A 71,830-nucleotide genomic window follows, 5' to 3' on the forward strand; every position below is an offset into this window, starting at 1 on the left:
GTGTATTTAGTGGAGGGCTCCAAGTTGGATTGACCCATCGATCGTAAAGCAGCCGAGGTTGACAAAACCATGTGGTATGCATGATTCCCTCGGGAGGACGACTCATGCCCTGGCTTCGAGTCCAGCGGGAAGGAGTCCGCGTCAGATCACGTATCGTGGCTGGGATGCGGCACCACATGTCCTCCATAATAATATCTAGCGCATGAATGATGGCTAGAAGTTGAGCTTCAGCGACGAGGCGTGCGGTAGGGAAAAAGTTGGGAGACTAGTTCCGAACAATCGTCCAGAGAGGTCGACGCAGTGGCAACGTGTGTAGGCGTGCGAGTAGCATCTTCATAGACGACAATTTCACTGGGTTGTATTATTCTGCTAATTAAGCTGACGCGTTTTTTTTTCGGATGTGCCTAGCAGCGAGAGGAACTGAGTTGGATGCCGTAGTGTAATGAGCGGCGTTTTTTGAAAGGGGGGAGGGGGCGCAGAAAAAAGAAGTTTGGGAGTGGATGGCGTTGTCGTTTATCCGAAGCGGTGTGCAAAACACCGTGGTTCGTATAGGATCTCTTGTAGTTGCTTTGGTTTTGTTGCTCTCGGTGCAGGATCACAGAGGAAGAGCGCATACACTTCCAGGGTGATGGCTGCCGCCAACAGGGCTATAGTGCATCTGGCTTGTCTTTAATTACACAAACAGATTCCGCGACAAAAAATCATGAAAACTGGGGCTACATAATTCCTCCGAGTGTTCATTTTTCTCCTCCGTGAGAAAAACAGCTTCTTAAGCAGAGATCAAACACCAGCCATTGCAGACTTCTGAACCCCTACGTACTGCTCTTAGGCAAAATTAGTGCGGCCTCTCCAAGGAAAACTCCCAGAGAGAATTATGGCACGGCTATTATGGCAATACAGATAAAGTGTTAATAACCACGAGGTTTCATAACTAAAAATGATGCCCAAGACGATCCACACTGACGTATTATACAAAATTCACGGACAGTTTTACCAATAGCAAACACTGTAACAGCGGACCCCCTAAACGTGATTGTTAACGAGGCGACCCCATGCCTATACGTTTCGCTGTCAAAGAGACGTGCATTTGAGCTCCAATGAAAAGAAACTTCTAGGAGTTAACACCCGTCATCAGCAAGAAGTGCCAATGCGTTCCCTTTGAACCCCTCTTGAAAGGTCAGGCTGCTTTATAAGAGCGTGAAGAGATATACATGCTTTCAAGCCTGCACGACATTGCGTCCTATGTCAGTTCTCTCTGCATTGATGCGAACATGCATCCTGTGGCTGGTCTTCCTAAATTGCCGCCAAACGCCACTCGTCGGTTGGTGTGGCTGAGTGTACTTCTGAAATAGGCCGAGTTTGCAATGGGTGTTAAGCCGTCAGATGCTCCGCCACAACATCCGCGAAAAATATATAACGTACCTAACACCGTGTACAACTATGGAAGCACAGAGCAGTTCTTGGGCAAGTCCTCCGAACTGCCCGCATTAGGGGCAAAAGTCCCGCTTCGCTGGCCTTGGGGAGGTCCTCTGGCCGGCGTTCGGGCAAAAGTCCCATTACGCCACTCTTGGGCAAGCCCTCTGAGTGGTGTCTTGGGCGAAAGTCCTGTTGCTCCATCCTTGGGCAAGTCCTCTGGATGGAGCTCAGGCAGAAGTCCCGCAGTGCCGCATATGGGCAGGTCCTCTACGTGGCACTTCGGGCAAAAGTCCCGCTTGGCCACTCTTGGGCAAGTCCTCTGAGTGGTCTCGCGGGCAAAAGTCCCCTAATGCGGTGCTTCCTGGAAGGAGAGCTGGTCTTGCGGATTTGTGCAGGAGAGCGGGGCATTTGCAGCTATCTTCCAGTGACGGGGCCGCCGCAAGTGTTGCAGGCGCCGTCCCCTGGAAATGAGCTGGCCGAGAAGGTTGAGTTCGCCGCGGTGCGTGGTTAGGCCTTGTGTCCGCGGGCTACCTTTGGCGGGGTATACGGCTCCTGCAGAGCGGTTGCTTCTTCAGAATAGAGAGGGCAGGGGAACTTGTACATCGAAGCTCCTGACTGTGGCGGGCTGGGATGTGTCTCCCCACAGGTCCATTCTGTTAAGATCAGTTAAGGGGCGTTTGCGCACCAGGCCATCCGGTCAGATGGTTGAGTGGCACAACGGCAAACCGCTAGTGCCAACGGGTACCCCTGCTGGTTCAAACAGGAGGAGCTGTGGGGAGGCGCAGCCACTAGGCACACCGTTTGGTGGACTCAGAACCTGGCACAACCAGGAGTTCCCTCTCCTGCAGGGGCCGTGTTCCTGTCAATTGGGGGAGTACACCAAGGCACTGAGGACAACCGGCAACGGGTGAAATCGTGCGGCAACTAACATCCCCTTCTAATGGCTGGCTCATTCTGGTGGAATGTAACACCGACGCCGTCCGCCACTGGGGAGCGTAGCTAACTAGGCTTGCGTTGCCTGTAGATCACAAGACCAGCTCTCCTTCCGGCACTTTGCAGGTGGCCGCTGCAAAGTGCCAATTTTTTTTATTATTGTGACCGCAAAGAGCATACTGTTGGGGGAACAGTCATTTTATGTGGCTTTATGTGAAACTACAACAGAACAAAGTTTACTTGACGAAACAGGACTGCGTCCCTATTTATTTGATGATGTGATCTTCGCCTGCTGGCTACTCACAACGCTGAGCAGGATGAAGTTTCCCCCGCGCCTACGAACAAAAGGGCCTTTATACTTCTGCCGTTTATGACTACGGGGGGTTTTCCATTTAGCTTCTCAGCCTCCTCATCAAAAGTCTGTATTTAGTTCGCTATATCCGATAATTTGCTTTATCAGTGTCCGTTATAACCTGGTTCAACTGTAATGTGGTTTCGATTTTGGGAGCTCGGCATCTTAGGCCTTGGCATTTTTGCCTACGAAAACTCTATGCCCACGAAGAGCCCGCCGCGGTGGTTCAGTGGCTATGACGTTGTGCTACCGAGCCCAAAAACGCGGGATAAGTTCCCGGCCGCAGCGGCCGCTTTTACGATGGAGGCAAAAAGCAAACACGCTAGTGTTCGCGATATTGGCGCACGTAAAACATTCCCAGGTGGTCAAAATTAATCCGGAGCCCTCCACTACGGCGTGCCTCATCGCCTGTATAGCGTCGGATTGTTAAAGCCCACGATCAATCAACTTTGCCCACGGATATGAAATGGGGGGGGGGGGGGTAAAGGTATACAGCTTTGCTGTAAAAGTGTAAAAGTCTCGTGTCTTTGAAGCACGAGGTGTTTTAGCACAAGGCATTGGAGGACAAGTGTCCTGGTGTTTTAGTACCGTGACTACATGAGATGCCAACAGCCCGAGCCTTCGTACCTAAAAAGGAAACAGGCTAAAGGGTTTGCATGCTGGCACAAGCAAGGATGACAATCTTAGGTGATCGGAGCTAGCATAGCTGACCGGAATGCCACTTTGTACAATTTTTTTAATTTGTAAGTAAACTCATTGAAACTGGTCAGTCTTGCTGCTCTATTTCCCACTGATTTCAAATATGACATTATTTTTTGAGTTACTCAATTAGTTACCAAGATAATTAGAGGTACCAATAACCATTTTTATAGGAACAAATAGACAAAAGAGTGTTAGTCCTACTAGTGTAATCTTTAGATTTCCCAATACTTTCAACACTGGTGAGTGCAGTTAAGAGAATCCGTTTTTTTTTTTTTTGCTGCACTGCTCGGAACTAATTTTACGGCTTGTTAAACTTTAGTGTTTGAAATTGGCATTCAAAATTATTCCTTGCCGCTGGTGCCACCAAAGTTTAATGAGCTGTAAACTTAGTTCCAAGCAGTGCATCAAGAACTAATTCCCTTATTGCAGTTTTTTCTTTTTATTGTTGTCGGCCGCCTCTCACCAGTCGCCCCCCACAAAAACTGTAATGAAACGCTGCACTTTGAACATAGAGATACATTTTAGGCACGCAACAGAAATTTCTGGCCGTTAGCCACAACGTATGTAAGAATACAATAGACAGTGAAGATGACAAATAAGCACACAGCAAACACGATTATGTTTATTATTAAATATCGCACAATTTTAACTGCACATAAACAATTCGGCCATGACTTTAGAACAAGTCCAGATCATTGTAGAGAACAGGCTACCTGGTCTCGACGCTTGCACCCTTCTGGCTGTAATTCGCAGCTGAAAAGAAGGAAAAAAAACTACCTTTCTAAATGTTTCAAACTGAATCCTTACTCCCAAAAACCCCACAGTCAAACAGCAGTAACTGAGAGTAGTCAACTGGTTTAGCCAACCGCAGCTCTTAGAAAATCTGGTTCATCTTTCCGGCCCGTACACGTAAGATGCAAAAGTCGCCGATGGCTTTGAATCAAACGCAATAAAGTCACTCATTCGCGTTCCCAAAACCACAAGATGGCATTTTTCAACATAGATGACGACGATAATAATAATAATAATAATAATAATAATAATAATAATAATAATAATAATAATAATAATAATAATAATAATAATATTTCAAAAATAATAATCACTATCATTATTATCATCAGGGGCCCAAAAAATATGTTTGCCATGGGCGCCATCCTATCTAGTTACGCCACTGGATGGGGGTACTGAAAACGTAGTTGGTGATAACGATATAGAATTTTTCTGTACTGGTAAGGGACTTGGGAGTAAACGGAGGGTGCGGGAAAGTCCGGTCCACCTCGTTTGTCTGCCGTGTGCCTTGTGTAGCCTCGTTTCCCTAGAGGGAAGAATGGCCTGCGGTCCACGCAATCTGGGTGGGGGGGGGGGGGGCGTATCCTTAATTCGGGACAGAGTCTTGAGAGCTGAAGGCGAGATGCGGTCGATACAGTAGTCGCGGCAAGCCTGTTGCGAATCTGTGAGGATTTCCGCGTAGTTGGAAGAAGCCGTGGTTGCCTCCAGAACGATGGCTGTCTCTTTAGCCGTCGCGGTGCGTGAATGAAGAAGGGCAATGGTGGCCGATTAGGAGTCGACGACAATTAGTGCGTGAGCGGGACGGATGGGTACGGAGCGACGTCCGTATACCGGGTCGGGTGTCCGGTTTGTTGCGATATTTTGCTCTGAGTCAGCTGACGCGGGCCTGTCTTCTGCCTTGATTGAAGGAACAGTGCATGTGCTTGGGGATGGGGGACACGAAGAGATGAGGGGGGAGTGAGGGAGGTATACGCTGGGGGGCGTCGAAAGGCGAAGGAGTGGGGTAGCAAGTCTGTGCAGAACCGTGCGGCCCGTAGGGGTGATGGCAAGGCGAGTGAGTTGTGTTTCAAGGAGCTCAGAAAGGAGATTGTGAATGCCTAATTGCAGAAGCCGAGCAGTGGGCGGGAGGCCGAGGGCGATTTTGCAGTATTTCCTGATAAGGGTGTCCAATTTGGCATGTTTCTTTGGTTTGAGGTTGACGTACGGAGTGTCGTGTGTGCTGCGGTTGAGCAGCAGGGCTTGGACAAGACGGCAGGTGTCTGGTTCTATTAGGCCATGGCGCTGGTTGCAGATTCTTCTGATGAGATGTGTGAGCTGAGTGACTGTGACATGAAGTTGTGGGAGCATTGCCGCCCCAGAGCCGTCTGCTTGGAACGTCACACCAAGAATACGAAGCAAGGGCACTTCGGGAACGGGCGTGGAATCGATCGTAGCGGTCGGGCCCGAAGTGAGGTTTGCGGGTCGGCCTCGGGTGCGGATTCGAAGAACGATGAGTGCGGATTTATGTGGAGCACATGACAGGCCACTCTCTTGCAGCTACTTGAGTGTACAATCAATGGCCTGTTGGAGAATGTCTTGTTGCTCTCCGGGGGATCCAGTGTTTGTCCCCAACGTAACGTCGTCTGCATAGAAAGCGTGCTGAAGATTGGGGATGGCAGAAAGCTGGGCTGGGGTTTGAAGAAAGGCTACGTTAAATAGTAGAGGGAAGATCGCGGAACTTTGTGGTATCATTTTAGGCGGAGTCGGGAAATGGTCAGATTGGAGGGGACCTATGCGAAGGGTTGCGGTGCGGTTCTTGAGGGAGGCCCGGACGAAGTTGTATGTGGCCGCCCCGCAGTTTCTTGTTTGGAGGCCTTGGAGCATTGCCGCATGCATGACATGTTGTCAAAGGCTCCTTTTACATCTAATGCAAGTGTACGGAACTGGGGTGTGTTTTGCTTAAACGGTCAATAATTTGCTCTTTAAGTTATAAAAGCACATTTTGGGTAGACAGGTGTGCCTGAAGCCCAAACATGGTGGGAGGGTCAAGGTATTGTCTCCCAAGAAGGCTGGGAGTGAACGAGGTTCTCCAAGAGTTTACCTAGGCATGAGGTGAGGGAAATAGGTCCAAGGTTATCAATCGAGATGGGTTTGCGCGGCTTCGGGATGAGGGGGATGTCGGCATGGCGCCATTGAGGAGGAAGCGTGCCGGCCGACCATTGCTTGTTGAAGAGGTATAAGGAGGGAGTTGAGGGTGTCTTCGTCGAGGTTGCGTAGGACCTTGTTGGTTATTCGATCCTTTCAGGGGCTGGTATTGCGGGTAATGCGGGAGAAGGCCTGCAGCAATTCTTGAATCGTGAAGGGGGAATCGAGCGCAGGACTCGCAGCACCCCTGTAGTCGTCTGATGGAACGGGTGGTGGAGTTTGCGGGCCCGAAATTCATGCGTATGGTGTCTAGAAGACGGGTTGGGGGATGGGGGAAGTTATGAATCATACGTTGAATGTGGTGATTCGTGGCAGTCTTGGAGGGTTTTGAGCCCAGCAGGTGTTTCAGAATACGCCACGCGCGCTTGGTGCTAAGCGTACCCTGCAGCTCATCCCAAAATGAGCGCCACTTTTGAGTTTCTAGGGTATGAGCATATTGCGCTGCACGCTGCAGTGGGTGACTTCAGCTACGCGGCGCTTTATCGAGCGATTGTGCTTGCGCGTCTTCTAGAGGTTTACTAGGCCTCGTCGGGCCGCCCACAGATGTGAGAGATGGGAATCCACAGGGGAATTGTTGGTAGTGAGGGGAATAATGGTCGTGGGCTTCTGGACCAAGGAGAGGAGCTGCGATGTCCATTCTTCAAGATCCGTGATGTCATCAGGCAGGGAGGTGGGATCCTTGCGAAACGAGGACCAATCGGTGAGGGTAGCGACGCTAATCGGTAGGGTACCGACTTTACGCTTGAGAGGAAAGCGGCGAAGAGAGAGTGCCAGACTGTGATGGTCGCTCCCCAAAGTATCGGGTAGTCTCTGCTGTTCGAGATGCGGGGCATTTCGTGCGAAAGTCAGGTCCGGGTCGGTGTCCCGGGAGCACTGTTTCTTGTACGGGTAGTGAGGGTTAAGCCGTTACACAGCGTTAATGCATGGTGTTGCGTTGCGTGAAGGAGGGCAGTACATTTTCTTGTATAGCTTCGTTATAACCCCATGAGTGGTGGGGGCATTGAAATCCCCAATCAGAAGAGGGTTACGGCAGCCTTTTTGTACAGATATATATGTCCTTAAGCGGGTGTTGCGGAGGACTGTACACATTAAGTGCCGAGGGTACGGATAAAAAACAGAGCCCCCTCCTTACGCCTTACCCTCTCGCCCTTCTTCAGACTTGACGCCTTTTAGAATTCGCTGCAAAGAACACATGCCGCATTTACTCAAAGAATATCCAGACTGTTTACGAAAAGATTTAGCGCAGCGAAAGACACGAACAGTGGGCGGACGGGGCGGGCGCCAATTCGCAAGTGGATTTTGAAAAAATGGTACGCATATATACTTTCGGGGGAATCACACACGTGTACAAAAAACTAACAGGCATCCGGTGACGGTACACATCAACAAACATCAAGAAAATTAAAAAAAAAATCCAGTTGCCAGTTAGCGCCCGTCCCGTCCGTTCCCTCTCCGTGTCTTTCGCTGCGCAAAATCTTTTTTCTGTAATATGGCACGGGCCTGGTCTACTCCCCGAGTAAATCAGAACTACTGATCATTCAACCGACAAAACGGCTCAAGCAAGAGAGCAACATCAATTGTGCTACGACCTAGCAACGGGCAAACGATCCCTGTGGTCACAAAGATCAGAGTTCTGGGCTTCCTTGACTGAGAGGAACCGTAGAAACCATGAACAGTTACCCGTCTTATTGGTAAATTCGCGGCGGCTACGCTGCTCATTAAGCGAGTAGCAAATAGAAGATCTGGTGTGCGAGAGGTTAGCCTGCAACGGCTGATCCAGTCCTTCGCAATCAGCCACATTGCTCACGCCGCGGCTTTCCTCAAGAACGTAACCAAACGTCTGAACGCTGCCATACGAAAGACATACAAAGCAGTTATCGGTGTCGTCGATCTGGCAAACACCGAGAAGCTCCTAGAGCTCGGTGCTCGGCTGCAAACGGTATCAAACGCTCGGCACCTCAACAAGCAAGAAGATATTCCGGCTGACATCAGGAATATAACCAGGGTCTATGGGTTAGAACATGGAGCTTTTTTTTCCTCCATGGGTTAGAAGCACATTGGAGAAAACAAACAGGCAAACCAAAACAACAAACAACCAGTGACTAGCCAAGCCAAGGCAAAGCTAGCCTAGCCGGTTGCGAAGCTGTGAAATGGCCAACTCGCTGAGGCGGCGTTAGTTCGTTGTGCCCGTATAAGCCTTTGTGTGTTGAGCAGACTCTTCGACCTGTGCCCACGAGATAACGCGCCTGTAGTGTAAACATTAGCCAGCTAGTAGCAGCGTGGTGTGATCGGGTGTAATCTGCCGTGAAAATGGCGCGAATGAGATCGCCATGGCCCTAGGCCGGGCTGCTAGGGTTGGTGCGGTGCGGCGAGTACCGCGGCTTCCATTCAATTGGACCCTCGCATATGCGCTCATTGAATGTGCGTTTTTCTAGCGCACGTTCGTAAGATCTAGCGTCTATTTGCAGCGCAAAGTCGTCGCCGTTTTTTCAACCACCTCTCTGCCACCGGCATGGACGCCCTACTGCGGCCGCTACAGCTCAGGCAACGTGCCGGAGCCACCGAGTCGAGCCGTTACCCGTGGCGATGGAGCCTCGAACGTCTCCTTCGGGGCCTGAACACGGAGCGGGCCTGTTCGGCGGACACTTCGACGGAGTGCTGGCTCATCGACGACCTCGCGTCCTGGAACCAGGCCCTACGTCCGGCGAGGTTAGTGCTGACGGAATTCGAGCCCGGCAAGCTATGCCTGCGCTCCTACGACGACCGCGACGACTTCGGGGCTCGGTTTCGAAACGGCGGCAACGAGAACGACGGCGCGTTCCTCATGGCCTGGCTGCCGAGGCAGCACCTGTGCATCCACGAGGTGCGCGTGCACGACCGAGTGCACGTCGAGCGGCTGTCGTTCGTGGCGTCGTTCATCGTGGGTCCCGCCCCCAACCTGCAGCGTGTCGTAGTGCGACCCCGGTACCGGCTGGAGCCCGAGTGCGGACTCCTGGACGCCTTCGGTCCCCCGCAGTGCCTGCGCGACCTCGAGCTCTCCTACGTGCACATCGGCGACTCTCTCGCTCCCAAGGTGGCCGAGGTGCTGAGGGCCAACGCTGCCTCCCTGGCCACGGTCAAACTCGTCGGCAATCAGTTGTCGCCCGAATCTGCCGCGACGCTGCTGCTCGCGCTTGTAGCGTGTCGTCGGCTGACGGAGCTGAGCCTGCAGGACAGCGTGAGGTCTTCGGCGTGCGACGCCATGGCGGAGGTTTTTCGCAGCAACCGGGTGATCCGCAAGGTCGCTCTGTTCGGGCTCTGCAAGGCTGGAACGACCTGCAAGCACTCCGCTCTCCGGGGGCACGCCACTTCCCGCCACGTCTGCCTCCACTGTGTCACCGACCTGTTTGCGGCTCTGGAGGGCAACCTGTCCTTCCAGCACCTGACATTGGAGTCCACGAACGTAGGGCGGACAATCGGGGAAGCCCTGGCGCACTTCTTGATGAGGCATCATCCCCTCGAAACGCTGGCGCTTAAGAACTGCAGCATTGATGGTGAAGGTGCGACGCACATAGCTGAAGCTCTCCTCACAAACTGCACGTTGGAGTCGCTCAGCTTGCTGGACTCGTCCTTTGAAGGCGACGTCGTTGCAAGGTTGTGCCATGCTCTCAGTTCGAATGCAACGCTGAAGACCCTTGTGTTGCCAGAGGTACTCGGCTCATCGCATAATGCTGAGTGAGTATGCGAAATTTAAATTGTGCAACACACATTGGAAAGGGAAATGTTTTTGCTAGTGAGAGTGGTTGGAGTTTTTGTTTTGACATATACTTTTGGCCTAACGTTTTACGTCAATGTGGGCATGTACAGGCGGCCACAAAATAAAACAGACCGAGCAAGCGGTGTTTGAAAGCTATTGGCGTCACACTTCCTGACCCAACACCTGCTGTCTACACAGCTGAACGTGCTTGCGAATCTTTCATTAGCTAATGAATATCGGTTTTTGATTTCGGCCACAGCGATTCGTTTTTCTAGACTGCGAGCATAATACTCTTTCGGGATCGCCAGAATAAGGGATGAAAAAGGGAGGTCTCGGCACAAATTTTTTATTACATAAAGCAAAGGCACCATCCTGCTTCAGCATATACCAAAATGCATCTAATTATGTGTTCTTTGACATACAATACCATGTTTTACTTCAACACTGATGATAACACCATGAAAAAATCCGAAAGTAAGAACTTAGTTAAAAAAGTACAGAAAGAGATAGAAAAAAGCATAAATATAAAAATATTCAAAAAGAATAAAATTATTTCAGGGTATACAAAATCTGACACAATGCTTTGTTTCTTCATCGCAAACGTTTGATGCAGCTAGGCGTAACTGGTTTTTTGTTTGTGTGTGATCTCTTTGGCACTAGGGCCATGGCTAAGTCGTTGCCCAGCTACACGTAGGGCTCTCGTCTCGGCGAAAACTCTATCCGTTTCTGGGTTGGTGTGCAGGAGATCACCACCATAGGTATTTAACACTCTAGCGAACAGATATAAACCAGCGAGAACATATTTCGAGCGCACATGCCTACTCCAGAGTCAATTGAAACCGAAACCAACACCCACCTTTGAGCCCGATCTGCTGTTCCAGGTTGATCGACACTCGAATCCTCACTCGAGCTGAAATCCGATCTCTAAAGTTGTGTTCCGACTCTTCACTGCCACTCTCATCGTTAAAATCCACAGTAGAAGGCGAAGATACGCGAGACGAGATGACGCGAATTTCTTATCGTGCTCGCGCGCGGGTATGACACCATGTTTGTTTGCATTCGAAACCACTGCCCGTCAGAGTAAAATATGATGCGTTGCCGCCTGGCAATAAAAGAAGAAACTTCACAAAAGAAAAAACTCCAGTTTTCAAACTATCTCCTAGATGTCGCTAGGTGTTCGATTGAAAATTGAGTGAAAATTTGTATTCTGCAGGCGTGCGAAACCATCGATCATATGTGATCGATGGCCTATGGGAGCGGTCACAAAAGAGTTAATCCTTTACAGTGGCTGGCATGCAGTGAAGCTGTGTAACCGTGACGTTCAAATTCGGCATAGCATGTTCATGATGTTCTTATTTTATAGGTTGTATTCACTGGTGTGGCACGCATGCGGGATACCATGTGTGTGCGCCACCAGCGTCTGTGTTGCTAAGGCGACGCTGCCAAATCACGTGTCGCTGATTACGTCAGGGGCGCTACAAGATGACGGTACTTGTCCGTGTTGGCTCCCGATAAGGCACGGCACACAATGGCAAGAGCTGTTTGATGATGTCTTAAACTGTGCCCCACCGAATGCAAAGTAATAGTTCAACGTAAACCACTGTTCCATGCAGCGCCCTGTGATTTACCTATCGCCAGAAATGGTTGAAATCGTCGCATGACTAGGCAGAGTGGTAAAAACTTCAGATCGTACGTATGCGTACAAATGCGTCGAAATGTACCGAGTTGCGCGCATATGCTATACTCGGTTACAACTCAAGAACAGCACCACCTCATGTAGTTTATCGCTCCGCCAAAGCGCCGGACCCGTGACGTCAGTGCGCGCGTTTTGAAAGGGGTTTGCTATGAATGCGCGATATCGCCTGTCTTGTCTCACGCAGTTTGTTTGTCGTCACTGGAGTCGTTTATAAGCATATTAAGTCCAAAAAATCACGGGAACGGCTCACGCCTTGTTCAAAATATTCCCAGTAACGCCCCACTTGTGCCGCGCGGAGAAACATCCGGCTACGGTGATAAGGCACAGCGGCAACTTCCTGGTGCCGTTCTTAAGTTGTCACCGAGTATAGTGAAAGCCGATCGCCCCTACAAAAACGGAAATATTGGGACTGAAAATTTTGCCGTGTGGATGCCAGACTCGAGCGATTTGTTCACGGGGCACTTGCAATTCGCCAGCACTTGTGCTGACTGATGAGCACGGCTCGGGACACGTCGTTGCATGTACCAGCCGGTACGCTATTGTCGTATCTAAATCGGCGTACGCACGAAACATTTTCTCAAAACCATTATTTGGTACTTGCACTCAAGCACGCATTAATGAAAGGGCATTTATATCAACATCTATGGGCGTAGGAAACTGAATCGTCGGCCTCTTGTACACCGTGTCGCTTTCGTTCATAGCCGCGGTTTCGTTCTCCGGTGTTGTGGAGTTCTTGAGGGCATGGAGAACGCCACCGCGTAATGCGAGTGTGAGCAATAATATATCTGTTGGCACTACGGCTGAGAATCTGGTTGAAACGGGGCAGATGACGCACACCGGTGTTTTTTTCTGCGAGATGCGGGCGCTAAGTGCAAGCGCAGGCACAGCTGGCACAGACATAGTGGTTTTTCCAGTGTTGCCAAGCAAAGAAATCGCCCGCTCAACTTTTCAGTGAATACCATCTGTTGACTGTAAAGTTAGTCGCCGAGGAAGATTCACACATGATAGAGCCCTTGCTAGCGTTTATGCAACGAACACACAGCCAATATATAAACCGGCAGCCCTTATATTTTGCATTGTCTGCTTGCTCCAATGGCACCAATAAAACGGCAATAAACAAGCTCCCGGTGCACATATCTCGATGCTGAATGTAAATCATTAAACGTAATCGGCACATGCCGCAGTATGCAAGCTGCTCGCTCTGCACAAGGCCACAATCAGTCGAAATCCGCTGTGGGCAAAACCGAGAAAATTGATATGCAATGACTAATGAAAGGTGCACCTGCACTCAGCTGTTTCGACAGAAGGTGCAGGTGAGAAGGTTTTCCACCAACAGTTTTTGCACACTGCTTGCTTGGTCCATTTTATTTAGTGACCACCTACACATACAGAGTCCTATCATTTTATCTGGAGATGAATGCGAATAGCACATCGAAATTTCGCCCTGCCGTGTCAAGGAAGCCCTGAAACATTTCAGTAAAGCTTCGGAATGTTTCAGGTGTAGAAAAAAGATTTGGCTGCAATCCATGCTGTCAAGGTGGTTGGATGGTGGAGCTGTAAACGACACCCGCAACGATTATACATGCGGTGCCACTTGAATTCACACTTGTGACTCTACAAATAGTGAAACCAGAGACTCTGGCTACCATTACCTGGGTTTCGCTAGGGCGGAATTTTGAATGCAGCAGTGACCGAGGAAAGAAAATGGAGAGAAGTGCCAGGCAAAGGGTGAGGAGGAGGGCGGCACGTGCGGCTATGGCGTCATATCTCCAACTGCCACCCCCTCACTGTTGTTTCATGCGTCTCTGCCAAGGCCTTGATAATTTCCCCAGATGCAGTTCAGTTTTCCACTAATTGAAACCGTGTGAATGCTGTCATGATACGTTATGCGGTGTGCACTTTACATGAGGGCTTTTAATGAGCACAGGGGGTAGAGACCCGCTGTTGTGCTTGTTGAGTACACCGTCTGTCTCCTCGTGTGGGCGCAGCTTAATTGATAAGACGTCGGGTTTTTGCTTCGTTTCTGTATTGGTACTGACTACAGTGACGGGGCCCGTCGCTTTAAAATCTGCACTACAGTGACGGGGCCCCGTCATTTTAAAATCTGCACTACAGTGACGGGGCCCCCTCAATATAACAAAGTCAAAACCAGCCGATTAGCCGCCGTTTCTCGTTTAGGTGTAGTGGTTCAGCCGCTGACTACGGACGTTGTAGTCCGTGGTTCGATTCTCACATCGTGTTTGTTGATTTTTTTTTTGCGTGCGCCGTTTCTCGTTTAGGGATTTGGTGTAGTGGTTCAGCTGCTGACTACGGACGTTGTAGTCCGTGGTTCGATTCTCGCATCGTGTTTGTTGATTTTTTTTTTTCGCGCGCGTGTGTGTGTGTGTGTGTGTGGCCGCGTGGTTAGCGTTTTGTAACAGCAAAACAATTCACGCGGTGAGAGCAGTCGGTCTTGGTTTTTTACTCAAGCGGCCGAACCGCTCCCGCTCACTGGAGCCAAGGCCGACGTAGCCATCGCCAGTTACGCCCGATCTCCTGTAATTATTACCAGTGATTAATAATTAACAGTGACTCTGGCTAGTCAGTGAGCGGAATCGGTTTGGCCGGTTAGGTAAAAATCAAGACCGACTGCTCTCGCTGAAATATTGTGAAGCGGGCGTTCGGGTGGCTGGAGATCCGTTTGGATAGAGCTAGAGTTAGTCCGAGCATCTGTAATTATTAATCATGATTAATAATTATCAGTGATTCTGGCTAGTCAGTGAGCGGTAGCGGTTCGGCCGGTTGGGTAAAAATCAAGAGAGACTGCTCTCAACGTGAGTTGCGTTTCCTCTGGACGGAACTTTAGGGGGCCCCGTCACTGTAGTGCAGATTTTAAAGTGACGGGGCCCCGTCACTGTAGTGAGTACCTTCTGTATTTGGGCCCTGATTTGATCCCTGGCGGTGCAGGTAGTTTTTTATTTAGCCTGGGAGTTTTCTCCTGATGCAGGCAGGAAAATTTTCTTGGCTGGTAGAGGTATACTGCTTTGCAGTGAAATCGATTGCAAATATTCCCAAACTCTTTTAGTGACAGCTGTACCTTTCCAACTCGGTCTTTTGCATAACGGGGCAGTTATGGTGATGGCTCCAGGGCGGTCATGGTCGGTGCCTCGGTGTCTTCATAACGTTGCCGCTAAACTTGTGATTTGCACGCCTTGAGATCGCAAATAGCGAGCAGCAGTGGTTCAAGATTGTCACAGATGCGTGCCGTTTTGCAGCTTTTAAGCGTTGTGTCTGGTGTCCACAATGCACACACGGTTCTCTCCAGAATATTTTCAGAGGTGGACATATCAAGACACAAGGGGAGGGAGGGGGGGGGCAGTTGATAAATGACTAGATAATAGCCCTTCGAGCGCAATTGTACCCAGGAAACACTGCGAGAGAGTTTATTTCTGTTTTCCCGACATCCTAAAGCCTCCAATTTTTCAGTTTGGCTCAGCTTCCTGTACGAAGCTCTCAACATCAGGCCCTTCAACGGCAAAGCGAATGACACAGTTTAGTGTCTTCTCTTTGAGGTGATTCCTCTGTTGTGTTTAGATGAGTTTTAGAGCTGGAAAGTCTCTCACAGTCTACCGAGGTCATGTCGTCTGTAATTCCCGCCAGATTCACGGCCTGTGTTTGTGACTCATGACGATGTGTGGCCGCTTCCCTCCGGCGTCCGTGCTTTCTTGTAACAGTGCGCTTGTGGAAGTGGGCCCCTCACGCTCGTAGCTTCCACTGCATAGCCACAGAAAGCTGTCCGCTAGTGCAGCAGACTTGAAGCCTGAGAGGCGGGCGGTGGTTGCCGGGTGGTAATAGATGTGGGCGATTGGCCTCAGTGGTGGGCGGCGAAAACACTGCCGTCCGCCGTGGGGAGAACCCTGTTTGCACGTAATCGCTTACTCGCTTAATTTGTGCATTCAGGTACTTAATTGAGCTCAGGCACTTCGTCTGCTGAATCGTGTCGGCAAAAACAAAACGTAGTCACTTCACCGCCATGGCTGCTATCAGACACAAGGATTTGAATTTTATGCAGAAAGCTGTGAACTTGCCTACACCTCTGGTTGTACAGCAATGTCGAAACAGCTTGTCTTGGCGCTCTTTGGCCTCAGACGCCCTTGCGCCAATAAAATATACATAGTAGTAGTAGTAATGCCGAAACAGCTGTGGATGTAGCAGAATTGCTTAGAAGCTGAATGTCATAGTCGTCTTTGTCAATGCACCAGAAGTCAGCACCTTGCGCTGCATTCTTATATGTTGTGAATAAACTGATCCATCTTTTTGTCTCTTTTTTTTTTTTTTTCAAGAATAAGGTCCCTTGAATGCAGTACCCTGTGGACTCATTTTTTAAAATTATCTCATCAATCATGTGCAGTTTGCATGTTGTTATTAACTCTAGAATCCATTAGTTCCGTATTTCTTGCTTTTTACCTTGGGATTCTTTACGTGCGCTGCGGACATCTAAAGCAGCAGTATTGTGACCAATGATTCCAAAGAGAGCTCTATACGAAACAGATGATACGTCTGAGATGAGCGAAAAAAAAATATATAATGGAGCATGAGAGAGACCATTTTCTTTAACTGGAAAATATTTATATTGCACGAGTCCGGCTGCTTGAAGAGTTATTTTAGACCTTCTGGAGACGCTGAATTGTTTTCTGGCAGACTTCTGGTTGGGCAACCTGAATTTTGTACCGAACATTTTACCCGAGAGTAAACAGCACCTTGCCTGCGGCTCTTGTGAGGCAGTGGTCTTAACAGTGGGACGATGATTAGCGTGTGCTGATGGATACGATGAAGGCTACACTACCTAGTAGTCGCACTATGCTGTAACTGTAACAAGGGCTGTAAGTGCAAACGCTCAGTTGTTTGCACAGCTGGGATAGTTGTAAAGAATAGTCTTTCTTGGGCCATTGAAGTGGCAGAATTTTGATCTGTCTGTTTGTCCCTCGGTTTAGCCGCACGGTTAATGTTGAAATAATTCCTGAGTGAGACATTTATGTAAGCAAAACACTTAGTAATATATCTAGAAAAATGCTCCATACTTGTCAACCCTGCTCAGCAAAAATGGGCTATTGGGCTTATTTGAGGAAGAATGTCAATACGCAACTGGTTTTTGCAGTGTTCTTTTGATTAACAGTAAATGTTTCTAATTTTTGCGATAGCGCGTAAAAAAAAAGATGCGTTGAAGGCAATGTTTTAACCACAAAGTGCAAACAACACCGGTGCCCAAGGCTCACGCTTGTTGCCCGAGTGCCAAGTCCCAACAGATAGCGTGACAGCTCTGCAGACGCAGCAAAATTGAACTCTCCATGCCTTGCATTGATGGATTGAGCCAGTTACATGGCAGGGGCGGCATACGACTATCATCTTTCAACGACATTTGCAGCAACGCGAGCAGACGTGTAGCCAATTTTTCAGCAGAGATCAAGTATTCACAACGTATCATTTACAGTGGCAAATGGTACTTCCACCCTCAGGTATACTTCCATGAGGAACGTGTAAAACGATGGCATTCGAAGAACATGTGTTGTCGGCGACTCCTAGTTAGTGTCAAAGGGCAGGCTGGACAATTTAAAGAATGAACATAAAAAAAAACTCCCACCTCCCCTCGCGGGAACCCCTGTGTAGATGCGACGCATAGGGGGTTCACGTTGCAGCGTTGGACAGCGGAGGAACGGCGCTGGGACGATGGAGCGGAGTGGCGCAGGCACCGCGTTCTATAGCGCGCATAACGGTGAGGGGACGCGCCGGCGCCAGGGCGTCTGCCGCAGCTATGACGCAACACAATCCACTTTAATCCAATCCAATCCAAATCCAATCGAATCCAATCCAATGCCCCTCGCGAGAGAGTGTTTGCTATCGGAGAGGAGAGGGGGTGAGCGGCGGATAACGCAGCTGGCGCGGCGAGGAGAATGGGGGAGGGGCGGACGTCGACGGATGCAGATGCAGGGACAAGGCGGGTGAATGAGATGCGTTGCATCTAAAAATTCACTGACGGTTGCAATTCTTCCTAATACGAAATTTTGGCCACTGCTGTTGAATTTGGATCTTGGGATTTATTGAGGCAAAGAGTTTCAGAGAGACGTGCATGTATGTACAGTTACAGACTACTCCTTTTGCATTGAGGGAATGCTCTGAACACTGTGGTTGGCGTAAACAGTGTGTTATGCGGCACAAAGCAAACTGAGCTGACTGCGGTCTGACTGCTTTGTACCTGCTGTGGGGGCTCAGTTGCTAAGATGTTGTTCTGCTGAGCCCGAGGACGCAGGTTCAACCCCTGCTGCGGTGGCTGCTTTTCTGACGGAGTTGAAAAGCGAAAGCACGATGTGTCAAGATTTCAGCACACTTTAACGATCCCTAGGTGGTCAAAATTAATCCGCAGCCCTGCACTACGGCGTGCCTCATCGGCTGTGTAGCTTTGGCACGTTAAACACCGCAATCAGTGTTCGGTTCCCCCTCTCCCCTTTCCAGGGATGACCAGGTGCTGCTGGAGACGCTGAAGCTGGAGCCACGCGCCCAGTTCCCTCTGTCACTGCACCTGCCGGCATCGGTGTCGCCCTCGCTGGCGTGCGGCCTGTCGTGCGCCACCGACGTGCAGGTGTGCCACTGGGGGCTCGTCGGGGAGGCGCTGCGGTCGGTGTACGCCACACTGGCCTCAAACCGGGCGCTGCGCTCGCTCACCGTCGAGTACGTGGGCGGGGGCGCCAGTTTTGGCGGCGGGGGCCCTGGCGGCCTTGAGGACGACATGGAGGACGAGGTGGCCAACGTGACCGAGCTGGGTGATGCGCTCTGTGCGGCCCTCAAGGCGAGCCAGGGACTGCGCCGCTTCCGCCTCGACGTGCGCCGGGCGTACGACGACTCTGAGGACTCCGTGCCGCTGTCTGAGATCTTCGCGGCGCTCGCCTCGGGCCCCTGCCTCAGGTGCGTCATCCTTGCCTCCCTTATTCTGCTTTGTCCTTCTTCTGTGGTCACCCAGCGTTTTTCCTGTCTGATGGTCCCATGTATTCTGTCAAGCGCATTTTTAACTATTTAGCGGAAGTAAAATTTTTACACCTAATTTCATACCACACATAATTGCAAACTGGCCTTCTACACCAGCCATCCTCATTGTCTTTCACTGATCTTACTTTTGTTATTGTTGAGCAATTTTAGTGTTTACGTCTTTATCTCTCATATATACTAACAACTGTTTTGGTGCTCTTTGCCCCAGTCGGCATTGCGCCATTAACACCCAACCATCATCATCATCCTTCTTCTGTAGTAGGCAGGAGTGGATGAGGAGATTATATAAAGCAGCGATTTAACTGACCTCTGTGGCCAGCGTGAGAGACAAAGTGACAGTCTGTTCCCAGATAGCTGCAATCTCGGCACTTCTGTACAGACTACTGGTTCACTTGGGACACTCCTATTCCTTTTCGCCAACTTCTGAAACAACTCCACTGTGTTGCGTCAGTAGCCTGGGGATAGAATTGCTGATCTTATGCGAATGGCCTGAGCCCCAGCATTGGTAATGTTTTTTTTTTGTTTTGCCAAGGACAGTAATTTTTTTTACTGTGAAATGTCTTGTAAGGTCATCTCCTTGCATACTTTTTACAAATAATGATTGTTTTCTATCTATTAGGTTAGCATTGGGGCAGTGAATGGTCTATCGGTGTGTTTAATTTGCTTTTTTGGTCACACCGCAAGTACCAGGTTTGCACCCGTCTGGGAACCGAATATCACCACAGGGAAAAAAACGGCTGTTACCTGCTGTAGTGGCTCAGTGGCTGAGGCGTTGTGCCGGGATCTTAAGGACGTGGGTTCGGTCCCAGTTGCGACAGCTGTTTTTCTGATAGAGGGAAGAATTTTGACGCCTTTTTGTCAAGATATTGGCACTTTTCGGTGATTCGAAACCCTATAAAGGAATGGGAAAGAAGACTGCACTTCATTGTTGTTTTAGTTGGGGACAAGTTTTTAAATACCTCTTTACATCTCGCGTACACTTAAAAGTATGTTGCCACACAGCTCACTGTCGTCGTTGACAGATTTTGTCTTGGCAGCATACGCAAGTCTGGTGGGTCTAAAAATTCCGCTTTCAAACGTTTCAGGGCCCTGTCAGGAAAACCGTTTTTGAATTCACGGTGCTTCAAGTGCTGCCCTTTCGTTTGGGATACTCCACAAAATTTGGCTCTCTATCCCTTTAACCCTTTTGCTGTCACTGACGTACCGGTACATTTTCGCATCCCCCCCCCCCCCCTTACGCCTTTTCACTGCACACCTGGAAGTAGTTCAACAAAAGTAATTGCTTGGCGGCAACATAGGCAATTCAAAAACATGTAGTTCTTATGTTTTAGCCTTGGGTTGATAATGCCACCAAATTATTAGCCAGAATATGTGAAGCCAAGAGCAATATTTTTAAATTTCTAGATTTTTTTGGTCGCGGCTGTTGCCACTAGGGTCGCAATGGTTCCCTTCCAGAAAAAAACAAACAAACAAAAAATGGCGTCTTTGTCGGCTGCTTTGGCAGCTCACCATTTCATTCTCCACATAGGATTTTTAAGAAGCTTCGCTGTCTAAACAAACGAAGCAAGTGGTGTGCTAAGCGTACGCCCAAGTGGGACTGATGCAACTGGGACTCTCCAGCGTTTCCGCAATCCATTCGGATAGCCAGTTTCCTGGCGCTCATAGCACCAGCAAGTATGTGACTCAGGGGATTCACATGTGACCGGAAGGGGATTCGATAAGGTTTCTTGACCTCAGGTTACATTTTTCTGAGTCACATACTTGCTGGTGCTATGAGCCACGAAGCATGAAACCGATCCTCCCCTTTTCATCTGCGCACTCAAAGCTTGTCAAGAGAGGCATTGTTAAGTCATCTTTCGAAAGTGCTTTGCGGAAGACTTGTGCTCATCGCACGGAAGTGGCGTTTCAACAACAGGGCACCCGCCTTCGCTCAGCAGGGTACCCCTCGCATCTTTTATTGACAGTTGCAAAGGCCATGCTCAAAGCAGCTTGCAGGCAGGTTTCAGATGATACTCAAGCTGCAAATCAAGAAAAAGAGAAAAGAAAAAATGTAGTTGTAGTGCTGTACATCCACGCAGTTGCGCACAACCTAAAAAAGACGGGCAAGCGCGCAGGCGTGAATGTAGTGTTCTCGGCACCGGAAAAACTTATCCGGTTGTGCTGAAAAGTAAACACAAGGGAGAGGAAGCGTCGGGAATGTGGCACGAGGCACCACAATCAGTTTGTGGCATGCAAGGAGGAAGTAGTATACTCATTGCCCTTGGACTGCAAGAGGAGCTACATAGGACAAACTGGAAGATGTATCAACGACCGGCTTCGGGAGCATCACAGCAAAGTAGAAAAGCTTGTCGCGGAAGGGCACCTAGCCGCCCACTGTAAGCAGTGCGGGTGCAAACCACAGTACGATAAGTGCAAGCTGATAGGAAGAGGAATTCATAAGATCACCCGAGAAATCATCGAGGCCTTCGAAATTCATCGGCAGAGTGACAAGTGCATCAGCATGCCTTCTGTAGCCCTATCAGAAAAAGAACTAAAATTTCTGGCCAACCGTCAATGAGATGAGAGTGCATACTTTGTTCACACTTGATATTGGTTTTGTGTTTGATTGCATCGTATATATGTTCACTTTCCCAATAAACCCCTCAGTTGTTAGTCAGGGCTGTGTCTGCGTCCTTCCCTGTGTCCTGTTTGTAGTGCGCTGTAATACAAGAATGTTAAAGCGATGTTCACTGGCGTTTTGTAAACAAAATGCTGCACCATTTCAGTCTCCCGAACCTAATGTAACCTAAGATAACATAACTAAAACACGAAAAAGCAATCATTTGAAATTCCGAAAACTAACCTAAGCCATAAAAACTAAAATTTAAACTGAAGATGGAAAAAAAAAATTGAGCACAACGGCAGATGTCCCGTCTTGCTCCCACCTTAGCATTAAATGTTCAGGTGCCGTCAGATGGCACTCCAGACACTGTGAAAAAATACACATGGTTTTCAGTGGGGACAAAGATCCAGAAATGAAAAGATTTGTTAGATTGCGAGGTTTGTCATATGGTGGTTTTACTTGCACTTGTAGCATAAGTGGGAGACGTAAGAAACATGGCCAGCAGCAGTTGGACACGTCAACTGTCCAACCATTGGTACATCGACCTCTAGTGCCAGGTATTTACAATCGTGGCATTCCTGTATGCACCCAGTGCAATCTAGGGGTTCACTTTGAACACCCCTCCTATTCTTTTTACCAACTGCTAAAATGATTCCGCTCTTCGGCCTCGCTAGCCTAGGGATAGAATTGTGGGTTTTGATACGAACGGCCTGCGGGAAGGACTGTGCAGAGCAATTACCAACCAGGCATCATGCCATCGTATTGTCACATAGCCAAGAACGATACAGGGCCAAGTTCGCTCCAGTGAACAAGGTTTACTGGAGTAAACTTGTGCTCCACAACAATCCAGAAATAAATACAAGTGGCAAAGGAGCGGCGAAGGAGCAGCGCACACACTAGTTGAGTGTTGGCCAATCAAAAGTCGTCTCGCTTTCCCTTCAAGCATTTATCTCTCCTCGTTACTATTTTCAGAACTATCAAATTAGATTGAGAACGGTGGCAATCAAAGAATATCCTAGTCCAGTCACAACAGGGTGAAACTCCCTATCAAATCAAATAGCCTGCTACGCGTGGCATACAGAAGTAAAGGAAGGAAAGACGCGCTTGCCTTTGAAAACAGGTAAGACAGCTGGGCATAGCCATTCGCTGGCAACAAGACGCATAAGGGAACAAAACAGAAGGTGTGGCTCACGGCAGTATACTGTGATTGAAAGGTGGGTGCTCGAGCCTCGACGCCTTCCCCCCTGGTGTCGTGCAGGCAGGTGACGCTGAGTGTTCCCCGGCTGGACCACCTGACGGCGCAGCTGCTGGCCATCCTGGTGGGCCAGTGCCGCCGCAGCCTGGTGGAGGTGCACATCAAGAGCTCGGACGCCATCCCGGAGAGCTCCATCAGCGTGCTGCAGAACATGCTCGCCCGGAACCCCTTCCTCTCCAAGATGACCATCAGGTGCGCCCTCCTCTGCCCAGCTGGGGCCCTTTGTAGCCACGTCTTTGAGCACAGATGTGCGGTAGCTCTGATGAATCATCATCTCATCACTTCAGAGTGCCTTTTTTACCAGCGTGCGTGAGGAACTCTTATGGGCGTAACCAGACCGCACGGGCACATATGAATGCAAGAGGTGCCGGGAAAAGGCTTTATCTGAATCGTCTCACCCTGACTCTCATTTCCCACAACAGGGATTCTAGCCTGGATTCAAGCCTTCTTGCTAGAATCCATTCCATTCCGACCAAATGAAATCAAATCTTTATTTTTCTCTTGAGAGAGAGGGGGAGCAAAAGGGAAAAAGCTGCGCATTTGCAGCTTGCCGGAGCCCAAGACCCCCCATTTTGTTTTGTCCCGTACGGTTTTGTAATATGCAATAGTTCTTGCGTAGCGTCTTGAGTACACGCAATTTTGTACAAACAAGTATTTTACAACTTGGGAAAACAATGAAAAAAAAAAAAAAGTGGAAGTTTTGGTGAATATAAAGTAAAACACATCATTACAGATTTTCAAAAAACTATGGGCAATGCAATACAAACACACATACATATACATATCCGCATCTATACACATATGCTTATTTACAAAATAGGATAAAGGAGAAAAGTATGCTTAACATAGCTCAAAGAATTAGGTCAGCTTGTGTTATGGAGTAAATAATGGGTATTTCATGCACATAATGTACCATCATTTCACACATTTTGTTGAAAAAGAATTAGAGACGAAAAATAAGACAAGATAACAAAAAAAACAGTACAACAAAACTGCAACAAGAAAAACTATGCAATACCTATTCTGAGATAAGTAAACAGAAAGAAAATGCATAAGTAGCGAATGAGTCAACAGCGTGGGAATATCAATATCCGTTGGCGAAAAGTTGTTTGAAAGCAGTGCAATGTTATAACAACTGCAATGCGTAGGATGTGTGACGAACGCTGAATCCATGGGTATTGTTCTCGGGTATTGTATTCATAGTGGCGTTCGACAAGATTAAATAAATTTGTGAACAGCCTATTTTGCATTCGAATGCATGTTCGATATGTACAGGTGAGACAAAATTCGTAAAAATAGTCTACTGGTAATATTGTATAGTGGAAAAAAATAGTGAATGAGAATTGTAGGGGGCGTTAACAATAATTCGTATCACTCGTTTTTGACACACTGTTAGTTTATTTGTTTGTTTTAGATATAGTTGCCCAGACTAAATGACAGTAATTGAGCGTGGGTAAAAATAGTCCATTATATAAAACTCGTTTTATGGCCAAAGGAAAAACGTCGCAATTCTGATTAACATTCCAGAAACTTTAATGTGCTGCGTACGTGTTCAATGTGCAAATCCCAAGTTAAATTTTCAGAAAATATAACACCAAGGATTTTAACATAATCAACAATTTCAATATTATCTGTATTTAAATATATCCATGATCTTATGTTTAAGGCTGTATTCTTTGCTTGGCACAGTATTGCCTGTGTTTTTTTGGTATTATTTTCAAAAAGTTTTCTTCACATCATTTGGAGATTCGTTCTAGAATTTTATTGGCCCTGCATATTAAGCTATCTTGATCTACCCCACACAACAGAATTGATGTATCACCTGCATAGCCTATCCAAAGGGTGTCATCTGAAGGTTGAAAAATGTCGTTTAGGTATAGTATCAGGAATAGAAGAGGGCCAAGAGTGCTCCCCAGAGGTACACTGGTGGTTACACGTTTCTTGTCAGATTAACATACTAACTAACAGACTAACATACTGGTTCCGATATTTTACATAGGACTCCAGAAGTTCGTTTGCCTTTCCACGTACACCATATTGGTCTAATTTGTATAGTAGTATTTTATGATTCACGCAATCAAATGCTTTAGAGAAATCAATATACAACCCCAGTACGACAGCCTCTCGTTCAAATGTACCCAAATGCCCTTTTTTTTTGTTAGCAGAGCTAGTTTGGTAGATTTGCCTCCTTGAAAACCGTATTGATCAGTGGAAAGAAGTGAATGCTTCATAAAAAACTCGCTCAAACGAGAATGTGTTATTTTTTCGAAACCTTTGGACAGTATAGGCAAAATAGATATCGGTCTAAGGTTACTCACGTTATTTATTTTGCCACCTTTATATATTGCTATAACTTTTGCCTTTTGCATTTCAGAGGGGAAGAAGCCAGTTTCTAGAGCTAAATTGTACAATATTTTCAGAATCGGAGCTAGAAGGTCAATAACACACTTAACTGGGCCCATCTGCGTTGAGATCTTTTGATTTGGAATTTTTAAATCCCTTAAAAGCATTTATAATTTCAGTCTCGTTGGTGGGCAAAAATAACATACTGCTAGTGAAGTTTGCTGTTCTATGCAGATGCAGATAATTGCTTATGTGACAGCTGCCTGGGTCGCCTACTGAAGCAAAATATGTGTTTAGTAGACATGAAAGCTCCTTGCCTTTAACAATGTGATTATTTACTGTTGTACTTTGAACAGGTGTCTCAACGTTCGGTCGTATAAGTAAGTTAACCCTCTTCCATAACTTGTCTGTGTTGTTTGATACACAGTCAAAAAGGCAGAAAAGTGCTTGCGTTTTGCTGCTCTTAGTTCAGCATTCAGTTTGCGTCAGCCCTGTTTAAAAACATGCCATTTTTCTGAGTCCTTTGTGCATACAAATGCAGCGTATGATTGCTTCTTGACCTTTATTTCATGAAAAACTGAGTTCGTTATCCAAGGATTGCGACATTTCTTGAGCTTAGGGGCAGTTACGTATGGAAAGTGCATTTTATAAATCTTAATAATATCGGACAATAAAGCATTGTACATTGAGTCTGCGTCGGTTTTTAATATCACGTCATTCCAGTTATGATTCAGGATATCCCTACGAAATGAGTTCAGTGTTACACTAGTTATGCTTTGATAATGTGCTGAAGGCCTTCCTTCCGCTATCTTTTCTTTATCGTCATGAATCATCGCAAAGATAGGTGGTCGCTAATTTCATATGCTAGAGTACCACTGTTCCCAACGAAATTACCAGTGTGATAATGAGGTCGACAAGACTTTCACATGATGGTGTTATGCGAGTAGGGACAGTAATTACATTCTTAAAACCATACGATTCAAGTATAGATAAGAATTTGTTTCCCAGTTTGGATGTTTTTATCTGGTCGATGTTAAAATCACCTCCAAGAAAAAGCGAGTATTTGTTAATAGATGCAAAATCTAGAAACGTTTAAAAAAAAAAAGCTTGCGGATCTGCATTTGGTGGGCGATAAATCACTGAAAGCATTTTTGAACCGTCTAGAACCGTTAACATTTCATAATTTATGCTGGAAACGGTAAATTCCTCGACAATCTGAGGGGTCTGCATCTTCTTGATTAATAACAGTAAACCACCGCCACGCTGATCTGGATGACTCAAAACAAAACATTTGTAGTTAGGGTAGGAATAAGGAATGGAATGGTTAGTATACCAAGTTTCGGAAACCATAATTGTATCAAATGGGATGCCAGAACTTTCAATTAATACCGTATTTACTCGCGTAATCCTCGCACTCGCGTAATCCTCGCACCCCTAATGTGAGCCACCAAAACTTGGATTTTTTGGTTCCTCGCATAATCCTCGCACCCCCAACTTTGCAGCGGCAAAAGTTGCCTGCTCGCGAAACCCGCATGGTGCACGCGCTCTCCAACGCGCGCCCTCCCCCGCCGCGTCTCCGTTCGGCGGAGAGCGCTGTGTATCCAAGGCCACCCAGGCGCCCTAATAACCTGCATGGCTACTCCCTAACAGCACAGAACAGGGAGGATCTAACAGGCGCCCTAACACGCCGCTCACACTGTTCTTGAGCCGGTTTCGCGTACGCGCAACTAGACGGCGTTCGCGCAGCCCGCTGTCGTGTCGCCGTCGTGGGCCCGTCGTTGAGCAGCAGTCGCGTCAGGTCGCGTCAACGGTGGATAGCTCGCTGCCATTTTGAGAACTTTTTGATCTTTTTGTTTTGTGCTTGGTGCCGCTTTCAAATTGAAAGCGATAGAGTACGCGATCGAACACGGCAACCGCGCCGCAGGCAGGCACTTCGGCGTCACCGCGGCTTCTATGTGCGTTACTGGGGTTGGGCACGCACATGACGACGACGAGATAGGGTGCGCGCCAGAAAGCAAAGGCGGCAATTTCATGATCGCTGATCGACGGGAGACTGTTTACGTTGCAAATAATAAAATAAAAAGAAATAGCTGCTGTTGACAACACTGAGCTTACATGTACAAAAAACGACCGCTACATTTAGCGGGATTGGCAGGAGGCAGATTGGCAACACTGTGCACCGGATTATTTTTTTTTCCCCGCATAATTCTCGCACCCCTAACTTAGCATTGACTTTTCCAAAAAAAAAGTGCGAGGATTATGCGAGTAAATACGGTAGATCGAGACTTTCGTGCTTGTTTTCTAATGAACGCGCATTGACATGAAGAATGCAAATACTCTTTTTTGCATTATTGGATTGCATTTGCAGGTACGTTGCACTTGTTGTGAACACAGAGACAGACACGGGAAAAAAAACGTACTTTCCAGTGTCCGTTACTGTGTTCACAACAAGCGCAACGTACCTTCAAAAGCATGTTACGCCAACTAGCCCAACATCAAGCTTTACTGCACTTCATTAGTTTGCAGATCAGAAGGTCCCACTGCCCTATAAAGAAAAAGCCAGGGGCTCATGAGGTCAAAGTAATCTTTTCGACATCTTAGGGCATGAATCCGGAGCATCGGCGTCTTATCTTCTCTGCGTGCGAAGATTTTGCCGTCTTTTGCCTATGCGTACTTCCACCCGGCTTGTTTCTTCTCTGCAACCGTTGCACCGAGAAGCTGTTTGTTTTGCCTCGTCAAGTGTTCATTTATGTAAATGGGAGCCTTTTCGGTGCAGCCGAGTTCAGTTGTTGTGATCCACATTTTTTTGGCCTTGGAAAGAAAAGAGTTGTGCTTCTCTTGACGCACAAAGCGTAGTTATATTTGACTCGTTTTGTTTCGCGGTAGGAACCCTGAGGCACACATCAATGGGCCTCTTCGATTTACAGTCTCGGGCTCACCGCGGACTCCCCGAGAAGCAGTCCAACATTCGATTTTCCCGTGTATCCCTATGGCTTCGGGGAATCCTCGGACTACCCGCGGGCAGCCCGCGGGGAGCCAGAAGTGGAAAATCGAAGAGGCCCAATGTCGTCTTTAGTGACTGGCTCGCTGACTATTTAAGGCATTTTCAGAACCATTTCTTGGGCATCCTGGTCGGCTGGTATACCTTTTACTTCCAAATTGTTAGCTCTGCTGTGCTGCTAGAGTTCTTCCACTCGCTGCGTAAGCCTGCGGTTCTCTTTTTTTTTAATGCTTGATTGCTGGCTATTAGTTCCTTTATTTCCTTCACCATAGCTTGCACATCTTTGTTCGTCCTTGTCACCTCATTGCAAGTGTCACTGCAATATTTTACGCTATCTCTCAGCTCACGAGACTGATCAATCATCTCCTTTCAGAAATCATCAAACTCTTGCTTAAGGTTAACTTCGCCACCATCAGCTACCTTTTTCGCCCCGCGAGTACTCATCTTCCTCGCATTGCAGTGAAGGTACCCAGCACAACGAATCACACTAGGCAAAACAGACACAACTCTGTTCAGCAGCGGTACAAAAATGGGAATGTGTTGCAAGAGCATACATACCTGTGCGCAGTCAGTGCACCGCTTCCGAACAAAGCTGACGGCCACTGCGTCGGGCGTTATGTAGGAGACGGGGGCCAACTGTTTGTCGGCTTGGTCAGCAGAAGCGAGGAGCTCATCAAAGCAGTCTTTGCAGGCATTCTTCAAAACCGTTTTGCGTGCAACGTAGCCCACCATATAATAGACGAGGCGGGAGTCACTCATCTTTTTCGGGTAGTCATGGTCGAGGAGTGTTGCGGACTTCTTTAGTAAGTCCGATGCTTTGTCAATCTTTCCGCTGTCCAAAAGGGCGTCTAGTTCAAGAACTGCATTCTCACTGCTCAGCAGAAATGTCAGTTCACCCCTTCACGGTTTCCACTGGGAGGAGCTTTAACCAAGTCATCAAAGCTGAGGCAGTCCACCGTCAGCAAAAACTGGGCAGCAGTAGGATGGTCGTTGCACCCAGAAAATTGCCTGATGATGCCAAACAGTTTCTCCAGGCAGTCCTGGCTGAGCCAGCATGTGAGAAGGTACATAAATCTGCAGTTGTCATGAAGGTACTTCAAGAGGTCAAGTGTAGCTTCAAGGGTGACCCTTGAACCCTCGGCAGTGCGTGTTGAAAGAAATTGCACTTGTGAAGTTGCCGCATGAGCCTCTCACTGGTTAAGATACTCCAGCACATCCTTAATGTGGCTCTCTTGTGTAGAACCAGGTTTAAGCCCTTCCAATGGCACATTTGCTGTCATGGGTTGTATTAGCTTCCACATGAGTAGGACAAAGGCTTCGGTTGGTGCAGGGTCACTGCCATGCTTCATTATTTCGCTCTTGTAGAACAGGCCTTGAAGCACTTGCAGACTGAAAAGGGGAAAAGCCAGATTTACTTTCATCCTTTCGAAGTTGTTGAGATTCATGTGAGCAGCTGTAATTTTTGGCATCACTTTAAGCGTGGCTGCACTTTTATCTTCATTGTGCTCCGTTCTTATGTGCTCGAAATCAACGTCTTCAGGCGTATCGTATGTTCCGCTGAAAAGGCCATTTTGAACACATTTCACCAAGTGCGGGAAATCAGAGATGAAGAGGCCTCTTCCCGTTTCTTTGGGGTGGGGTACACACGTGGCTTTATGGATGCCACGGAGCCGGATTTCCCGAAGTGCCACATAGAGCGATTCCATGGAGCCCCATCGGCCATGGTGTAGTCGACCTTCAGCCCAGCTTTCTCTGCCACCAACACAGCTTCTAGCGATATCTTTGACAGAAGTGCAGCCTTCACATTTCCTCTAGAAGCGAAAACTCCAAGTATTTTATGCCAAGAACCAGCAACAGGCTGAAACATGATCATGAGAGCATGGTCGCGGGGGACATGCTTGTCGCTTTTCGATGTGAATTTTCCCAAATCGACCAGCCCATTCACTTTCCCTCCTTCGGGAATGTTTAGGCACTCAGACGGCTTCATTTTGTCGACAATGAAACCACTGTGACATTTGAATTCATCCATGGATTTTGTTTGTTTTCCTTGCAATGCCTGCGAGGATAGCACACTTGAATCCAAACCTATTTTTGTACCTGCGCATGTACACCTTCAAACGACTTCACCTTGAAAGCATCAGTATGCCTTCCTGTTGAACATGCTCGTATAGTCTTAGGCTTTTCGTTTGCATTATCAAGCATTCCAACAACCAATTCTGGTTATACCACATTCCTTTGACTGATTTGCGGTGAGATTACGGCAAGTCTCTGCTTCGGTGGCAGGGATTCGAAATTGTTCACGAGGGTGCTCTCTTCAAGTTCTCTGCTCTGTTGCTTGAGTTTCTTAATAGTCTGCGTGTACAGTGAGATATGCAGGAGTTTTGAATTGCCAGTATGCACACAAAATGTATATCTTCGTATTTTTGTGTTTTTTTTTCTGTGCGCTGTTTTTGCTTATTTTTTGTTTGTCACAAAATTTTCCCACGCAGCTTTTTTTTTTATTCACCTAAATATTCCTGTTTGAAACAATTACCATTCCAAAGGAAATTTTACCCTCCTACATTTCAATACCATACACTTACGTGTTACATTCTTTTAGCGATCGGTAAAAAAAATTTTGTAGACTACCCAAAACCACTGCTTTTCTCGTGGGCAGGAAAGTGTTAATCGTGGTACGGCTGCCATTGCTCGCTGTGTGTAGGGATTGGGCAACATGGAAACAAGAAGTGCTGTTAGGCAGGAAACACGCTGTATATTTGGAAAACTGTTTTTCATACGTTACCAGCAAATGCATCAGGTTACCAGAATTTATCTGTACAGTACTGTAGGCCTTGGGTGGTCCAAACAGGAGTGGTAGGTTCAGACACTATGCTGAACCCTTTAGCTCTTTTGTTACCACACCTATTCAAATCGATCACTGGTGATCGATGATTTATGTTGTCTATTTCGACATGTTGTAGTCGTTTCTTCTACACCTAATGCATCCAGTGGTTAGTCTAGGCACTGCACTTTTAGAATCAGTTTAAATTTTCCCACTTTGACGACATTACAATTTTTGACGGTGTTTTTCGCGAGCTGAGCTGCGTGTGTTTTTGAGGAAGGGGGCGTGGCTGTTGCACTTGACAAAAAAGGGTGCAGATTGTGGTTAGGCTGCATTACCATAATATTTTTTTGTCAAAAGGGTTCTGGCAAGTGTTGTCAGCTTAGTAATCCAACAGCGCTGAGAGGTGATAATTACTTGAAAATGACACCAGCTATTCTCTAGTGGTCTTTGGTTCGGAGAAAGGGCAGCTTTATTCTGCCAAAGGTTATTTCTGATGGTCCCCGCATGTCTAGCAAGTGTGCCTGGCATTTTCAACTAGTTTCCCAGTTTTGATTTCGTTTTTGCATTGTGAAATTCATATTTGACGCTAATACGCAGTTACCCAACTACAAGCTCATTTGCCGTGGCGCCTCCGTTGCCCGCTACTGTTCCTCGAAACAAGCATGCCACTCGTGCTTCCACTTTATCTACGCTTTACTTCTGTGATAGCAGCTTCTGCTGAAAGTCAAAAGATAACACCAAGTCGTCGGGTATCAGTACAGACGAGGAGAACGCTTCCAATTAGCCTTGAACAGCGCCAGCTGTTCACCGGCCAGTTTGTTTCATACGAGGGTATTTCCGGAGGTCTAGTGTTGCTGCTTAGTAAAACTGTTTATTCTGACAGTCTCCAACAGCCTTGTATTTGTTTCTTTTCAAAATTGTTAGATGGTGCTGCAATGTAGAAGGCTCGTAGTGCTGAACTCACTTCATAGCACGACGGCGGCTTGGTGAAAACTTGCTGGGCACGATTTTAGCGCATCGTACCTTATTCCTGCAAGCAGGGCTACCATAGCGAATCAGAAAATGATGATGAACTGCAAATGAAAGTTCTGACTGGTAAGTGATCATCAGAACATCAAGAAGCATCCACCAAAGAGTTTGGTTTTCAACACCAAGCGGATTTTTTCGCATCGCTTGCTTGTCTTCAATGTTGTGCTGGTCATAATCATTGACAAGGTGTTTTTACATCACGTGGAGGCTAATTGGGGGCCTTAATAATGTCAAACCACCAGATTTCGTCTAGAGAATCAACCAAGATAGCAAAATTTAAAATAGTGGTTGGGCTTCACCACAAGGCATGGGCACCACGCGGGGTAACATTTTTTTTATATCTGACAAATTGTGCCGCACAACTCAATTTTTTTTTCAAGGACGGGTTTTTGAAATGTTTACCTACAAAATGTATATTCTAAATTTTTCTACTACTGGTGGTTTATTGTACACAACTTACCTTTTTTTATCTTCTTCGACACCTGGCCAAAAATTTCGAATTCGATAATATTTTTTGCAATGATTATTTATGAAAACATAATTAAAACTGCTGTCGTTGGAAGGCGTGTGGAATCATCAGCATTTTATGACACTGCAATGTGTGCCTAACCAATAAGTATAGCGCAAAAAAAATGTTTTGTTAGACCCCTCAAAATTGGCAAATTGCCCGCGGTAATGAAAGAGTTAAAGAGTGAAAGCAAGTAACAATTATGCTAGGAGCAACTAACAAGTGAAGAAAAGAAGTGGAAAAAAGAACAGGCATAATGAGAGGAAAGAAAAAAATAATGTGGTCATGTACAAATGTCAAATATGAATAGCAAGTATACTGGGGGTGTGCGAATAAGGATTTCTGCTTTCGAAGCCAATACAAAGTGAAGAACGATTTTGTTTGAATAGGTGCGAATCGAAGCTAATATTTAGCAAATTTAATCAGAAAACTCAAATTGAGTTTCTCAGCCATGTTTCAGTAACTAACATCTAGAAAAATAAAACGGTTGTTGAAGAGGGTTTGCAGAATTTTCCTATGGCATAGAACATACTTAGAGAAGGTTCCCTGCTACTGCTAGCTTTTTTTATGGCATTAAATTTTATACTGGGCGCCTTGCATCTCATGTGTAGATCGTCATCACACGTTCGCCAGTGTATTACTGTAGTTAGGGTATAGCTGCATATTCTGGCAAGCTAAATGACCAGCACAATTCCGTGATGAACAAGATGTACATGGCAGTTTCATGTGCCTTCCTGTCAGCTCTAGGAAAAGAAGATTGGTGCATAGGGCAAACCACTTAGCCTCATCTAGCCTGATTCGTGAACCCTCTCAGCATGCCCTCATGACATATCTTCCACCTTTTGCTCATGTATCCCTTTCCCCGCACTAACAGCGTGGGAATTTTACTTTCAAAAAGACACTTGCGTCCCCCACAAAATCCTTTCTGCATAGGGAATTTCATGACTAATGTATATGTATGAAATTACTTGAGGCCATAACCAGAATTGACCCAGACGGGAACATGGTAAACGTGCATGGCAGGCAAACTACCTTTGCCAGTGTGCAGTGTCAATGCACTTTTGTTAAGACAGCATTATTGCGGTGTTGCCTAAGAGTATGAACCATTCAAGATGGCGCCGCCGGAGTGTGTGTGCGGAAAATGCTCCGAGTCGATTGTCGGCCGCCAACAATATATCGAGTGCTGCAAATGCAACATGCACTTCCACTGCAAATGCGTTAACGTCGTCTGCAACGCCTACGATCAGTTGATGACGACCGGCGTGAGTGCATATGTGTGCAAAGCGTGCGAACGAGACGCCGCCTCGATGGCCACCAAACGTACCGCCAGCTTCGAAGTGGCGCGACCCAACACCGGCGACGACGCTGCACCCGTATTGCCGAACGGCGAATTTGCGTCGATGATACAACAGTTGTGTTTGAAGATTGACAGCCTTACGGCCGAGGTCGGTGAATTGCGAGCCGACAACGCGTCGCTCCGGCAACAAACTGAGCGAACGACCGAGCTGCTACGCAAGCTACAAGTGAACTCCGCAGCCAACTTTGCCTCATTGCAGCTCCATCTTTCTCGAAACTCGGAGCTTCTACGCACAGCGGTGAGCGTGAATCGTGTGGACCCACAGGGTCTAGCCGGCACACAATTTTATTCGACCGTGCTGAAGTCGGATGACAAACAAAGCGTGCCAACCGCCCCACGAAAGTATGCGGCGACTGACAAGAGGGAAGGCGCGGCGCCTCCCTTGTTGACGAGGCCCTCGCAGTTTCCAGGTGCTAATCGAACGGCCTCTAAACACGAGGCACCTCCGCCAGAGTCAGCTGAGGCCCCCGAAGACGACGACGGCTTCCGGCTTCAGCGCCGAAGACGTGCTAGGCCTAATGTCGGCCACAGCTCAAAGTCGACTCTCGCGGCGGTCGTGCGACCCCCGCGACAACGTGCACTCTTCGTGACGCGCCTGGCTCCCGGCACCACGACAGTGGACTTGACTTCGTCGTTGAAAGACCTCTTAAACGGCGTTGAAGTGACGTGCACTCAGCTACCATCTCGGCATCCCAGCTACTCTTCGTTTCATGTTGCGATCGAGGAGCAACATTTCGACGGCATCAACACGCCCGAGGCATGGCCCGAAGGCTGTCTCTTTCGCCCTTTCTTCGGAACGCTGCATGGCCGGCAGGATGTACAGCAGAAAGACACTTCTAAATAAGCATGTCGGACCCTACTTGCACCATCTATTACTAGAATGTCCGCGGCCTACGAACGAAGGCCGACGCATTTTACTCTAATGTAGCCACCACCAACTATCCCATTATATGCCTCACGGAAACGTGGCTGGACGATTCCTGCGCATGTGCTCAATTTTTCACACCTGGATACACAGTCTTCCGCCGTGACCGCAATTATGCCGCGACTAAGCAAAAAAGAGGAGGGGGTGTGCTAATCGCGGTGGACAGCTCGCTTAACGTGCACCGTAGAGGTGATCTAGAGCTTTACGAGGAAAGTGTTTGGATTGAGGTATCCGCCAGAAATGGCGCCAGCTATTTACTGGGAAATTATTATTTTCCACCTCTTTATGATGCTACCAAATTCATCAACCATTTTCAGAGCCTTGAGCAAATTGTAGACTTTTCAAAATATAATGTCCGCATTTGTGGTGATTTTAACCTGCCTGGGATGGATTGGGCAGCTACAGGTGTTCACGAGGTTGCTGCTGCGTCACGCCCGAAAGCATCTTTTATGTTAGACTTCATCATGTTTCATGGCCTATATCAAAAAAACACTTGCCCAAACCACCAGGGAAAATTTCTTGACGTCATACTAACATCCTCTCCTGATGATTGTGTCCAGAGGGCATGTGCTCCACTAACACGGGTAGATAGTTTAGAGATAGTGTTTTCATTGAAAGTGGTGAGGCACGTTCCTCGTGCACAAACTAAGTTTCAATTTGACCGTGGGGACTACCTCGGCCTGTATGTGTTCCTAAGGGACTACGACTGGTCAGACGTGCTCAGCGACCACTGTGCAGAATCGGCCACGGCCAAATTGACTGCTGCACTACAAGACGCAATGGCCAGGTTCATCCCGCAACGCACTTCCCGTCCATCCGTGTATCCGGCTTGGTTCTCTCAAGAGCTGCGACAGTGTCTCGAGCGAAAGGCACACCTGCACCACCTTCATAAAGTATCAGGCTGCCCAACAGCGTATGAAATGTTCAGCGATTGTAGAAGACAGGCCAAGCAGCTGTTGAAACGGGACAGGCAAGCCTACATTGACAGAGTTGAAACATCTTTGAGGCAGGACCCCAAACAGTTCTGGAGGTTCATGCACAGTTATGGCTCACGATCATCTAAAATTTCAACGATCCACACAGCTGCAGGCAAGGCATGTACCAACGCAACAGAAATTGCCAACCTGTTGGCTAGCCACTTCAGCTCCAGTTTTTCAGCTGGTAATACTGGCAACACTGACTATGCAGATAAGACCTTACAGGCAGACTGCCTGGCGGCAACGCCAGTGACAGAGACGGAAATTCGTGAAGCCCTTAGAAAAATGAAGGCCAAAAAATCACGTGGCCACGACGGCATCCCTAGCTTCATTGTTAAGGGCTGCGGACCGATACTTACACCCTTATTGAGACACATCTTCAACCTCTGTATACAATCTGGAGTCTTTCCAACCACTTGGAAACACTCAATTGTTGCACCCATATTTAAGTCTGGCGACCCTTCCCTTGTGGTCAATTATCGACCTGTGTCACTGATTTGCTCTCTGTCCGAAGTTCTGGAGCTTATTTTGTACAGCCGTCTCTACTCTTACTTCTCCCAGAAGCTGTGTACACAACAACATGGCTTTATTCCTCATCGTTCACCTGTGACAAATCTGTGTGCTTTTCTTAGCAAAGTGGTCCCTGCAGTGCATTCAAGACACCAAATTGATGTAATCTACTTTGATTTGTCAAAGGCATTCGACACTGTGTCACACTCCTTGCTGTTACAGAAACTGGACAACTATGGAATATGTAAGATGTACTTGATGCTTTTTGAAAGCTACTTGTCTAACCGTACAAACGTTGTACGAGTTTCGGGCTGTTTCTCTGGTGAATTTCGCTCAACTTCTGGAGTGCCTCAGGGAAGCAACCTGGGCCCCTTGTTGTTCTTGATTTTTATCAATGACTTGGCTGAGCGCATGCAACACTCTGAAATGCTCCTCTTTGCTGATGACATTAAGATCTTTCGGCCTATAGACAGGGCTAGCGAGTGCTCTCTTCTACAAGATGACATCAACACCGTGTCAGCATGGTGTTCAGCAAATATGCTTTGCATCAACCCATCAAAGACCAATGTGATATCATACCATCGTCGACAGGTGCCGATTCAATTTTTGTATAAGCTGCATGGGGGTTCCATTACTCGAGCGTCAACAGTGCGGGACTTGGGTGTGCACATTGACTCATCACTAAGTTTTAAACACCACATTGAAAAAACAGCCAGCGATGCAATGAAATCCCTTGGACTCGTAACACGTGTCACGAAAGAGTTCACTGATCCTACCTGCTATTTGTCCCTGTTTCGGGCTATTGTACGTTCCCGGCTAGAGTACTGCTCGGTTGTATGGAACTCTGTTCCTCAATACTTGTCACTGTCTCTGGAACGAGTCCAGATGAGATTTGTTAGAATCTATTGTGATCGTTACCTTTTTAGGAAAATATATTACACGTATGACAGAATACTTGACCACACTGGATTAAGCAGACTGAGTGACAGAAGAACACTCCTCGATATGTGCTTTCTTCACAAGCTCATTCATGGAGCTGTTGACTCTGCTGATTTGCTAACTTCCATCAATTTTCATGTCCCCACACGATGCCGTTCCTCGCCGCTATTTTATCCTGACGTCAATCATAAAAGTCCTGTCCAGAGAATGCAACTCCTTTACAACTCACTTGAAGTGCCTGATCTGAGTATCTTTGATCGTTACAGCACTTTTGTGCAAGCTGTTAAAAATTCATCTAAAGCCTGAGTGTGTACTTATGTGTTGTAAAATCAGGCGAGTCAGCCATGTAATGCTTGTTCCATTCAGGTTATTTTCATTTCTCATGCTCTTTTTTCGCTATGGTACACATCTTCTGAGTGTGTTCTGTGTGTCTTCTTTTGCGTTGTAGAATCGTATGAGTCAGCCTCATAATGTTTGATCCATTGATGTTATTTTTACTATACTCTTTTTTTCCCCATTGTACACATCTCCCTTTTCTATCCTTTCCCTTGTTTCATCTGTGCACCACGCTGAAGGCGTCATGCTGTTTGTGGGCACTTATCTAAATAAATAAATAAATAAAAAAAAAAACACGGGTTGTGTCTTGCCGGTGCCTTATATGGAAAATAAAGGGGCATTACGAGCGTAAAAAAGACGTGTGGTGCATCATCTGATTTGAAATTTGATGACTGTGTAAGTATGCAGTTAGGCTTTCTTATTTAGAGTGTGGAACAGGGCAGTTTGAGTGGGACCACGTTATTGGAATGCGAAAAGAGAAGCAGGAGAACGGATGGGGCCCTATGCCAAAAAAGAGGTGCTCCCCAAAAACACCTTCCGCTTGCCTATTGTGGTGTGGGTTTGGGCTAGTTGATGCTGGTGATCCATGGCTTCGTTCAGCACGAAAAGCAGGAACTGTCATCTCCCCCCCCTTTCTCTCTCTCTTTTCTTTGTCAGCTTTTTGCACTGAATGGAGCTGTGGTTTCTTTTGCCGTTTGGCCACATGTCACCAGTGCGGTGCGGGAAAGCCCATCTCTGTTAGTGAAGACCGCGGTGCATGTTTGCAGTGATAGATCGTGTGGTGTGAAAATAGCATACCAGTTTACTTTGTTAAGAAGGCTGCTTTGTCCCAAGAACAATGATGCCAATTCTATCACAGACTTCAAAGAAGCAGTGGGGATATAAAGAAAAACAGTTGAAGTGGTGGTGACTCACCATCCACTTCGGCAGTTTCTATATGACGTCACAAAATCTTGTGTGATTTTTGGCTTCCAATGCAAGTCATTGCCAAGAAACATGACTGCGGGATTGTAGTGGTGCCTCTAGTTGCATTTGATCGTATCACTTGAATGTAGTAACATGCATTTAGCACACTGGTAACTGTGTTTTATAGTGCTGGCACACAATACCGTATTTGCACCGCACCATTGGATAATAATATTGTAGTTCAACCCTTTCATTTTTTTTATTATTATTATTATTTTTTTTTTTTTGAAATTTTACAATCCAATGTTGGGGGTAGAATTGAAATCGAACTTTGGGCCACTTGTAACGCCAAGAAAAATAAGAAATCAGGTGTGCTACGAACTGGAGAAAGCGTAACACCCTTGTTTCAGTGGTTACGGTCGAAGCGTAGTGTTTACCATTGCATACATTCTGGCGTCAATAAAGGTGATGCCTACTTTGAAAGTTGGCGTTCCCAGTCTATGCCCTTTGTCCACCGTACCTAGAGTGGCTAACCTTCCACCAGCGCGTTCGGAAGTGTACCGAATGTGATATGATTGTGCCTACGTCAGAGCCGTGCATTGACTCAAAAAATTCGGTAATACTCCTTTTGTTTATTAGAGGCGTGCAAAACGCTTCTTGAATGTGAGTAACGTACTCACGAATAAAAGAAAATCGCGAGCGGCCGCTTCTGTCAGCCGCCATGTTGTTTGTTTCGATATCGCGCGGGAGTGGCTGCTGCCAGTAGCTTCGATGGTTGTCATCTCGCAGTGAATGTGTTCTCGTGACTGGGAATAAAGTTTCCCGTTCAACCCACAATGCATGGTTATTCCGTGTGCTTATACAAAATCTTTTCTTTTTTAACATCTACTACGCGTACCACGAGCGTACGGCTCTTGTGCGAGCATCGATCATTGATGAAAGAGCCGCCATATGGAAGGTATTGATAGTTGACGGAAGAGCTTCTCTTTGCGATACGATTTTCTAGGCGGCTGCGTTGCCGCGTGCTTGTGTCACTTCTATGTTGTGCTGAATCGTCCCGTCTGTCATGAGTGCCCTGGGCTTCAAGAACTCTCTCGGTGCTCATTCACAGCAGCGTTCAAATGGGCTGCTTTCTGTGCTCATATGGTTTTTTTTTTTTTTTTTTGAAAGGGATGCAATTTTAGGGGGGTTGACCTACATTCAAGTCGACTTACAATTGCAAAAAATCGGGATGTCACTCCTGCCCATGTTACGTTGCTGTAGCATGAAATTTGAAAGTGTTTCTATATTTCTTGCGTTTTGGTTTTTTTTGTTTAAGAAGGCATCTGTCATATTTGGAATGAGCTGAACGAGTTTCCCAAGGCTTTTTTTTTTCTTTTCTTTTCAAAATGAACAAAGTTGTATTTTGTCTTCATGGCCCCTTAAAACAAGTCTCACGACATTTTTTTTTTTTTTTTTTATTTCCGCTACTTGTTTGCCGTGAGAGCAGAGTGTGTCAATGTTAGTTTTCCGTCCCTTGCCGTGCACTAGGGTGATTTTCCTTTGAACGCTTTTATATTGTCTGTCTGTCAGTGGCAAATGGTAAGTGGGCAGGGTAATGCAAATGTATTTCCTGAATTCTGTAAAGAAACATCACGGACCATTTGCTGACAGTGCAAAGCTGCTGCCGTTTTTATTTCTGTGGTCTAGTGAGCAAGACCTGTCTATTTCGAAGAAGCAAGCACCTGATATGTTTTCGTATGTGTCTCCAAATCTTGAGCGGGTGTTCCGCTCTGTACTCTGGTAGTACTTGAACACGTTGTTTCTCACACCTTGCCTACCAGGTGACACTTTCCAACTGGAAACCAGTGGCTTGCCTAGAGAGATTAGGAGAAAAAAAGAAAATCCATGTGCACATGTCTGGCATTTCTCGTTTGGAGTTATAGCTGGTAGCGGTCTCCAAACAGTTGACTCTGTGATAGGATAGCAAAGGGGGCAGCTGTGTCAATTTCGTGTGCATTGAACATGTTGTATCTGCACCTGCTGATGTGGCTCAGTGGCTAAGGTGTTGTGCTGCTGAACCCAAGGATGTGGGTTCGAACCTGGCCACAGTGGCTGCTTTTCTAGGGGAGACAGAAAGCGGAAACGCCCATGTGCCAACAAGGTGTCTAGCAGCTGGGAAAAGCGGGACTTGTCTGGGGAATGTTATCTACCGAGAAAAATTGGGGAATAGTCGGGGAATATTGTCAAAAAGCTAACCCCCAGTCAGGGAAAATGACCCGTAAACGTCATAAAGTGAAAAAAGAATAAATTTTGTGTAGAGTGGAGTGCGGACTCGGCTCACCCGAATTGTTGCAAAGAGAACAGCCAACGCGGACAAATCCAATCCAAGCCTGTGGGGCTGCTAGCAGTGCCAGGGTTGACAAGTTTGGCCTCTTCTCTCCGGGGACCTGGCAACCTTGAGCAGTGCACGCTGGGTGTGCTCGGTATGCGTTTTTGTTGTTTTTGCCCCCAGTCGTCTTTCTGGAATGATGGAACCTTTCGTTGACGTTGTGTTTGCATCGTGTTCTCACGAGTGAAGTCTTTTCAGGGACGATGTTGGCGGCAAGAAGTTGCTCCTCCGGACTGGACGGACCCGGACATTTTGGAACATGCAAGCTGGATTAAGCCCGTGTAGAGTGATCCTCACAGTGCTTGGTGCACAATGTGCTGCTGCAAAACATTTTATTTGAGCAACATGGGAAACACGGCAGTTTCCAGTCACACGTCCAGCAGAGAGCATCTTGCTGCTTTGAAGTCTCAATCAAGCGCTTCGCAAACTGGAATGTTATCCTTTTTTACGGCAGCAACAAACATTTTTTGGCCCAATGTAGTGGAGACTGCACCTGTGCACCCGAGGAGCCTGCAGCCACCACAAGTGCAAAGACATCAATGGACGCTTTTTTTTTTTTTTTTTGAAGAGTGCTGTGACAAAGGTCGAGATGGTGCTTAAACGTGGCTGCGACTCATGGATTCCTTCAGTCAACAGTGGCGGCGGCCTCACTCCTCCCTCTTATGTTTCCGGGATGTGAAGTTGCTCCAGAACTTCAGCTGGGAAGGAAAGGGTGAGGTATACAACTTGCAATACCAGCCTTACTTTCAGAATAAGCTACTATCAAGCCTGGCCTGTGTGCCATTCGTAGTCGTTTCGTTTGACATGGTGCAAGACAGAGTGACCCAGAAGCATTAGATGGATGTGCTTGTCCAATATTGAGATGACACTACTGATGACACTGAGAATGCAGTACCTCACTTCATGCTTGTTCAGGCACAACTGTGTGGACAATCGGGCAGCTGCATTCAGGAAGGCCCCAGAAGAGATCTAGCAAGCAAGCCAAGATACTACAAGTTTCAATGGATGGGCCGAATGTGAACATGAAGCTCGTAAGGTCACTGAAGAAGGAACTGAAGGAATCAGATGAGAGTCACACTATCCTAGATATTGGAAGTGGTGGGTTGCATGCAATGAATGGGGTGTACAAAGCAGGCCACGCTGTAACTGGCTTGAATGTGATGGCATTTCTTCACAGCAGCTACGGCCTGTTCAAATGTGTGCCTGCTTGTTGTGCCGACTACGTCAACTTTACTGGGAGTGTATTACTTTCTCTCAAGTTCTGTGGAGTCGGGTAGCTCGAAAATGGGAGGATGATCACCAGGGCTTCAAAACTTGCGAAGTTCGTAGAGTGCTCTGTGAAGGCAAACAAGTGGAAGATGTGCTTCAGCTACAGCGCCGTTGTGAATGCAGTTGGTGATCAGCTGTTGCCAGCAGAGGTAGCCTTCGTGCTGTCGATTTATGAGGAACTGGAACCATTTTTGGCAGAATTCCAGACCAACAAGCCAGTGGTTACCTTCCTTTCAACGGTACTGAAGACAATCCTACAGTCGCTGCTTGCAAGAATTTTCAAGAAAGAAAAAAGTTACTGAAGGTTTACCTGGGAAAACCCGAGAACTGTGTACTTGTAGCTGCCTTTAACATTGGGTTTGCTGCAAAGAACGAGCTCTGCAAGGTACTTAAACTGCCACAGCTTGCCTTGCTCCAATTCAAGAAAGGCTGTGTTTCCTTTGTTAGTGTGCGGTCAAAAGGTGGTGGAGAGGTCATTATTGAAGTATGAACTAACTAGGGGTGCCTGTCTCCGGAGCCTGGTCCAAAATGATTGACCCTCGCACTTGAAGTGCTTTCAGAGCACCAGTGGCTGACTGGTTTACAAGCAGGATGGGCCCATCGTTCGTGCACACAGATCTGTTAACTGAGCCTCACCGGAGAAAACTGAAAAATTTTTACAGGAAAGAACATAAGCTGGACGTTCTGTGGCTAGATCTCTGCTCGTATGATCACAAAGAGCTGCCGTCTTTTATCAAGATCATCCTTTGCTTGTCTGACAGCAGTGCTGCTGTAGGAAGAGGCTTCTCTGGCTAAGGCGTTGTGCTGCTGAGCACGAGGACGCAGGTTCGATTCCCGGCCATGGTGGCCGCTTTTCTGATGGAGGCGAAAAGCAAAAACGCCCGTGCGCACCTGATTTCGGCGCATGTTAAAGATCCCCAGGTGTGCAAAATAATCCGGAGCCCTCCACTATGGCAAGCCTCATCACCTGCGTTGTGTCGGCGCGTTAAACCCTACAATCAATCAATCAATCAATCAATCAATCAATCAATCAATCAATCAATCAAGAAAGGCTTCTCAGTCAACTCAGAATGCCTTGTGGAAAAATTGAAAGAAGACTCACTCCTAGCACGGCGACTAGTGTGCGATGCTGTGTTGGCAGCAGTCCGTAGGGACAAAGTTGAAATTACTGACAACCCGCCGCGGTGGCTCAGTGGCTAAGGCGTTGCGCTGCTGAGCACGAGGTCGCGGGTTCGATTCCCGGCCGCGGCGGCCGCTTTTCTGATGGAGGCGAAAAGCAAAAACGCCCGTGTGTACGAGATTTCGGCGCACGTTAAAGATCCCCAGGTGGTCAAAATTAATCCGGAGCCCTCCACTACGGCGCGCCTCATCGCCTGCGTTGCGTCGGCGCGTTAAACCCTACAATCAATCAATCAATGAAATTACTGACAAGATAGTGCTGATGGTTTGCAATTCCTTCAGGGTCTTTAGGGAGGAATTGCAGAAAAAGAAGACAGAAAGACATAGGGAGTCAGATGTTCAGAAGAACAACAAAAGTGGTGTCAAAGAACTAGAAGAAAAGAAGTGAAGGCTGCTTGGTGTCCTCCTCTTGCAAGAAAAAATAGACGCTCTTAAGTAAGAGGTGTGCTTTGAGAATGGTTATGCAGTGGCTGACACTGTTAATAAACAGCTAGAGCAGATTTGCGTATGCACAGACCTTGTGCAATAATAGACAGCCTAGTCAGCAGCTCTAATTTGGGGAAAATAATTTATGCTTGCGCTGTGTAAATAAAACAGTGCTTTGTGTTCTACACTAATTGTCTTACATATGTTGCCACCTCTGCAGCAGTCTAGGAAAACCTGGAAAAGTGAGGGAGTTTTAAAATAATAATTTTCCAGACACCCTGGTGAAGATGTTGGCTCACGTTAAAGATCCCCAGGTGTTCAAAATTAATCCGTAGCCCTCCACTACGGCACGCCTCGTAAGCCAGGTGTTGCTTCAATGTGTTAAACCCCACAATCAATCAATGAACAGAATAGTTGACTCTACGATAGGATAGCAAAAGGGGTGGCTTTGTCAGTTCCGTGTGCATTGAGCTTGTTGGATGGCGCCGTTTTCAGCACATGCATGGTTGTGGTGCTTGCCAGTGAAGCTGCGCAACGGCAGGATCTGTTGTTACACAACTTTCTTCATTTCAAGGACCTCTGTTGAATTGGCAAGTAATAAATCCGTTGCACGCGTGCCACCGTTCTCTCGCAGGTCCTCTGCGTGGGACGACATTGCGCGGGCGAGTGCCACCATCGACGACGCTGTCGAGCGCAACGTGGGCCTGCTGAACAAGGCGACCCGCTTCGTGTTCAGCGTCAATGCGGGCACTGCCGCCACGGGGGTCGAGCGTCGCTGGGCAGCAGCCTTTGACGAGCTCTGCGGGACCGCTTCCCTGCTGGAGCACCTCGCCAGGCTCTCCAAGAAGCCGCAGCCAGAGGTAAGCTGCTCTTCCATAGTTTAATTTTAATGTAGTGGATTTTTTACAGATTCCATTTTAATATCGTCTCATAGCATCCCACCATTGTCACGGCACTCTTTGCCCTCGTCGGCCTTGCGCCATAAAACCCTAAATCATCATGCTCGCTCCACCTCCAGTGGTGGTGGCGTTGTGTTGAGGCCGTGGGGGATGAGGCACTACTGTGGTGCCTTTGTTAGTTTGGGGGAACTGAAGGGTTACTTTTAAAGAGCCCTGAAGACAACATACACGTTTGGTTTGTTAACACGACGGCTTCGTCCCAATAGCACTGATACCGATTTTGCCAACTTCAAACAAATAACGAAGATATTACTGAAAACATACGAAGTAATGGTGACTTCCCAGCCACTTTCTGGTGATTTCTCTACGACGTCACAGAATCTTGTTCGGCAGTCTGGGGGCCACCGACCTAAGCCACCGCCAAAAAAACATTGCAGTCAAACCTCGATGTAACGAAGTTGGTTACATTTAAATTTCGCTACATTCAAATTCGCGGTTAAAATCGTGTGAACGAAGACGTGCCGCATGACACGGCTGGCGCACTGTTTCTGTCAGAGCTTAATTGTTTACGCTGGCATCAGGTTGGCATGAGAAAAGAGAATACGAGATGGGCATGTTCTCCAGATGACGTGAGATGAAGGTGCCCGCCCACCTGAGTGACGCCTAGCCCAGTGTTTATACGGTGGCCCAGCCGGAAAGCCGCGTTTTCTCTATATTTGAAACAGCGCTTGTCGCTTTTGAAGGGGGCTTCGCTGGCGGCCAGCTTGATGGGGTCTGGGTGTGTGTTGTAGGTGGGCACACCGGGCGCTGGGGTGTTCAAAAGGATTTCTCGTTCCTTTGGTCCAAGTCCAAGCCAGCTCCCCAGCCAGAAACATTCTCGGTGGTTGGCCACAACTTGGAGATGTAAAAGCTACTGTTGCCAGCGTGAGAGCGCCTAGTGCCAACTGTTTACGCTCGAGACCACACCGGTGCCTCGCTCCTACTTGGTGACACGATGGTTGCGTCGCAAAAAAATGAAAGGGAACAGGAGAAAGAAATGCCAGCTTTATGTACTTATTAATGCGAAGCTTTAGGGCCCTCACTGGTGCCATTCTACGCCAGCACGCCCTGCAGGAAAGCCAACTTTCTCTGACGATGATGAGGAATGATCGTTGGTGAAGTGGAAGAAAAATGCAATGATGGTTACTATACTCCCTGATGCGAAATTTGTGTGCAGCGCAAACTGTAGTCTTTTCAGTCATGGCGCATATCTGCTGCGTCTCAGGAAGTGATCGCGTGATCAGCGAACACATGGCGGCGCATGCTACTGTGCTGTTATCTCACAGCGCATCGCAGCCTCCGGCGACCAGGTTGTTGCAAATCGTGTTTAAACCTCCCGCACAAATGGGGTTCACACGAGCCACGCACGGAGGAGTGTAGCGTCTGGCGAAACTGTGAGGGGAAGGCCGTGAAAGAGATGACGCCATAGCAGCGCGTGCCGCCCTCCCCTTCACACTTTCGCAAGACACTCCGACGTGCATCTCGTGCAGGCTCAGCATACTGCCCCTCACCCTTTCGCTACACTTTCTTCCAACGTTTTCTTTCTGGCTTCGCTTACTCGGTTACAACCACTGTAGCGGCCGCCAGAGTACTTGTGCACTAAAAGTGGTTCCCGTGACCGCAATCGTGCCTGGGGCCCTCGCGTTATGAAGCTGGTGCCTATTCAGTTGCTTCATTTTGACATGGTCAAAGTGAACGCCAAGCAGGAGATACCAATTCGCGCCGAACAGCCCAAACCCAAACGCTAGGACTACGGAGTGCACAAGCGAGAGCTGCTGTGGGTACTCTTGAAAAGTGGCGTGTACCTCCAGAGGAGCACATACTCGCATTGTGGGATTGGACAACCAAACAATCCATCACGAGAAAGCTTCACGTTCAACCATCGTTATCGTTAGACAGAGGGGTGCGTAAGTTTTTTTTTTTTCAGCAAAGAATGCATCGTTGCTTGTCGAACAAACGCATAGAGTTCTATGAAATGTACGATCTTTCAGTTAAAACAAAATTGCATTCAGCCTTTAGTGTCCTTTAATCAGGATCCAACTTTTGGAACATTGAATATTTCAGCATTTTCCTTTCTTGTTTTGTGTGTGTCTGCGCCGGCTCCGAATGTTCTAGGCTTCTGTCCATGCACGAAAAGGGAAAGCACAATACATCAAGGTGTTGTACGCGTGAGCTTGTGGCTATGTTAGTTTTCTGAACTACGGAGTATTCAAGGTAAAATAGTGCCGTTCCATTCAAACTCGAGATTACTGACTCAGATTGTGAATTTTGAATGTTTCACCATCCTTGAAAACACGGTTTGCACCAATGTGCTTCACAAGCCATTTTTGTGTGTTACGCCACGTACCTATAAACGCCAATGAGAAGCATTCAGAACAGTTACGTCTCATGTTTTTCATGACCAGTAAAGAACTTAGTTAAAGGGGCCCCGAAGACAAATACAAGTTTGGTTCATTAGAAAGACTGCTTGGTCCCAATAACAACGCTACTGATTTTATCACAAAGTGCGCAGAAAGAACAAGGATTATTACAGAAAACAGATTAACTCTTTCGTTACCGCGGGAAATTGACCAATTTTGAAGGGTTTAACAAAACATTTTTTTGTGCTATACATATTGGTTAGGCACACATTGCCGAGACATACAATGCAGATTATTCCACGCGCTTTCCAACGACACCAGTTTTATTAATGTTTTCCTAAATAATGATTCCGAAAAAAATTATCGAATTTGAAATTTTTGTCCGCGCGTTGAAGAAAAAGGAAAAAAGTAAGTTGTGTATAATAAACCACGTGTAGTAGAAAAAATTTAGAATATACATTTTGTAGGTAGACATTTCAAAAACCCGTCCTAGAAAAAAAATTGAGTTGCGCAGTACAATTTGTCGGATATAAACAAAAATGTTAGCCCACGTGGTGCCCATGCCATGTGGTGAAGCCCAACCTCTATTGCAAGTTTTGCTATTTTGGATAGTTCTCTAGAAGAAATCTGGTGGTTTGACATTATTAAAGGCCCAAATTAGCCTCCACGTGATGTAAAAACACCTTGTCAATGATTATGACCGGCACAATATTGAAGGCAAGCAAGCGATGTGAAAAAATCCGCTTGGAGTTGAGAACCAAACTCTTTGGTGGATGCTTGTTGACGTTCTGATGATCGCTCATCAGTCAGAACTTTCATTTGCGTTTTATTATCATGTTCTGACTCACTATGGTAGCCCTGCTTGCAGGAATAAGGTACGATGCACTAGAATCATGCCCAGCAAGCTTTCACCAAGCCGCCGTCGGGCTGTGAAGCGAGTTCAACACTACGAGCCTACTACATTGCAGCGCCACCTAACAATTTCGAAAAGAAACAAATACAAGGTTGGAGACTTTGTCAGAATAAACAGTACTACTAAGAAGCGACACTAGACTTCCGGAAATACCCTCGTATGAAACTGAAACTGGCCGGTGAACAGCTGGCGGTGTTCAAGGCCAATTGGAAGCGTTCTCCTCGTCTGAACTGATACCCAATGACTTGGTGTTATCATTTGACTTTCAGCGGAAGCTGTTATCGCAGAAGCAAGGCGTAGATAAAGTGGAAGCGCGAGCGACATGCTTGTTTTGAGGAGCAGTAGCGGGCAATGGAGGCGCCATGGCAAATGAGCTTGTAGTTGGGCAACTGCGTAGTAGCGCGAAATATGAATTTCGCAATGCGAAAACGAAACCGAAACTGCTGGAAACTGGTTGAAAATGTCAGGCACACTTGCTAGACATGCGGGGGACCATCAGAAATAAGCTTTGGGAGAATAAAGCTGCCCTTTGTGCGAACCAAAGATCATTAGTGAATAGCTGGGGCCATTTTTAAGTAATTATCACGTCTCAACGCTGTCGGATTACAAAGCTGACCCCATTATTTGGTATTTGACTTGCCAGGAGCCTTTTGACAAAAAAAATATTATGGTAATGCAGCCTAACCACGACCTGCATCCTTTTTTCTCAAGTGCAGCAGCCACGCCCCCTTCGTCAAAAACACGCGCACCTCAGCTCGCAAAAAACGCCGCCAAAAATCTCAATGTCGCCGGAGCGGGAAAATGTAAACTGATTCTAAAAGGGCAATGCCTAGACTAATCACTGGCTGCATCAGGTGTACGAGAAACGACTACAACATGTCGAAATAGGCAATATAAATCATCGATCACCGGTGATCGATTTGAATAGGCGTGGTAACGAAAGAGTTAAGCAGTGGTGACTTCTAATCAATTTCCGGTGATTTTCCAATGCGTCACAGAATCTTGTTTGTGGGATTAGTGGCCTCTGACCAAAGCCACTGCAAAGAAACATGACTGGGCGATTGCAGAGGGGCCTCTAGTTCCGTTTGATCGTACAGTCGAACCCCGCTGCAACAAACTCTGCTTCAGCGAAATAGTTCCTATTCCCTGTCAGCTAGCCGTACAAGTCAGTGGAACGAAGTCCTCACCACATCGAACCATTTCTCAGGCTTGTTTTTGCTTCAATAAACTTTTCACCCCAGGGAGCTGGGTTTGAACATTTATTTTACTATAAAATAAGCATAACGCCAGACATTTTTTAAATATCCGCATCACTTAGTTTCACCGAAGAGGTGCACCCTCAGCACCACCCTTAAAACAAGCCATGAAACAAACTCCGTCACAAATGGACACCATTGTTTGGTGGTGATAGCGATGTGATAACGCGTGTCATAGCCCAGGAGCAGCTTCGGTGCGTTAAACTCCAAACATTTGAATTCGAATTTGAACATTTGGTGTGTGCATCTGCGTGTACTTTTATTGGAACGAGAGGTCAGCCCACAATTTCTGTTCCCCCACGAGTGGTGTACATTTTGCTGCACAGGTGCTGCTCGATGTAAACAAGGCGAAGCGGTTCCTTCAAGAGAACTATCTCGTCATCGCCGGCGTGGTCTACGCATCTGTCACGTGTGGGCTGGGCGATGGCAGCACACAGCTCGACGCCCTCAACGTCGACTGCTGGCGGGCCGTAGCACGCTACCTGAAGCTCAGTGATATTCTCACATGTTGACAGTGGACGTATGCTGGTGCATCGAGGACTCTGCGGCGATCCTTTTCATTCTATTGATGACTTGAATCAAGGGCGGGGGAGAACTTCATAGTTGAATACAGTGCGTCTTTCCTGAAGAGCTTGAATCATTTGAAAATACCGGGGAATGACACCAAACTCATCAAGTCTCAAACAGGGGCACTGGTCTTGAAGACGTTTTTTTTTGTTTTTTTTTTTTGTTTGTTTTTTGTGACATATGCATTGAAATTTTCTTATTTAGTGAATTTCAATGCCCTTGCCGTAATTGTGCTGTCAGTTTTCACCTATGAGGTCCAAGCTTGGAGTTGTGCAGCATGTTGAGCAATTTTTTTCTCGCCCAAATTTTTTAGCCTGCCCAGATGTGTGAACGCTATACAAGGACTAGAGAGTCCGACTACTATACGAGAGCAGTAATTTTAACGTTGCTACAGCAAAAGCTATAACCGTAAATAAATACCAGGTCAGCAAACACAGATATTTTGTAAAGCAGACTGCATGACATTTTGTGGTAGCGAAAAGAAATTGTTTGTCTTTGTCGTTGTATTGCACTGTCAAGTTCAGAAGCGTTTTAATGGAACAAGAATTATGCGGACGCTACCTGTGAATTCTAAGATATCGTTTTAAGAGTTCACCTTGTTAAAAAAAAATTATTGGATCTGAAGAAACAAGGCAAGATGTTTGGAAACATGGAAACATAGGCAAAAAATGGGACTTAAGTGTAACAGCTTTGTTAATACTTACGATATAATCTTTGGGAGGTACGTTGTTTGGGGCCTGTGGACTTCAAATAAAATTAGTGCAGAAAAATTATTTTTTGGCAAGTTTTCAGTCTTCAGCACCAGTGTCGCCTCTTTAAGGACGCGAGGTTAATTTGCAGCACTGTGGTGTATACTATAATTGTGTATTTGTTCCCGCGACATTTCGTGCTGCACCAAACACTCTGCCCTGTGTACCTGGGTTCCTCTTGCAATCCGTTGTCCCCTTTTGTTCGTTTGTGCAAAACACTGGAATGGATTGTGTGAAGCTTACCTGTCAAGCAAACAAGAAAGGAACGTTCCCGGGACTTTTTCAGGCCATCAACGAACGGTGTAACTTCCTTAGGTGTGCTTGTCCACCCGTGTGACGAAGGATTTTACTCCATTTGTCTCACGGATCTTCTCGTCTCGGTGAGCAGTAAGGGAAATCTGTCGGCCATCTTGCACAAGTTGATACTGCATAGCTGGATCAAGGTAGTCTCTTTATGTGTCGCATGTTTTCCGGTAGCGTTGGGCCGCCACATTTTGTGAATGCATGTCTGCAGACGTGTGCAAACAAGGTTTCGCCAGTCTGTCGCAAGATGACCAAGTCACGAGAAGTTTTGGAAAAAAGTGTGAATGTGCAAATGATGCTGAATGCACTGGAATGACCTGTTCTTACTATCTATTGTAGTTGTGTAGAGTGAGAGTAGAACGAGATGTGTGCCCTGCGAGTTTATGGAATGCATTTAGCTGAAGGGGGTTGCCAGGTTATGTGACCTTGCCGGTGCATTGCAGTTGAGGAAGGTTTGAGAACATAGCCTGCTTTGATATAAGCTGCCTGTTCCCTGTGGGGACAGATTTCAGAGCTGTGGGGTGCTTATTTTGCAAATTGATGAGTATCATTATTAGCAGAGGGCTCTAACTTCATTAATATTAGTGCCTTTGTTTTGTTGGCGTCTTTTTTTTTTCTTTCTTTTTTTTGTGGAAAAGTGGTAGAGTAAATAAAAGTTTGACGTTTTGCCGGACCTGTTTCTTTAATTGTCACAGCAGAGGTGTCATGCGTTGAAAATGAAGTACCAGAGGTGAGTACAAGACTACTTTTTCGCAAGATATACTTGTGACTTTGCAGTGAAATGACATCCACAGGAGTTGGAGCCCCACTAGAGCTATTCTGAGTGGGCTGCCATATTTTGTACACCATACACATAAAACTTCCTTGTCCGTCGAAGTTGAATATCAGATCAGTGATTGAGTTACCGTACTTTCACGCGCATTACCCGCACCAAAAATGTGAAAATTTCAGTGGCAAAGTATGGGTGCGGATATTACGCGGTGTTTTTCCTTTAGTGCAGCCTCACGGCAATTGCGCGTTGTGCTGTGAAGCTCCTACGCAGTGACACCGACTAAGCCTTCCATGGCAGCGATTGCGCAAAACATACAAGGACAAGGAAGAAAAAACCAAGATGGGTGCACTCTAACTGAATTTTATTTTTGAATCGTGACTTTCGCCTTGCAGTCAGTGTATTCTACTTGCTATAAATATATGCTTTTTCTGTCTACATAGTATGTGATGTGTTGCTTGAGCAGTAGCTTTGGTGCAGCCTTTTCTGTATCAAGTGTGCGGGCAATATGCGAGGATTTTTTTTTCTTCTCCGGCGGGCTGAAAGTGGGGGTGCGGATTATATCCAGGGGCGGGTTATACGCACAAAAATACAGTAGGTTACAACAATACAGTAGGTTACAGCGCCAACACATTTCGCTAGCCTGTAGTGTTCTAATTTGTGCTAATGATGGTTAGCATGGCGGCACACACCAAATGGCTTTGTGAATGCATACCGCTTAATGACCTGAATGACACATGCACATTCAGTCATAACAGGATCGCACCAAGATGGGCCCTGAGCATCAGACCAGCCCCTGCCTGGACCCACCTTGACCACAGGCAGAAAAGGGATTTCCTAGCAAAGTACTTGGATAGATGAAAGGCACACGCAACCAAGTTTTGCGGAGTATATGCTCTCTATCCCAAATGAAAGAGCATGTCTTAATACACCTTGAACTGAAACACTTTGTCTGATGGGTCCCTAGAACGTTTGAAAGCAGAATTTTTGGATCTACCCAGCCTTAAGTAAGCAGCCAGAACGAACGCTGGCAACAATAAGCCTGCCAAAGTTGACAGACTAAATGCATAAACAACAAACATAAACAACAGCCCATGAACCGTCGCAGTGTAAACAAATGTCACGTAATGCGAACTGACCAATGACCTACACGGTGGCACGTAACAATAGAGCAACACTAGCAGAGTGCAAGCGACAAGCCCGCCAAGACGAGAAACATTTCCAATCCTCCTCCATCACCATTTGCGGTGGCTTGCAACAGTTTTACTGGATGTCCACTTTTGCAAGGAGGGATGGAAACCAATTTTTTTTTCTTAATTCAAACTAATATGATATTGTTACATGGCGGCAGGACTAAAAGACAATCGATGGTTAGTGTGGAGTGATCTATTTACAACAAGAAGGCATCTATTTACAACGCAGCCATGACGGCTCGAGCCGAGTGCGTGCCACACAGGGTCCCCTGGAGCTATATGCCAGTGTCCACTTCTGCTTCCTGTAAAAGTTCTCCCTCGTCGAATGGGACCGGCCAGGTCGAGGTCACAGCACTTGAGTGGGTGCAACGGTGAGGAGATTAACATTGGGCCCGGAACAGCAATGCCCACCTATGCCCCCTGGAGACACGCCGGGAAACAGGGCAGGGGAACGGCATCTTTGTCACATTGTGGCTGATCCCGTCTCGTCTGATCTCGGCGGGTCATTGGCTGAAGACATGGGGCCGGGGAATGAGTGCGTCCATGGCTCACAGGCGGCTGGGGCGACCGACACAATCCAAGAGCTTCGAGGTGAGCTCTTCAGGAGCCAAGACGGGGTAAAGCTGGGGAACCAGTTTGGGGATGAAAACCGCACCCTCCACCAAAGGTAACAGAAGTGAACCAAAGTAGAAGTGGACACTGGTCCATCGCTCCAGGGGAGAGAGAGAGAAAAAACTTTTTTATTTGGCAGAGCCTTCCGGGAGTGGAGCCTTCTTACAGGTAGCCACGTGCCGTCCTTGTTGCTACCGCTCTCTCAACAAGCAGGATCCAGGGGACCTACGCCGACGATGAAGCACTGTGTGGCACGGAGTTTGAGCTGCGTGACGCCTATCATTCTTTGTTCCATGCATCGCCCGTTACGCCGACCTCGGTTCGCTTTTCACTTGGTGGCCGAGGTGCGAAGCGGCGTCCGCTCCACATGTCATCACTAGAGACCGGATTTTAGGCAAATGCCTATTTTTTTGCTTGCGTTCCTATCGCCCCATTTCGTTATATGAGCATGAATTGGAGGTCAAGGATGGCTTTTATGGTGGTTTTATAGTGCCTATAAATGCCTATTTTGGGTGTTGGTGCCTAAACTCCAATAAATGCCTATAAATGCCTTTTTTCTCAAATTGGCGCCTAAATCAGCACTATGTAGCGTCAAGTTTCGCTTTCGAGTGCAATTTGATACATTTATTCATTCTACCAGGAAATATTTACTGTTCTGAATTCTATGGGTTTGAACCTGGTCCTTATTTTAACACTGCCCCCCCCCCTCCCTTTGCGCCGGTGCAACCGGAGCGGCGGCTTCTGCATGCTTTACGGGTGGCTTTCCCGCAGGACTTGGTGGTGGACGCACAACTCTACTCCCCAGGGGAACTATGACACCGTCAGGGGCAAAGAAAGTGATGGGGGAAAATTACGCCCACCTCCTCTCGCGGGAACCCTGGTGTGATGCAACGCATCTGGGTGGTTCCATTGGTGTTTCCGTTGGGTTGATTCTCTAAAGGAACCGGCGCATCAAGCAATCGTCGAGTACTGCGAGAGAGTACAAAAAGAGCACGGACGACCGTCGACTGAGACCGCGTTCGCTATCGGAGAGAGGAGAGTGGAGGAGAGACGCACCTGTGCCGACGCCACCGCCGCTGTTAGGCGAAAGCGTTCGCTATCGGAGAGAGGAGAGTGGAGGAGAGACGGACGCCGCCGCCGGACAGACGCAGGAATGACATAGCCCCAAGCAAAAACACACTGTGACGTATCTAAAAACACTGTGACGTACACGCCCTTATCTTATTTGTAATTTACTAGTTGAAAGGTTCACCACCACGGGAGAAATTGGCTCAAGGCGATTGGACCCGACCAATAGGAGGCACCCTTCCCTTCTGGTCCGGTCTTTCAACGTGCACGGTCTGGTTCGGAAGACGCCCAGAAGTGCGTTGATCCGACAGTGGACACTTAACTAACCATGCTACAGAATAGACGGAGAGACCGTGTTCTGCCAACCGTGCGAAAAAGGGTGAGCCGACGAGTTTTTACCTGGCGGGAGTGTTTCATGTGTTATTCGGAACCACGGCCCCTCGATCAAGTGCGCTTGATCCAGGGGCCGTGGTCCAACTCGAAACTGTGCAAAGTTTGTCCATTGTGCCGCCTTGGTTGGCGCCTGGGCGTCATGGCCGCAATTCGCAGTTATTGCTTTTTGTTTATACTGCCCCTTCTTCTGAGAAAAGAAAGGAGGCACCTGTGTATTTTGAATACGGCAGGCAGCATTCCTTTCGGTGCCTGCATTTTTTCAAACGTTGGTTATTTTGATTGCTAGCGTTGTTTATAAGTTCTAAACTTTCAATACCATTGAGATTATTGAAATGAAATATTTTAGATACCTTGAGAAGGAGATTCACATTTTTATGTACCGTCCCTGTGTGCTGCGTTAGGTGAAAATCCAGAAATTTCTTAATCAAACGAGCAATTGATCGGTTAGTACTTAAGGATGATGTTTCAAAACTAGCGCTGATGAACGGAGCGTGTTTTTAAGATATGCACTGGACATCCGTTAAATCGAAGTCCACCTCGTAGCTACTCGGTTAATTACATGCAGACGCTAGCTAGAATTACCGAAGTACGCCACGCTAAGTTAACACGCAATTGAATCTGGTATCTTACTTCCCCGACATGCCACCGTGAAATTTAGGGTATTGATGGCGCGCGCCGCATCGGTTAAACAACGTCAATGGAATCTCACCTTCTTGTTTTTCAAGTACGTTTTGGTGGTATGACACGCGTAGCAGCGCGGCGATCAAGTGCAGTTATACCAGTTATACCATCAAATAGGACGCAGCAAGGGTGTTCGAGCGCTTCTCTGCGGAAGTTAGAATGTTTATTTATGCTTATCGTATTTATTTGTCTTCTGTTAGCATGTCAAGACGCTTAGTATGCTAGCATGTTTATCTGCGCTGTGATGTTGAATATACGCTTCGTATTTAAGAAATCCTAACGCATTTGCGCAGATTCCTTGCGAGAAGAAGCACCACCTGGCTCAGCATCAGAAGACGGCAGGTCACCTGGCAAACCTTAAGCGGGACAAGCCCTCAACATCCAAACAGTCTTTTTTGACAACAGCCTTCAAGGACGACAGGGCGAACGCTTTCAACGTTGATTTGTGCGAGGCCCTGGTGGCCGCAAACATCCCTTGGACCAAAATTGAAAATCCCGTGCTGAAACAATTTCTACAGAAATAGTGCAATCACAACGTTCCGTCTGAGTCTACTTTGAGGAAGAACTACCTCCGGCCTTTGTATGAACAGACATTAGCAAGAATCAGAGAAGAGCTTGGCGACTCCTGCATTTGGATTTCCGTAGACGAAACAACAGACGTCAAAGGGCGCTTTGTCGCTCACTTTCTTGCTGGGAAGCTTGCGGCGCACGAGAAGACAAGGGCTTTCCTCGTGTGTTCGAAACCTTTGGAGAGAACAAATGGGGAGTCTGTAGCATTCTTTGTAAACGAATCCCTAAAGGTTCTTTACTCTACAGGAGTCGAGACCACCAAGGTTATGTTGCTCTACACAGACGCTGCAGCCTACATGCACAAGGCCGCTCATCTCCTGAAGGCCTTCTACCCGCAGATGCTCCCTGTCACCTGCCTAGCGCATGCGCTTCATCGTGTTTGCGAGGAACTGAGGAAGCACTTCACTGATGTCAACGAGCTTTTGGTTCAGCCAAGGCCGTGTTCCTTAAGGCACCCTCTCGCGTGCGCGTCTTCTAGGAGATGCTGCCTGATGTGCCCCTTCCGCCAGAACCCGTCGTCACATGATGGGGAACGTGGCTAGAAGCTGCTGAGTACTACAACTGCTACTTTTCGGACATCAAGGCCGTGATCAACGGCCTTCCAATTGACGAGAGTGTTGCAGTCACAAAGGCCCAACCTGTCCTCTCCGTGAATAGCCTTCCAGGAGACCTCGCGTACCTTTGCGCCAACTTCACGTTCTTAGCGGATTCTATCAAAAAACTTGAAAGTGCGGGAGAAACTCTTGTTACGAACGTTGCGCTAATTCTCCACGCACAGGAAAGAATCGCCACCGTTCCCGAAGAACCCGTCGCTGAAAAGGCACGTGCGAAGCTGCAATCGGTCTTGGACAAAAACAAGGGGTTTTCTGTCCTTAAAGAAGCTTCAGAAGTCCTTGCTGGTGAGCACTGTAGGATCCCAGTGTCAATTAACCCATCGAATCTTCCCAAGTATAAGTACGCACCAATCACATCTGTCGACGTCGAGCGTTCGTTCTCCGCGTACAAACTCATTCTCAGCGACAAGAGGCACAATTTTGAACCCGGAAATCTGGAGATGCTGTAGTTGCCTATTGTTTCTATAATTTTCATAGTGATTCTTAAACTAGGTTCCACGTTCTGTCCCAACACAATTCCTAATATTTATATTTGGAATGAGCTTATGTGTATTTGGCAGTGTTGAAAGGTCTTGCCTGTATAATTAAGGTACCTGTAGAAAATTGCTAAAGTTTGTACGTCAGTTCTCACGTAACAACATGTTAATTTCTTAACAAACCTTGTCTATCTTGCATTTATTATTTTCTTGCTTTATTGTAATTTAATTGCGTCAGGCAGCCATATCTTTGCGCTTTTATAAATCAGTATTACCATATTTCAAGTACTGTTTCTCCTGCCTGTTTCACAATATGCGACGTTTGAGTGACTTTCGCATCTGAACATGTATGTAAGCAATGCGCTTGTGAAATTAAGCCAATCGATCGCCATTAGCCCAGAGGTATTACGGGGCAATTCCACGTCTAAGGTCAATGTATAGAATTTGTTATGAGAGAAAAATAAAGAATTGAATTGAATTGAACTCTTATTGCCATTGTGGCCTCATAGCAATGACATTTTTGGATTTCCTGTCGTGCTTACAGTTCGCTCACGTCTTCACTTGAAATTATTAGCATTTATCTAAAACTTTATTGCGCCTATTTTATTTTTTTAGTGCCTAAAACGTTTTTTCCGCCTATTTTTGGCACCTAAAACGTGCTTTTTTAGTGCCTAAAAATCCGGCCTCTAGTCATCACCGTCAGAATGCATTGGTTGTGTACTATTTTTTTTTTAGTGACAGAGGTAGGTTTTTTTATTGTTTGTTCATGCTTGCTGAGTACAATTCCGAGTGCTGGGTCTGACGTATCAAAGACACTCCCTCGAAAAACTGGAACACTCACCCAGGTAGCCCACCTAATCAAGAGAGTGACGAGCAAGGAACAGAATGATACTCGCCCTGGTAATTAGAATAACCTACGGCACAGTGTACCTGGGGCTAAATATCACTGAAATGAAGAAACTTGACATTATACATCGTCGATCTTATAGATTAGCATTGGGACTACCAGCCAAGGCCTTCACAGAAAAGCTTCTCCCATAAGGGGGTGCACTATGAGCAGCAGGAGCTCAATGAGGTGCAGAAAGCCAGCCAAATCAATAGACTCGAGCTTACCAATACATGCCAAGCTACCCTGCACCTTTTTGGGCCAAGTGAGAGCCCAAAACCAAAAATGACGCTTCCTCCACACCTTGAGCTGACACATCATGGTTGGAAATGTCCCACGATACATGCATCAAGCTTACCACAATTGACGAAGGGAAGCCAGGGTCAAGACCTTGAAGAGAGCCCGCAGCAAGGAGGGCTAAACAATTTCTGGCTGCCTTCAGCGTACTGTACAAAGCATCCTTATTGTTTGGTTTTTTTTATTTCTCTTATTCTCGAACGCTGCAAACTGGGTAGTAGTGAGAGCTGCTCTCGAAGCCGTGGATGGTCGGACTCAGCAAGACAATTAGGGGCACTCAGGTGGCCTCGTTATGAACTGCTCCACAGGCCCCCTAATAAATGGGAGGCCGCGGCTGCCTCTAACGCAAGACCGTGAGGGTAAATGCAGACCATTCGAAAAATGGTGCAACAAAAATATACCCAAACGAAACGAAAAGTCACTAAATATGTCCAGGGCAAAAAAAGACGGCAAGAAGGCGCGCCGTCTTTGGTCAGAAAAACGCTAAAGCGCTGCTTTGGGGGCCAGGGTTGCCACTGGTGGCGGCTTTTCGCCAAATTGGCGACTTTGAGAGGCCCGTGGCGACCGAAAATCACAAATGGCGACATGGCGATTTTATGGCGAATTTCGGCTTGGGACTCTCGCTCCCCCACTTCTCTTTCTCCGTCCGTCCCGACGGCTCTGCCCAACGCCACCTAGAGGAAATTATTTCCAGTCTAGGTGGCGTTGCTCTGCCTAGTCGGTGTTGCTTTGACACTGCCGCAATACCTCTGCGCGTGATGCGGTCATGCGGTGTTCGAAAGTTTCAGTCGTCTCTGTTCAGTGTCTTATTTCGCCCGAGGCGTGGGCATGTCGAGGCGCCGGCGTGGGGGTTGGCATCGGGGGTCAGAAAGCGGGATCGTAATGTCGATCGTAATTCTGGACTTCCGAAGAAAGTCGCGGCCCAAAATCACGGGGACACTCTGGCTTTGCAAGCGGATAAAACGACACCGACTCCTCTGCCCGTACCATCGAACTGTCAACCTTGCGGAGCCGCCGGCACGCGCAACACCGCTGGCAAGGCTGAACGCAGCTCGGCACTCCCTGAGGCGAACAGAACGCTGTTGCAAGACGTACAACATTTCGTCTCCGAACAAAGCGCTAGCTCTCGTGTCCAATGACGACACTGATGAACGGAGCAGGCCCTCCGACGTGGTAACCCGGGCGGCCTAGGGAGGGGCCAGAATTACTTCGGTCGAACGGGCTTTCCCGCTCGGCCGGCACCTGCGTTTCCCAACTGCGCCGGCGGCTGGGAGCAGTTGCGCTTCATGAGGCCCTCTCTTCTGCAACGAAAACAGCGCAGCCCACCACGGGTTTTCCCGCGATTGGCATCCCTTGGAGTGTCTCCGCCTGCCGCCGGACCTGGGAGTTCAGGGCGGTTGTTGCAGGCTTTTTCCTGGCATTGGCCGTGTGGCGTCCGTAAGTGTATGGGTCCAAAGCTCGTTCGCTAATTTCCAACAGACCTTTGTCTTCCGCTCCGACTGCGTGGGCGGCGTCCGGCGGGTGGCGAGAAAAAGAGGAAGCTCCCTTCCACGCGCAGCGGGGCTCAAGAGCCTCGCTTGCCGGAGGAAGAGGGCGATACGCTAGGGAAGCAAGTATGCGGCCCTGTATCCGCTTCGCCTCAGCGGCTCGCTCCTCCAGGTCGCGGAACCGAGCGCCGCGCAGGTACGCCGCAAAAGTGGGTTGCGCCTGCCTGATAGTTAACCCTCTCGACGTGTTCCTCGTTCAGGGCTGTCGGTTCGGCGATTTGATATAGCTTCTCCATACTCCGCACAAACACTAGGAGGGATTCCTAGGGAGCTTGTGTGCGCAGCTCCAGTTCACGCCGCGTCCTCCGATGGCAGTCCACTGGAAGAAATTAGCGACGGATTGCCGCCTTGAGTTCAGTGAACGTGGCGGATCGGTGACCGGCAAGCTGGTACCACTGCGCTGCTCGCTTCGTAAGCACGACTGGCACGACACGAGCGAGCATATCGCTGTCGCTGAGTCCCAGTGAAGTCGCGGTCACGCTGATGGTATCCTCGTAACCGCGGTAAACTGGTATTTCCAGCCTCACCAGTGGCCTTGACAGCTTCGGTGCCTCCAGGGAAACCTTTAGAGCGCCTGAAAGGGACTCGATCAAGCTACTGGCTTGCTGCAACAACGAGGTTGCATCTCGGGGAGCATCTACGTTAGGAACGACTGCGTGCGCGGCGAGGGGTCTGCGGCGGGGCGAGAAAATTCTCGCTGGTCGTTCGGTGGCTCGGCGGCCGGATTGTCCGGAGATTTCGTGCGCCCAGCCCGCTGGTGTTGGCGAGTGGCGCTTACCGAGCCTCCGCTGCCCCCGCCATGCTACGACAGCGTACATGGTCTACTGCCGCGTTGCTCGCGAAAACGGGTGGCCTGTGCGACAAGCAAGCCTCTCTAGTGCGACCCAGGCCTTCAGCGGCGACGTAGCCGGTGTGAAACGGCGCGGGGCCACCGCGCGCCCCGATAGTGGCGAGTACGGAGCGCACAAGAGTACGGAGAGCTTCCGCTCGAGCCTCGAAGAGCAGGGCGCTCCCCAAGCTGTGGTTGTGCTGGTTGTGCCACAGTCTCACAGAACAGGGAGGATTGCTGCACCGCGGCCGCGGCCGCCTGCGCGCAAACCGCCGCCAAAGTGGGCTTTTCCCGCCAAAGTGATGATGATGATGATGATGATGATCAAAGGCCTCCCCTTTGAATCGACGTAACGGCATGCGCCATCTAGCCTATCTTAGTAATTTAAATTTAGTTAACCCTCAACTGAGATTTCTTTCTAATTCTGCCCTGCCGCTACCCCTGCTTGGGATGACACTTTATCGACTTCTCTGATTTTTTTTCCATCAATACTACAGCCGCTGCTTACTCCAGAGTGGGCTTTTCCTGCGGCGCCGGCTAACGGCTAGTCGAAGAACCAGGCATTATGAAGCGTACCATACGACTGGCATTGAAAAACATCAATACAATATAAGTGTTTTGAATGTTGCTGATTTTTATGGGGTTGTACAAAATTAGGAGCTTTTATTTTTAGGCGTTGCCGTAGATATTTAGTGTGGCGACACTGTTGGCGAATTCTAAAGCAAAAATGGCGACATTCGGCGACTTTTTGCTGGCCGTCTGGCGATATTGACCCAAAACTCAGTGGGGGCAACCCTGTTGGGGGCAGACTTGGGGCCCGCATGAGTGGTGGGGCCTCTCCATTCTCCAGCCGCTGATTTGGCTGCCGAGCCCGCGCGTGCAGCTGTATAAGGAGGCGGGCGTCGTCCCCAGCCGCCTGGGCCACCGTGAAAGAAGGCGGCAGCTCGTGTTCGTCGGCGGCCAGCTCGTCTGCCCGCTCGTTGCCCTTCAGCCCGATGTGTCAGGGCATCCACTGCTGCCGCAGCCGGGCGCCCCTATCGGCCAGCCGGGCCGCCTTCGCGCGCACGCCCGCAACAGCAGCCAGCGCGGGTAGCCCTTCTGTCTCCGCTGCAGGAGCACCAGGGAGTCTCTCAGCAGGGCGAAGAGCTCAGGGGCTGGCTCTAGGTCCAGCAGCAGCTAGAGGCGCAGACTTACGCCCACCATCTAGGCCGTGGCTGAGGACGCGACGAAGCGCAGCCGGGCCTGCCTGAAGGCCTCCACCAGTACGTCGGCCTCTGCGGCCGAGCCCTGTCGCTCGGAGCCGTCCGAGTAGTCCATGGTGTGGCCCTCCAGGTCACCCCAGGCAACGGCCAGGGACAGCTGCAGCTTTCCGCCGTGGGGCATCGGCCGCTTGCTGCGCAGGCCTGGGATTTCCAGGTTCACCGTGGCCGCCAGTGCAGGGAACCGACCGGGGGGGGGGGGGGGGGTCTTCGATCAACAGAGGCCGCATGCTCCGTCCACCTGCTCCTACAAAGCGAGCAGGCCGACCTCCTATTGCGAGTCACTCTGTTAAACGGATGGTCCACCTGTTGTTTCCCATGCGGATGACGTGACCCGCCCACGTCCATTTCCTTCGTTTAATTTGAACTAGAATGTCTTCAAACGTAGCTTGTTCCCTTATCCACGCGGCTGGTTTCCCATTCCTCAGCGTGACCCCTGGCAATCTCCTTTCCCTATCCCGTTGGGTAGATGTTTCCTCTCACGTTGCTTAGTGAGGCCCCAAGTTTCTGCCACGCACTGGTTGAATACCACATTTTTGAGGGACAGAGGAAGCGTACTAGTTATAATATCTGGATTCTGATTCCGCGGGTACTTTCTTTTTGATGGTTGGGTCAGCAGATATCATTTTCACGAGGTACACGTACTCGCCAACTGTTTCCAACACTTCATTGCCTACCTCAAAGGCCGTGTTTTTGCATGCTGATTTGGACATTACTTTGTTTGTGTTGATTTTCAAGCCTGAAGCCATACTTACCGAGTACAATGGTACAATTGGTGACGCATGCCCTGCAAATCCCAGCTGCTTTGACTGAACAGCAAGATGTCGTCTGCAAACATTGGGTGGCTGAGATATGCCCTGTTTAGAGTCACTAAATAAGTATAGTGACACTAGCCCTGTTAACTCTGACCCCTTTTTTCCTTCCCCTAAGGTGTGTAAACACATTCTCCGGACAGGTCGCAAATAATTGGGGGGATATTGTGTCCCCTTGCCGGACACCCTTTTGTATGGGAAACGTACAGGTGTGATGGAGCTGGATAGTTCCGGGGCATCCGTCGTATCAGAGTCCCTTAAAAAGCATTGAAGGACTCTGGTCGTATATATCTTGGAAGAGCGCAATGTATACGGCTCCCCTACTCCATTTTCACGGAACGCTGTTTTTACTGCTTTTCTGGGCACTAAGAAGAATTTCGTAATCTATGAATGCCATATACGGCGGAGCATTAAACTATGGACACTTTTAGATTAGCTGGTTGTTAGCGCAAATATGGCCGAATATTGAGAAACCCTCGTGAAAGTGGCCGGTTCTCGTGGCTGTTGAAAGTCCAAAGGGGCACTTATGCCATGGAGGATTACCTTGATAAACAATTAGTAGGTAAGGGAGAGTAGGCTGATGGGCGTGTAATTTTTAAGCTCTTTCGCATCACCTTTATTCTGTAGGAAACCTAAATAATTCCCCGCCTTTGGCCCCATTAGAGACCTCAAGCACGGCTAGTATAGGGCTGCAAGCTTTGTTAGCACAACGTGGCCGCTGAGGTACAATATATCAGCCGTAATCCAATCTTCTCCTGCAGCGTTGTCTTTCTTTATTGCTTGGAGGGCCGTTGCAACCTCATTGGCGGAACCTGACCGACACCAGTTACGGAAAACTTGACATTGATTTAGGGGCAGAAGCGAACAGTTTCGTGTACAATTCCAAGGCTATTTTAGGTACATTATCAATATTGTTTGTGATGTTGCTATTGACGTCCCGCAGTTCATATATATTTTTGCCAAGAGTGAGCTTTCTTGTAGTCACTTTTAAACCTCCTCCGTGTTGCAATGTTGCTTCAACTATTACAACATTGAAAGCGCGGTTCCCACCTGAATGTGGTTCGCGAAATTGCCGACAGCTTAAACAACAAAAGCCAAGAAAAAGGTAACAATATCTGGGTGTTGGCTTTGAGGCAGGGTACGACATAGTGTGGGACCAGCACGCATCCCCTGTAGATTCCCCGGCGTGGATTTTACCTGGAAACAGGTGGACCTTGTGATTGCGTTGTGTCCCTAGAGATGAAAACGGGTATAAGAGACAATTATTGAGGCCTATAGGAGTAATTTGACCACGGTAGTTTCAGGAGTAGCAAAGCACGTAAATAGAGCGAATTTTCACGGCTTGCCGGCGCAAAGAAGACGGGAAAGAAAGAGACGAAGAACAATGTCCCGCGTTGTGTATATACCTATACCCCGAAGGAGAAGAAATAAAGCAAAGAGAAAACATACCGACGCAAAGGAAAAAAATGTCATAACGATGGTATTGAGACGCCACAATCGCAGCACAGGATACCAGCCTACAAGGAGTATTTGAGGAGGCTATATTACAAATATAGCCAAGTTTGTGTACACTAAGAGAGATCTTACCGGGAAGAATGGCAAAGTCCTTAGCGCATAGTGCTAAAAAAAAAACAAGGAAAACTACGCAAGGGGAAAGGATGGTAATCGGAGGATGCAACCCAACCAACGGAGGCTTACATTGTGCACTTTCTGCGGCATCTGGGGCGGTATTCTCGAGTTTTGTCCCTTTTGCGTCCATTTCAAAAGGGTCCCTTTTGGGAAGCCCTGATTGGCTAAAAGCAAACAAACGGAAGTGACGTAACGCAAGCGTGGTAAACCTACTGCCATCGCTCATTGTTTAACCGGAAGTACGTCACGGGGAAGGGGCGCAAAAGGGACGTTTTCAAAAGGGACAGTTACGAGAATACCGCCTCTGTTCAGTGCCGGATGCATGTAAACCGTTGCTACTAACCTCGCTACCGCAGCTCACCATCTGAAAGACCTTGAGTAGAGCCCACAAGGCAAGAATATTTGGGGGGGGGGGGGGGGGGGGGATTAAACACCCACTGCGCGGGCGCGGCCGAGCGACCAGATAGCGGAAAGTTTTAGATGAGCGTGTTACCGCGATTTCTCTAGTACCGTAATCCTGCTGCTCATGTGCGCATTCATTCCGACTGGGTGGCTTTGGGCCAGTGACAGGCGGTCCTCTTCCACTTGGTCGTGCATTTGTTCCAGTGAGAAGTGAATCGCCACGCCGTGCCCGCACGTGCATGGGCAGTCGAGTCCCGGTACACACGGTAAGCACGGCACGCACGGTAAGCTAAAACTCTCTAATGCCGCAATGGAAACTAACGCGGACTACAAAGGCGAAGGAGAGGGTGGCGGCACTGTGATGGACCAAAATGATAGCGGCCACAGGTCACTCCGTAGCCGTGAAGTGAAATGCCGATCACGGCCGCCCTGCAGTTCCTTCCTCCCGCGACAGATGCCGCTAGTTTAACCTATAGACCACGTTATTTGGCCGCCCTAGGAACGTTTCCATTCCTATGTTTTTCTCACTACGCAGGGGAGCCTACAGCAAGGGTGACGCAACTAGATAAGTTGACCCTGCGAAATATTCGGCAAGAGTCAAGAGGGAACACGCAGTAAACTTTACAAACAATGAAGGAGATGACTTGTGTGATCGGCAACAATCAATACGGATGACACCAGCTCTGCTAGGGTTGCCACCTGCCCGGTTTTGGACCGGCCCGCCCGGTTTTTTAATTTATAAGCGTCAATTCAACAACTAGGACGATAAATATCTGTAGACAAGCTGTGCAAAGACACGCAAGCAGGGAAAATACGCGGGCGAGCACGCTGCCTGAGATGGAGGGGGACAAAAGGGAGGAACAAAACAACGAAATGCTGCCGCCGCGGTCAGCAATTGCGGTTACTTTTCAGTAAAGCCCATACAGAGCAATACCTCAATCCCTTTCAGTAGAAAGGTTATGTTGATTCCGCTCTAAGAAAGCGCTACAATAAATGTCACTGCATGTCAAAAACGTGGAGTCTTTTTTTCAACACAAATTAAACATTTTATATACCACGCCCCCCCCCCCCTCCCCCCGAAGGGCCGGTTTTTTTTTCTGGGAAAGGTGACAACCCTAAGCTCTGCGCAGGAGGCAGCAATCACGCTTGGCACCACTGCACCACCGGATATACCCGAGAACTGGTCACCGTTGCCGCTGACTCGCAGGCGGCCTGCCGTAACTTTCAAAAGGGTCGTATTTTAGCAATGGCACTTGCGATAGTATCCAAGACTTTATATTCACAATAAACCCGTCATATATCTGCCCCGTATGCTCGCCGGCGCGGGAGTCCGTGATGAAGTGGCATATACCGAAGCCCGATGCCAGTCACGCCGCCTTCAATACAGATAGGCCCTCACCATTTTTCCATCCCCAACTGTAGCAGGGACAAACTAAACCATTATTAACTCTTACGAAGATACCCACCGCTCCACCCGAGTCTAAATAAAGAAGAAGCCAAGCAGTTCGAAGACTGCCGCGCACTTGGGCCAGCCACCTGATACGATGCTAGCTTTTCTGCCGCTAGGTCGCGGCAGCTAGGCCACGCCCCGTTCACGGACACCTGCCCCTTCTGCGTGACTCTTGCATCAGAAGATAACGTTGGACACCTGTTGTGGACTTGCTAAGGTCTAGGAAGCGCCCGTACGCAACGCCTCCGAGGTGAGGGCTCCATCCTGGGAGACCCCCAGATCTTAAGCGTGGGTCTCTGGGATTTTTGCGTGAAACAAGTGCAATGTTGTACCTTCAAAACTTTCTGTTATGCCGTAGGGCAATCTCTCGCAATTAAAGGGGCACTGACACAAAAATTTAGCATCTTGTTTTTTTCGTTGCGATAAGTAGCTAGTGACCTACTTATAACCTGTAGAAACCTCATTTGCTTCAGCGTGCGACGGTTGTTTAATTAGAGGCATTTTCAATGCGGCCAGTACCAGTTTCGGTTTCAGCGAGTGCCGCGAAAGGATGGATTTTGTGGATTTTGTGTGAACAAAGCTGACCACGTGACCGTCGGAGGGATGTCACAGAGCAGAGCCGCCGTAGCACTGTCGAATCCGCATCGACGGCAGTTTCTGCGAATGCCCCCACGTACTGACCTCGTGAGGCGCTTAATTAAAAAGCGACCGTGGATGTGACGCAGGCGCTGCGAGTGCAAATGCTACCGCGGCTAAAGAACGACGCGCGACGCTCGAGACGGTGGGTGGCAAGACGCGCGCTGGGAGCAGCCGGCCGGTCTGCCTACAGGTCCGCCTACAGATGTGTTCGGCTCAGCACTGCAGCGGATATTCGAGTGCCGCTCTCATAAGCGGTGCAGATGACAATTTTTAATGCAACCCGCCATCGCATCATTAACTCCTTTCTCATGTAAGCCACTATGGTCGGGACTTGGGGACAATTTCGTGCAGCGGTAAGAAGCTATCACTCGAGCTACCTGCGCCGGCCTGGGCCACTTCGCGGCCGTGGCCGCCGCCTGCACAGCGACCATGCGGCTAGCTCAGTGGGCTTTTCGTGCCTCCGGCGCGTTTTCGCATCCAATGGTAATAAACAGTAATAGAAACAGAGTGCCTGGAATCGCTGTAGAACTTTGGTCGCGGCCAGCTGCCCGATTAGATGACGAAATCACGGCGCCTCCGCCGCCAACGATCGGGTCGTTCGTTCTCGAGAGCAGAAGCTCCGCCCTCCGGCCCTCCGATTGGAGCGGCGAGCCGGGCGAGCCCGCGTAAAACGCCGGTAGTGCGGAAGCGGCAAACACAAACTCGTGACGTGTTTGGATGTTGTTTATTTACAATTGCGCGTGGTCCTCTGCTGGCTGCTCGGTTGCGTTTCGCACACTTCAAAATTGATTTTAAATATGTTCTAGGCTGTATTCGCCGCTGATATTTTGCAGATGATGTATATGTGTTCCCACCAATCTATCTCCGACGTTATCTCGCCTTCAAAATTTTGTGTCAGTGCCCCTTTAAAAAAAAAAAACGAACTCATGCCACACTCCCCACAGCTTCATTACATACTCCTGAAACACTTCAGCTACGACTGCAACTTCTGCTATGACAGACCTTTATTAATCGGTCGAAAACGTACACTTTTCTTTCCCTATATAGTTATTTTACATTAACTAGCTCCAACCAACAATATTGCTATCAGAGAAAATGAGATTGACCTGCGAAGATTTAGTCAATCCCGTACTCGTTGAGAGAACTATAAGTAAATAACCACGACTGGCCGTTGTGAAAGGAGGAAGAAGAACCACAGCCATGGCGGACAAAAGTGAGCTTTTGGAAGGCTCGCCGTCCCCCGAAGTAAATCCCAAAAACAGGTCCAGAGTTCCAGGTGGAAAGACCAGAGGTGGTCCGAAAGGGTCGCTCACACATGGGCACAAGCAGAAGAAAAGACTGGTCCGCGAACTGCAGCCCTTTCCAGCGCAAGAACAGCTGACTGCGCGAGGCCACGTCGACAAGGGTCAGCTGAGCCCTCCCGGCCAGCTTGAGAATGGTTTACCTAGTAAGACTTCACTCAAGGTACCACCTGAGCGGTGCACCAGCCATTTGAAAACAAATGGAGCCCTTGGGGCCTTGCAGAAACAACGACGATCTATCCTCAAGAGCGCTTTGCACCGTGTGTTGCCACCTCTGGCCCTGTCCGCACCGGACCAGAGTTCCTGTCCGAAGGCGCTGTCCCGGCGAAGTAAGACACAACGAGAGCTCATCGCAGATCCCGAGTCGAAGGCGTCATTTGTTGCGCATGGGCGACGAAGCAGCGTCATCGACCACGCAGCCGACGTAGCTGAGAACGACCGAGAAGGGGACAAGCCCGATTTGACGATGACGCAGCTGAAACAAACCACACGACAATTTCTCGATGGCGACGTCTGGGGGAAGCGCCAGGAAGATCGTCAAGATTTGCCTGAAGTGCGAGCTATGCAATGCAGATTTGAGTGTCCTGACTCTGTGATTGGCTCGCCTACATCCCACACGCAGCTTCCTGAAGCCTCCAAGCCAGCACGGAGAACCTCGCGCGAGGAGGCAAGCGGAGTCTCGCATTTTCTGGCTTCATTGGCGGGACCGATACGAAGGCAACGAAGGCAGGCAGTACCTTTTCATCCGTGCGGTCGCCTTGAGGAGCGGTGGGCAGCCTCCCAGGAAGACCAGCAGAATGTCCACGACCAGAGCGTGCATGATCCGCATTCGGTTCAAATCTATGGCGCACCGAGAGAGGCTGACTGTTCACAGCCCCTAGATCCAGAACACCTATCGATTCAACCGTCAGTAGCCAGTTATCTCATCGTACTCGAGCGCTACCTTGGATTGTCCGAGCGCCACCGCCAATCAGGAGTGAGGACTCAGTGGGCGGACTGCATCAGCCGGGCGAAAACCGTCTGCCTCGCCCTCGCCATCCTCGCCACGGCTGCACTCTGCGCCACAATTCTCTATACCGTCAACCAATATGACGCTACAACGACCTACACTCTCGCTGAAAGCGAGGATGAAAGCCTACCCACTGTTAGTCCGATCGATGAAAGTTCTAAAGACCGTTCCATTACCGAGGTGATGAAATCGTCGGATAAAGATGGCGTAGGCGCAAGACATCTTATCGGAATTGTGATTGATACAGGAGGTGCCGTACTGCCACGTAATTCTACTAACGAAATCACGGCAGAACGTGAGTTAACAACTGCCGGATGAAGTAGCGCGGCCGCTTGTTGGTGGTGGATGACCACCCCCTCACTTTTAGTACGGAAGACGGAAAGATACTAGAGAACTTTTAGGGCCGGAAAAACGTCATCCCATTGTGTATTTTCCAGTGTAGTCTGTAAAATGAACTAATGTGTATTAAAGCGATCGGTTAAACCGAAAACAGTAAGCCGGCTCCTGTCCATGAATTGTAAAAGAAATAGGCTAATATTGCAGCACCGCCTTAAGTAATAGAATTGCCGAACTTACACACGTTCCAAAAACAGACCTTGTTGCACCACCATAAAGGACGTATTTTACGGGATGGTCGCTCCCATATCCTGCTTTACTTCAGTGCACTGATTTTTGTTCTGTATGGCGTGAAAAGAGTCCTCGGTGTATTTATGCCTGGTTAGGTGCTTTGGCCGGAAAGCCTGCCGATGCATATTATAACTTGCTTACTGCCGCGTCGCCTTTGCATTTCTTTCTTTGCTTTGTTATGTTTTTTTTTATGCGAATCGCCTTGAACGAGTGATTATAGGGTTTAACGCGCCGCAGCTACACAGCGACGAGGCGTGCCGTATTGAGGGGTAATTTTGACCACCTGGGGATTTTTAACGAGCGCCGAGATCGTGAACACACGGGCGTTTTTCGCTTCTCGCCTCCATCAGAAAAGCGGCCGCCGCGGCCGGGAATCGAACCCGCGTCCTTTACCTCAGCAGCACAACGCCATAGCCACTGAGCCACCGTGGCGGGTGAATTGCTTAGTTTTCATTTCTTTTGGCTCCGAATACCTTACAATAATAACAGATTCCCAGCAAGCCTGCCGTAACATTCAACGTGGACGCATCTCACTTCCTGCATTACGCATACTCGCATCAATCAATCCCCTCCCCGACCTGTACATCGTCTGGACCCCTGGCCACTCGTCCCTCGAAGGAAATGAGGCGGCTCACGCCGCTACCCGCGCCCTTTCACACCGGGCATTTCCCTCAGGAACAGAACCTACGGTCCAGCCTCCTCCAACTCCCGCTGTTCCATCACGCTACCACGACATCCTGCACCATTATCGCAACCTTCACCTCACTTTGCCTCAACCTCACCCTCAACTAACCAAGGAGGAAGCAGTCATCTGGCGTCGATTACAAACCAACACATATTACAACGCACCCATCCTCCACGCTATCTCCCCTACCCAATACACCCTCACCTGCCAATTCTGCCCCTCTCTTAATACTACCTACCACATGGTGTAGGCCTGTCAAAACACCCCATCGCTTACCCCCAATCCCATACCTTCCCCAGAGCAGTGGGAGGGCCTGCTGACCAGCTCCCGTCACGCTGACCAGATCTTTCTGGTCACCCGTGCCAGGGCTGCAGCCAAGGCCCAAGGGTACCTGGACTGAGGTGAACTCACCCCACCGAGTGACGGCTCAACCACCGCCGTCTGCTCTAATAAATGTTTCCTCTCTCTCTCTCTCTCTCTCTCTCTCTCTCTCATTTCTTCGTCCTCAAGTGAGATTTTCGTCGGCAAGTTGCCACAGTTTGCCTAGAAACGTGGACATGTACGGCCGGTGTGCCTGCTGTGACCCCGGAGTAGCGTGGTTGAAGTGAACCGTTGTTGGTGTAGTGTCGGGGCAGTCATGAGGACGAAATTGGAGAAGAAAATTGTATGTACAAGTATTTACATCTCGATCTCAGTGAACAGCCACTGTGACCCTGCACGCGAGATTAAATAATCAGCAAGCGGGGTCCGTCTGCTTTCACCTTTTCTCTGAGCGGCTGTCAGGACCGTACCAATCACAAAAGAAATATGGCACTGAGAGCAACGACCAGACTCTCTCACAGATAGGGCACGTTTCCCCGTCCCACAGGTGAATGTCCAGTTGACTCAGATGAGGAATTTTTTTAGATGCGGAGCGTCTTATGCTCGGGGGTATGTCCCGTGGCGTCGGCGGTGGTCCGGCGTCCGCACACCACCGTTTCTTGGCCAATCCCCCACCGTTATACTCGGGGGTATGTCCCACGGCGTCGGCGGTGGTCCGGTGTCCGCACACCACCGTTTCTTTGCCAATCCCCCACGTGGGCACGTGCCATAGAAGAGGAACAAAAACAACAACAGCAGCAAGTCCGGTTGTCCTTGCGCTTGACTCCGTGATTCTTCAGATGAAGTAGGATGGAAGCAACAACCCCGTCAGTGAGTGTGCTGACGCAATTAAGTGAGAGCATCAGCGCAAACACTAACAGCAATTACACCCAACTACAATCCACGGAACGTGTATCGATCTCGTCTTTACCAACTGCAACGGCGATTACTGCATACAACCGCTGCTACGAGATCCACTGACTGTGCACTTCAGCGACCATAAGGCCGTCATACTCAAAGTAAGAAGACGTGCAAACCTAAATAAAAA

At 48.2% G+C, this 71,830-nt stretch overlaps 1 protein-coding gene and 2 pseudogenes across 1 annotated transcript; 2 read left to right on the forward strand and 1 right to left on the reverse strand.

The window, feature by feature from the left end:
* Positions 1–8,518: 8,518 nt before the first annotated feature.
* Positions 8,519–50,054, forward strand: LOC144166527 (uncharacterized). The gene is made up of 5 exons (XM_077696034.1): positions 8,519–10,093; positions 18,301–18,750; positions 22,692–22,880; positions 44,223–44,448; positions 49,382–50,054. The coding sequence occupies exons 1-5, from the start codon at positions 8,892–8,894 to the stop codon at positions 49,565–49,567; spliced, it is 2,253 nt and encodes a 750-aa protein (XP_077552160.1). The 5' UTR covers positions 8,519–8,891; the 3' UTR covers positions 49,568–50,054.
* On the reverse strand, positions 27,559–29,501 carry LOC144166524 (uncharacterized; annotated as a pseudogene).
* Positions 41,289–43,074, forward strand: LOC144166522 (uncharacterized; annotated as a pseudogene).
* Positions 50,055–71,830: the final 21,776 nt, after the last annotated feature.

The sequence above is a fragment of the Haemaphysalis longicornis genome, unplaced genomic scaffold, assembly GCF_048455015.1.
Source record: "Haemaphysalis longicornis isolate Haplotype H1 unplaced genomic scaffold, Haemaphysalis longicornis Haplotype H1 scaffold_177, whole genome shotgun sequence".
Lineage (NCBI taxonomy): Eukaryota > Metazoa > Arthropoda > Arachnida > Ixodida > Ixodidae > Haemaphysalis > Haemaphysalis longicornis.

Excerpts from the sequence above, each read along its gene's own strand:
- LOC144166527 (XM_077696034.1), top strand. The coding sequence starts at position 8,892 with ATGGACGCCCTACTGCGGCCGCTACAGCTCAGGCAACGTGCCGGAGCC. Across the intron at positions 18,751-22,691 it reads GCCTCGGGCCCCTGCCTCAG|GCAGGTGACGCTGAGTGTTC; the intron begins GTGCGTCATCCT and ends GGTGTCGTGCAG. Across the intron at positions 44,449-49,381 it reads CCAAGAAGCCGCAGCCAGAG|GTGCTGCTCGATGTAAACAA; the intron begins GTAAGCTGCTCT and ends TTTGCTGCACAG.